The 72089-nt window shown below is 40.7% G+C and overlaps 3 non-coding genes across 3 annotated transcripts; all 3 read left to right on the top strand.

Annotated features, from left to right (window-relative positions):
* The first annotated feature begins 8550 nt into the window (after positions 1-8550).
* Positions 8551-8658, top strand: LOC130937561 (small nucleolar RNA R71). The gene has a single exon (XR_009068775.1). It is a non-coding gene; the product is annotated as a small nucleolar RNA R71 (small nucleolar RNA).
* Positions 8659-35270: 26612 nt separating this feature from the next.
* Positions 35271-35378, top strand: LOC130937844 (small nucleolar RNA R71). Its single transcript, XR_009069039.1, has one exon. It is a non-coding gene; the product is annotated as a small nucleolar RNA R71 (small nucleolar RNA).
* Positions 35379-51627: 16249 nt separating this feature from the next.
* On the top strand, positions 51628-51735 carry LOC130937217 (small nucleolar RNA R71). Its single transcript, XR_009068445.1, has one exon. It is a non-coding gene; the product is annotated as a small nucleolar RNA R71 (small nucleolar RNA).
* The last annotated feature ends 20354 nt before the right edge of the window (positions 51736-72089 follow it).

Here is a 72089-nt window from a genome sequence, read left to right on the forward strand (position 1 = left end):
CATATATTTTCAAAATCAATTTCTTTCCATTTTCAAAAATATTTGCTAACAATTAATGATTTGATTCAACATTTCAAGTATGTTGCCTTTTCTGTTGAGAAAGGTTTAATGTCTGAATCATATCTTTCTTGTTAGGCAGGTCATTAATTTTTAAAATTAAATCTTTTTAAATTGTTTTTCAAATCACATCTTTTTCAAAATAGTTTTCAATTATATCTTTTTAATTTCTAATTTCAAAATCTTTTTCAAAAGTCACTTGATTTCTTTTCCACTCTTAGTTTTCGAAAATCAATTAGTATTTTTCAAAATGTTTTTTTTATCTTTTTAATTTATTTTCGAAAATTTCTTCCCCTCTTCTCACATCCTTCTATTTATGGACTAACACTACTCCTCAATGCACAATTCGAATTCTATCTTTCTTGATAAGTTCAAATTCTTCTACCTCTTCCTTCTATTTTTCTTTTCCTCTGACACCTCAAGGAGTCTCTGTACTGTGACATAGAGGATTCCATATTTTCTTGTTCTCTTCTCTTTCATATGAGTAGGAGCAAAGACAAAAGCATTCTTGTTGAGGCTGACCCTGAACCTGAAAGGACCTTGAAGCGAAAGCTAAGAGAAGCTAAAGCACAACTCTCTATAGAGGACCTAACAGAAATCTTCAAAGAAGAAGAACCCATGGCAGCCAAAAACAACAACAATGCCAACAATGCAAGGAAGGTGCTGGGTGACTTTACTGCACCTACTCCCGACTTCTATGGGAGAAGCATCTCTATCCCTGCCATTGGAGCAAACAACTTTGAGTTTAAGCCTCAATTAGTTTCTCTAATGCAACAAAATTGCAAGTTCCATGGACTTCCATTGGAAGATCCTCATCAGTTTTTAGCTGAATTCTTGCAAATCTGTGACACTGTCAAGACTAATGGGGTTGACCCTGAGGTCTACAGACTTGTGCTATTCCCTTTTGCTGTAAGAGACAGAGCTAGGATATGGTTGGACTCACAACCTAAAGAAAGCCTGAACTCTTGGGAAAAGCTAGTCAATACCTTCTTGACAAAGTTCTTTCCACCTCAAAAATTGAGTAAGCTTAGAGTGAAAGTCCAAACCTTCAGACAGAAGGAAGGTGAATCCCTCTATGAAGCTTGGGAAAGATACAAACAATTGATCAGAAAGTGTCCCTCTGACATGCTTTCTGAATGGAGCATCATAGGTATCTTCTATGATGGTCTGTCTGAACTGTCCAATATGTCATTGGACAGCTCTGCTGGAGGATCTCTTTATCTGAAGAAGATGCCTACAGAAGCTCAAGAACTCATTGAAATGGTTGCAAATAACCAATTCATATACACTTCTGAAAGGAATCCTGTGAACAATAGGACGAATCAGAAGAAAAGAGTTCTTGAGATTGATACTCTGAATGCCATATTGGCTCAGAAAAAAATATTGACTCAGCAAGTCAATATGATCTCTCAAAGTCTGTCTGAAATGCAAGCTGCACCAGGCAGTACTAAGGACGCCTCATCTGAAGAGGAAGCTTATGATCCTGAGAACCCTTCAATGGAAGAGGTGAATTACATGGGAGAACCCTATGGAAACACCTATAATCCTTCATGGAGAAATCATCCAAATTTCTCATGGAAGGATCAACAGAGACCTCAACAAGGTTTCAACAATAATAATGGTGGAAGAAACAGGTTTAGCAATGGCAAGCCTTTTCCATCATCTTCTCAGCAACAGACAGAGAATTCTAAGCAGATCTACTCTGACTTAGCAACCATGGTCTCTGATCTAATCAAAACCACTCAAAGTTTCATGACTGAAACAAGGTCCTCCATTAGGAATTTGGAGGCACAAGTGGGACAACTGAGCAAGAAAATTACTGAACTCCCTCCTAGTACTCTTCCAAGCAATACAGAAGAGAATCCAAAAGGAGAATGCAAGGCCATTAACATGACCCACATGGCCGAACTTGGAGAGGAGGAAGAGGCAGTGATCGCCACTGAGGAAGACCTCAATGGACGTCCACTGACCTCCAATGAGTTCCCTAATGAGGAACTATGGGAATCTGAGGCTCATAATGAGACCATAGAGATTCCATTGGATTTACTTCTGCCATTCATGAGCTCGGATGAGTATTCTTCCTCTGAAGAGGATGAAGATGTCACTGAAGAGCAAGTTGCTAAATACCTTGGAGCAATCATGAAGTTAAATGACAAGTTATTTGGTAATGAGACTTTGGAGAACGAACCTCCTTTGCTCACCAAAGAACTGGATGACTTGTCTAGGCAGAAATTACCTCAAAAGAGACAGGACCCTGGGAAGTTCTCAATACCTTGTACCATAGGCATCATGACCTTTGAGAAGGCCCTGTGTGACCTAGGGTCAAGCATAAACCTCATGCCTCTCTCTATAATGGAGAAGCTAGGGATCCTTGATGTGCAAGCTGCAAGAATCTCACTAGAGATGGCAGACAATTCAAGAAAACAAGCTTATGGACTTGTAGAGGATGTTCTGGTAAAGATTGAAGACCATTACATCCCTGCTGATTTCATAGTCCTAGAGACTGGGAAGTGCATGGATGAATCCATCATCCTTGGCAGACCCTTCCTAGCCACAGCAAAGGCTATGATTGATGTTGACAGAGGAGAATTGATCATTCAAGTGAATGAAGAATCCTTTGTGTTTAAGGCTCAAGGATATCCCTCTGTAACCATGGAGAGGAAGCATGAACAGAGTCAAACAGAGCCCCCACAGTCAAACTCTAAGTTTGGTGATGGGAGGCCACAACCAACTTCTAAGTTTGGTGTTGAACCCCCACATTCAAACTATAAGTTTGGTGTTGGGAGCTTCCAACATTGCTCTGAGTATCTGTGAGGCTCCATGAGAGCCCACTATCAAGCTACTGACATTAAAGAAGCGCTTGTTGGGAGGCAACCCAATGTTATATTTATCTAATTTCCTTTGTTATTCTATGTTTTCTGTAGGTTAATCATCATGGAAAGTCACAAAATCAATTGAAAAAGCAAAAACAGAATGAAAAACAGAAAGAAAAATAGCACACCCTGGAGGAAAACCTCACTGGCGTTTAAACGCCAGTAAGGGCAGCAAATGGGCGTTTAATGCCCAGTCTGGCACCATTCTGGGCGTTTAATGCCAGAAAGGGGCACCATGCTGGCGTTTAACGCCAGGAATGGGCAACAAGCTGGCGTTAAACGCCAGAAATGGGCACCAGCCCGGCGTTTAACGCCAGGGTTGGCAGAATGAGCATTTTTGCTCGCCACTTGGTGCAGGGATGAATTATCCTTGACACCTCAGGATCTGTGGACCCCACATGATCCCCACCTACCCGACCACTCTCTCTCTTCTTCACCCATTCACTAATCACCTCAACACCTCTTCCCCAAAAACCCCTCACCTATCAAATCCTACCATTCTCTTCACCACTCACATCCATCTTTCATAAAACCCCACCTACCTCACCATTCAAATTCAAACCACTTTCCCTCCAAAACCCACCCATACATGATCGAACCCTACCCCTCTCTCCACCCCTATATAAACCCATCTTCACCACCTCATTTTCACACAACCTAAACACTACTTCTCCCCCTTGGCCGAACCACAAAGCCCCCCCATCTCCTCTATTTCTTCTTCTTCTACTCTCTTCTTTCTTCTTTTGCTCGAGGACGAGCAAACCTTCTAAGTTTGGTGTGGTAAAAGCATTGCTTTTTGCTTTTCCATAACCATTTATGGCATCTAAGGCCGGAGAAACCTCTAGAAAGAGGAAAGGGAAGGCAAAAGCTTCTACCTCTGAGTCATGGGAGATGGAGAGATTCATCTCAAAGGTGCATCAAGACCACTTCTATGAAGTTGTGGCCATGAAGAAGGTGATCCCCGAGGTCCCTTTCAAACTCAAAAAGAGTGAATATCCGGAGATCCGACATGAGATTCGAAGAAGAGGTTGGGAAGTTCTTACCAACCCCATTCAACAAGTCAGAATCTTAATGGTTCAAGAGTTCTACGCCAATGCATGGATCACCAAGAACCATGATCAAAGTGTGAACCCGAACCCAAAGAATTGGCTTACAATGGTTCGGGGGAAATGCTTAGATTTTAGTCCGAAAAATGTAAGGTTGGCATTCAACTTGCCCATGATGCAAGGAGATGAATACCCTTACACTAGAAGGGTCAACTTTGATCAAAGGTTGGACCAAGTCCTCATAGACATTTGTGAAGAGGGCGCTCAATGGAAGAGAGATTCAAGAGGAAAGCCGGTTCAACTGAGAAGGCATGACCTCAAGCCCGTGGCTAGGGGATGGTTGGAGTTTATCCAACGCTCAATCATTCCCACTAGCAACCAGTCCGAAGTTACTATAGATCGGGCCATCATGATTCATAGCATTATGATTGGAGAGGAAGTAGAAGTTCATGAGGTTATAGCCCAAGAACTTTATAAGGTGGCGGACAAGTCCTCTACCTTGGCAAGGTTAGCCTTTCCTCATCTCATTTGTCACCTCTGTTATTCAGTTGGAATTGACATAGAGGGAGACATCCCTATTGATGAGGACAAGCCCATCACTAAGAAAAGGATGGAGCAAACAAGAGATCCCACTCATCATGAAATCCCTAAGATGCCTCAAGGGATGCACTTTCCTCCACAAAACTATTGGGAGCAAATCAACACCTCCCTAGGAGAATTGAGTTCCAACATGGGACAACTAAGGGTGGAGCACCAAGAACATTTCATTCTCCTCCATGAAATTAGAGAAGATCAAAGAATCATGAGAGAGGAACAACAAAGGCAAGGAAGAGACATTGAGGAGCTCAAGCACTCCATAAGATCTTCAAGAGGAAGAACAAGCCGCCATCACTAAGGTGGACCCGTTCTTTAATTTCCTTGTTCTTTATTTTCCTGTTTTTCAAAAAATCATGCTTATGTTTATCTAAGTTTGTGTCTTATGATCATTAGTGTCTTAGTATCTATGCCTTAAAGTTATAAATGTCCTATGAATCCATCACCTTTCTTAAATGAAAAATGTTCTTAATTGAAAAAGAGAAGAATTGCATGAATTTTGAATTTTATAACAGATTAATTAGTTTGATGTGGTGGAAATATTTTGGTTTCTGAATGTATGCTTAAACAGTGCATATGTCTTTTGAATTTGTTGTTCATGAATGATTGGCTCTTGAAAGAATGATGAAAAAGGAGACGTGTTACTGAGGATCTGAAAAATCATAAAAATGATTCTTGAAGCAAAAAAAGCAGTGAATACAAAAAAAAGAGAGAAAAACGAAAAAAAAAAGAAGAAAAAGAAAAAGAAAAAAATAATGAAGTCGTGATCCAAGGCAAAAAGAGTGTGCTTAAGAACCCTAGACACCTCTAATTGGGGATTCTAGCAAAGCTGAGTCACGATCTGAAAAGGTTCACCCAGTTATGTGTCTGTGGCATGTATGTATCCGGTGGTAATACTGGAAGACAGAGTGCTTTGGGCCACGGCCGAGACTCATAAAGTAGCTGTGTTCAAGAATCATCATACTTAACTAGGAGAATCAATAACACTATCTGGATTCTGAGTTCCTATAAAAGCAATCATTCTGAATTTCAAAGGATAGAGTGAGATGCCAAAACTGTTCAGAGGCAAAAAGCTAAAAGCCCCGCTCATCTAATTAATACTGATCTTCATAGATGTTTTTGGAATTCATTGCATATTCTCTTCTTTTTATCTTATTTGATTTTCAGTTGCTTGAGGACAAGCAACAATTTAAGTTTGGTGTTGTGATGAGCGGATAATTTATACGCTTTTTGGCATTGTTTTTAGTGTGTTTTTAGTATGTTTTAGTTAGTTTTTATTATATTTTTATTACTTTTTAGTTAAAATTCACTTTTCTGGACTTTACTATGAGTTTGTGTGTTTTTCTGTGATTTCAGGTATTTTTTGGCTGAAATTGAGGGACCTGAGCAAAAATCTGATTCAGAGGCTGAAAAGGACTGCAGATGCTGTTGGATTCTGACCTCCCTGCACTCGAAGTGAATTTTCTGGAGCTACAGAAACCTAATTGGCGCGCTCTTAACTGCGTTGGAAAATATACATCCTGGGCTTTCTAGCAATGTATAATAGTCCATACTTTGCCCGAGATTTGATGGCCCAAACCGGCGTTCCAAATCAGCTCAAAACTACCCGGCGTTAAACGCCGGAACTGGCACAAGAATGGGAGTTAAACGCCTAAACTGGCACAAAAGCTGGCGTTTAACTCCAAGAAAAGTCTCTACACATGAAAGGTTCAATGCTCAGCCCAAGAACACACCAAGTGGGCCCAGAAGTGGATTTTTATATCATTTACTCATCTTTGTAAACCCTAGGTTACTAGTTCTCTACAAATAGGAACTTTTACTATTGTATTTTCATCTTGGTAGCTATCTTTAGTCTTATGCTATCTTAGATCATGGGGCTGGCCTCACGGCCATGCCTAGACCTTGTTCTTATGTATTTTCAACGGTGGAGTTTCTACACACCATAGATTAAGGTGTGGAGCTCTGCTGTACCTCGAGTATTAATGCAATTACTATTGTTCTTCTATTCAATTCAGCTTATTCTTGTTCTAAGATACTCATTCGCACCCAAGAACATGATGAATGTGATGATTATGTGACGCTCATCATCATTCTCACTTATGAACGCATGCTTGACAACCACTTATGTTCTACAAGCAAACAAGGCTTGAATGTTTATCTCTTAGATTCCTTAATCAGAATCTTCGTGGTATAAGCTAGAATTGATGGTGGCATTCAAGAGAATCCGGAAGGTCTAAACCTTGTCTGTGGTATTCTGTGACAAGCTTCAAACTCCTGAAGGCTGGGCGTTATTGACAGACGCAAAAAAATCACTGGATTCTATTCCAACCTGATTGAGAACCGACAGATGATTAGCGGTGCTGTGACAGAGCGCATTGAACATTTTCACTGAGAGGACGGGACTGTAGCCACTGACAACGGTAATGCCCAACATACAGCTTGCGATGGAAAGGAGTAAGAAGGATTGGATGAAGACAGTAGGAAAGCAGAGAGACGGAATGGACAAAGCATCTCCATACGCTTATCTGAAATTCTCACCAATGAATTACATAAGTATCTCTATCCTTATTTTATGCTTTATTCATAAATCATCCATAACCATTTGAATCTGCCTGACTGAGATTTACAAGATAACCATAGCTTGCTTCATACCAACAATCTCCGTGGGATCGACCCTTACTCGCGTAAGGTTTATTACTTGGACGACCCAGTGCACTTGCTGGTTAGTTGTGCGAAGTTGTGAAATTATGTTTAGACCATGGTATTGAGCACCAAGTTTTGGAGCCATTACCGGGGATTGTTTGAGTTGTGAAAATTAGAGATCACAATTTCGTGCACCAACAGGGTGTTAAGAATTTACCAGGATCTTGTTTCTTTTGAGGTAAAGTTTACTGAACCCATGTATTTAGTTCACTAATAAGCAAGGGAAGTTCCTCTTCCCAAGTCTCATTACCAAACAACTTAGCATTCAGCTTTATGATGGCTCCTAGATATTGAGCAACTTGCTCTTCAGTTACATCTTCATCCTCTTCAGAGGAAGAATAGTTCTCAGAGCTCATGAATGGCAGAAGGAAGTTTAATGTAATCTCTATAGTCTCTATGTGAGCTTCATATTCCTTTAGGTCCTCAATAGAGAACTCCTTTCTGTCTGGGGGACGTCCCATGAGGTCTTCCTCATTGGGATTCACGTCCTCCCCTTTCTCTTTGGATTCGGCCATTTTGATTATATCAATGGCCTTGCACTCTCTTTATGAATTCTCTTCTGTATTGCTTGGGAGAGTACTAGGAGGAGTTTCAGTGATTTTTTTACTCAGCTGGCCCACTTGTGCCTCTAAATTTCTAATGGAGGACCTTGTTTTATTCATGAAACTTAAAGTGGCCTTAGATAGATCAGAGACTATGTTTGCTAAGCTAGAGGGGCTCTGCTCAGAATTCTCTGTCTGTCGCTGAGAGGATAATGGAAAAGGCTTGCTATTGCTAAGCCTGTTTCTTCCACCATTATTAAAGCCTTGTTGAGGCTTTTGTTGATCCTTCTATGAGAAATTTGGATGATTTCTCCATGAGGGATTATAGGTGTTTCCATAGGCTTCACCCATGTAATCCACCTCTGCCATTGCAGGGTTCTCATGATCATAAGCTTCTTCTTCAGAAGATGCTTCTTTAGTATTGTTGGATGCATTTTGCAATCCATTCAGACTCTGAGATATCATATTGACTTGTTGGGTCAATATTTTATTCTGGGCCAGTATGGCATTCAGAGCATCAATTTCAAAAACTCCCTTCTTCTGAGGCGTCCTATTACTCACAGGATTCCTCTCAGAGGTGTACATGAATTGGTTATTTGCAACAATGTCAATGAGTTCTTGAGCTTCTGCAGGCATTTTGTTTAGGTGAATAGATCCACCTGCAGAATGGTCTAGTGACATCTTAGAGAACTCAGATAGACCATCATAGAATATATCCAAAATGGTCCACTCTGAAAGCATGTCAGAAGGACACTTTTTGGTCAACTACTTGTATCTTTCCCAAGCTTCATAGAGGGATTCACCATCTTTTTGCCTGAAGGTCTGAACATCCACTCTAAGCTTGCTCAGCTTTTGAGGAGGAAAGAACTTGGCCAAGAAGGCCGTGACCAGCTTATCCCAAGAGTCCAGGCTATCTTTAGGTTGTGAGTCCAACCATGTTCTAGCTCTGTCTCTTACAGCAAAAGGAAAAAGCATGAGCCTGTAGACTTTAGGATCTACTCCATTAGTCTTAACAGTATCACAGATATGCAAGAACTCAGTTAAAAATTGATAGGGATCTTCTTATGGAAGTCCATGAAACTTGCAGTTCTGTTGCATTAGAGCAACCAGTTGAGGCTTCAGCTCAAAATTATTTGCTCCAATGGCAGGGATTGAGATGCTTCTTTCATAAAAATTGGAAGTAGGTGTAGTATAATCACCAAGCATCCTCCTTGCATTATTGTTATTGTTATTATTTTTGGCTGCCATCTCCTCTTCTTTTTCAAAAATTTCTGTAAGGTTTTCTCTCGATTGTTGTATTTTAGCTTCTCTTAGTTTCTTTTTTAGAGTCCTTTCAGGTTTAGGATCTGCTTCAACAAGAATGTTCTTGTCCTTGCTCCTGCTCATATGAAAAAGAAGGGAACAGAAAATAAAAATAGGGATCCTCTTTACCACAGTAGAGAGATTCCTTTATGTGAGTAGAAGAAAATAAGAAGAAAATCCGAACACAGGTAGAGGGGAGAAGAGGGTTCGAATTTTGAGTAGAAGAGAAGTGTTAGTAGATAAATAAATAAATAGAAGAAGATGAGAGAGAGGAGTTTTTGAAAATTAACTAAAATAAAAGAAAAATATTTTTGTTTTTATTTTAAATTAAAGTTAAAATTCAAATTTATAAAAAGGAATAAAATAAAAATTTAAAACAATTAGTTAAATAAAAAGATTTTTGAAAAAGAGGGAGGTGATTTTCGAAAATTAGAGAGAGGAAAGTAGTTAGGTGGTTTTTGAAAAAGATAAGAAATAGTAAAACAAACAGAAAGTCAATTAGTTAGTTGAAAAAGATTTGAAAATCAATTTTGATAAGATAAGGAGTTAGAAAAGATTTTTGAAATTGATTTTGAAAGAGATATAATTGAAAAGAAATGGTTGAAAAAGATTTGATTGAAATTTATTTTGAAAATAATTTGAAAAAGAAATTTAGAAAGATTTGATTTTTAAAATTAAAATTGATTACTTGACTAACAAGAAACTAAAAGATATGATTTTAGAATTTAAAGATTGAACATTTCTTAACAAGAAAGAAACAAACTTCAAATTTTTAAATCAATCACATTAATTGTTAGTAAAGCTTTCGAAAATTATAAAATAAAATTAAGAAAAAGATTTTGAAAAACAATTTTTGAAATTTTCGAAAATAATAAAAAAATGAAAAAGATTTGATTTTTGAAAAAGATTTTGAAAAGATAGGATTTTTAAAATTGAAATCTTAACTTGACTAACAAGAAACAACTTATTTTAAAAATTTTTGACTAAGTCAACCCAAAGATTTCGAAATTTATGAGAGAAATAAGGGAAATATATTTTTTTATTTTTTTATTTTTGAATTTAATGTGGAAAGAGAAAAACAACAAAATGACTCAAGACATAAAAATTATGAATCAAAACAACTAATGCATGCAAGAACACTATGAATGTCAAGATGAACACTAAGAATATTTTGAAGATCAAGATGAACATCAAGACTTATTTTTGAAAAATTTTCAAGAGAGGAAAACATGCAAGACACCAAACATAGAAATTTTCAAGGTTTAGACTCTATGGATTAAAAAATGCATATGAAAAACAACAAAAGACACAAAACAAGAAAATATGAAGATCAAACAAGAAGACTTATCAAGAATAACTTGAAGATCATGAAGAACACCATGCATGAGTTTTTCGAAAAATGCACAAATTTTAAAAACATGCAATTGACACCAAACTTAAAAATTGACACTAGACTCAAACAAGAAACACAAAAATATTTTGGGTTTTTATGATTAAAAATTTTTTTTTTAGATTTTTACGAAAATTATATTTTTTTTGGAAAAATTAAAACAAATAAAAAATTTTTGAAAGATTTTTGAAAACTTTTTGAAAAGAAAATTACCTAATATGAGCAACAAGATGATCCATCAGTTGTCCAAACTCAAACAATCCCCGGCAACAGTGCCAAAAACTTGGTGCACAATACTATGGTTCACACACAGTCTTCACAACTTCGCACAACTAACCAGCAAGTGCACTGGGTCGTCCAAGTAATAAACCTTATGTGAGTAAGGGTCGATCCCACGGAGATTGTTGGTATAAAGCAAGCTATGGTCATCTTGTAAATCTCAGTCAGGCAGATTCTAATGGTTATAATAGTTTTCGAATATAAAGATAAATAAAGCATAAAATAGAGATAGAGATACTTATGTAATTCATTGGTGGGAATTTCAGATAAGCACATGAAGATACTGTGTTCCTTCTGAATCTCTACTTTCCTACTGCTTACATTCAATTATTCTTACTCATTTCCATGGCAAGCTGTATGTTGGGGGATCACCATTGTCAATGGCTATCGTCCGTCCTCTCAGTGAAAATGGTCCAGGTGCGCTGTCACCGCATGGCTAATCATTTGTCGGTTCTCAATCATGTAAGAATAGGATTTACTATCCTTTTGAGTTGTCACCACGCCCTACAGTCGCGAGTTTGAAGCTCGTCACAGTCATTCAATCCCTGAATCCTACTCGGAATACCATAGACAAGGTTTAGACTTTCTGGATTCTCAAGAATGCTGCCAATGGATTCTAGCTTATACCACGAAGATTCTGATTAAGGAGTCCAAGAGATATTCATTCAAGCTTATTTGCATGTAGAACGAAAGTGGTTGTCAGGCACACGTTCATAAGTGAGAATGGTGATGAGCGTCACATAACCATCACATTCATTAAGTTCTTGGGTGCGAATGGATATCTTAGAATAAGAATAAGCGTGAATTGAATAGAAGAACAATAGTACTTTGCATTAATACTCGAGGAACAGCAGAGCTCCACACCCTTAATCTATGGTGTGTAGAAACTCCACCGTTGAAAATACATAGGTGATAAAGGTATTCATTGGTTCCGGCCCCAGAGAGGGAACCAGGATAACCAAGACGTCGGTCTAAGGACTAAACATCCAAAGATGTCTAATACAATAGTAAAAAAGTTCTATTTATACTAAACTAGTTACTAGGGTATACAGAAATAAGTCTAGGTGTAGAAATCCACTTCCAGGTCCCACTTTGGTGTGTGCTTGGGCTGAGCTTGAGCTTTACACGTGTAGAGGCTTCTCTTGGGGTTAAACGCCAAGTTGTAACGTGTTTTTGGCGTTTAACTCTAGTTTGTGACGTGTTTCTGGCGTTTTACTCCAGAATGCAGCATGGAGCTGGCGTTGAACGCCAATTTGCGTCATCTAAACTCGAATAAAGTATGGACTATTATATATTGCTGGAAATATCTGGATGTCTAGTTTCCAACTCAATTGAGAGCGCGCCATTTGGAGTTTTGTAACTCCAGAAAATCTATTTCGAGTGCAGGGATGTTAGAATCCAACAGCATCTGTAGTTCTTTTTCAGCCTCCTATCAGATATTTACTCAGGTCCCTCAATTTCAGCCAGAAAATACCTGAAATCATAGAAAAACACACAAACTCATAATAAAATCTAGAAATGTGAATTTTGCATAAAAATTTATAAAAATATCCCTAAAAGTAGCTAGATCCTACTAAAAACTACCTAAAAATAATGTCAAAAAGCGTATAAATTATTCGCTCATCAGAGTAGTGTGGAACACTTTTGTTATTGATGGCAATACCGGAGATGACATTCAGGGATACCTTTTATTTTATGTTACGTTGGGTGTTGTTTTTTTGTGGTTTTGTTCTTCTTTTCACTCCACTTTATTGTGCTGAGCTCATTTGTTAAAAGAAAAAAACCTTAAAAATGATACAACATTATTAATCATTTTACTAATTGTTTTACATATATTACAAGTATTATATATTGTATGTTAAAATTATATATATACTGCAGCGCATATTCCCCAAATCTAACGCCACCCGCCTAAGATCGCATCTCGCCAAAGATCCATCTCGTACCAAGTCGAAGGGGCGAGGTAGATACCCACTGTTCTTGTATGGATACCTGAAGGGAGAGCTCGGTCCCTGGGACTCGACGCCAAGTTGTTATCTTCGGTTCCAACCTTTGAGTTTTGTGGAGGTCCAAGTTTTTTACTGAGGAGATGTCCAATTGTGCAGAGCGTGAGCAAGGAACAAGGGAGGAGTGTACCTGCAAAGGCACTCCGAAACTTAAGACAGTATTGAGAATTCAATGTCCCCTATAAGATAGAATACGATACCTTTATAATTGAAGTAAGGTCGGTTACTTTTCTATTGGTCTTTGGATTTGAAGAGCAATTATTAGGCTCTTATGGGTCCTGACATTACGTTGGACATTTTTGGGATATAATCCGTTGGGTCTGGTTGTAACGTAACTTGCCAATTAATGACGTTAATTGCGAATTAATTACGTAACGCCAAGCTATGCTGCGTTCTGCCAAGTTATGACTCATAATGCCAAGTTATGACTTGATATTCATAATTGCTGGATCATAGCCCCCAAGCTTAGCCTGGGAATGTGTTTAATGAAGCAGGTTGAGCTTTAAATGATGCATAAGTCGGCTGTTGAATAGTTCGACGGGTTGTTTTACCTTGTAGCCCCCGTTCAATTTGCTTTATTAAATAGTTGTTAATGCTAAGTAGTGGTATAATTAGGAGAGAGAAAAATTAAATGCATGTTGCAGAGCGTGCGTGTTTCCAATGCCCTTTACTTTTTTGATGTAATTGATGTGATGGGAAGTGGAAACAAAATTTTGGGATTAAGTGTGTTAATTAAAACACTTTAGAATCCTGAAGGTTTGATTGTTTGGTGTATTATTCTCTTTGAAGTAGTTGGAACGAAAGAATGAGTAAAAGAGGTATGTGTTGCTCTTTTCCTCTTGTCATCTCAGTTTAGATTCTTGGTTCATTATCTGTTCTTCTTCTTCTTCACTTTTGTTTTCGAATGGGTTATGAGAAAGAGATGAAAAGGGAGATAGATTGGTCTTATGGTTGGGTGAATGACGATGTGAGGGGTCGTGTTTCATTGTTTCTGGATGTTGGTACTGTGAGTGAGATAGACAAGGCTAGAAATGAATATGATATGTAAACCCCAGGTAGTAGGCAATGGCGTTATCCACTTGTTCGAGGTATGAAAAGAAGAAGAAAAATTATGAAAACTGAGGTTAATTATGGAATTTTGAATGAATATGAAAGAATTGAAATAATAACGAAAATGATAATGAATTTTTTAATGTGAAACCTAGGTAGCAGCAAGGATTGTAGTTCATCCTTCTTGCTTCGGGTCAGTGATTGAGATACCTAGGCAGTAGCAAGGATTGTGGTTCGTCCCCCTTGCTCTAGGTCAGTGATTATGACGCCTGGGTAGTAGCAGCAGTAGTGGAATTTCCACTTGCTCCAGGTTGAGCTTTTAAACACCTACCTAGATAGTAGCAACAGTAGTGGTTTATTTCACTTGCTATGGATTAAGCGAGTAGTAGCAAAGGGTTGTGGCTTAGTCACTTTTGCTCCACAATGGGTTTCTGTCCAAGGTTAGCGTTTATACCCTGGGTCGAGGCGAAAGACAAGTAACCGACCTCTTCAGGTTGGGTCGACGCCGAACTCTTCACAAAGAGCTCGGACAAAACGCGACAGAGGCCCAAGTATGTCCAAACAAAAGGATACAACCCAAATCTAAAGGCGGCAAAGCCTAAAGAAGGATAAGGCAGTTCCCCTTAAAGATAAGATGACTTTACTCAAAGATAAGATAAGATATCTTATCTTCAGAAAGGTCACTCCACACTATTATAAATACACTGGAGTACCCAAGTATAACTCATGTTCTGATTCTACTAAAAACCTGCCTAAAGCACGTGCTAACTTAAGCACCGGAGTCTCTTGTAGGTACCACCACCCTCCGATGACGAAGGATCAGCGACATTATCAAGTCCAACAAGTCGGACACGTCAGCTCCGACCACCACAGCAAATCTCATCCGAGATCAACCTTCAGTTTTAGGTAACCCTCAGAACATTGGCGCCGTTACCGGGGAACCTGGAAGTCATTCCATCAGCATGGCGGACAACCTTGACAATGACCACGATACCGATCTAGAGAATAGAACGCCGCACAAGAGCGCGGACAGCACACCAAAAGATGCATCTCAACCAAATAAAGACAAGAATTCACCAAATACAAAAATCATGGAAGCCCTACAAGCTCAACAGGATCGTCTCAAGCAGCTCGAAAAAGAAGCTAAGCATCAACGGAAAGCCAAGAGGGACCTTTGGAAAGAAACCAAGCGACACCGAGAGCTGGAGGATAAGCTCTTAAAGCTTGAGGCTGATCTCAAAACTAAAACTATCCAGTCCGGTCACAATGACAACTCTCACAAGGATCAAGATCCCTTCACCAAAGAAATCATGAAAGCTAAAGTTCCAAAGGATTTTAAAGCTCCCAACATGACCCCATATGACGGTACCTCCGATCCAAGCCATCATCTTAGCAATTTCAGAAGCAGAATGTATCTCACTGACGCCTCGGACGCTATTCGATGCAAAGCCTTCCCGACTACTCTAACAAAGACAGCAATTAAGTGGTTCGACAGTTTGCCCCCTAGATCCATTGTGAGTTTTGACGACTTAGCCAAAAAATTTCTTGCCAGATTTTCCATCAAGAAGGACAAAGCTAAACATGCCCCAAGCCTATTAGGGATTAAGCAAAGAGACCGGGAGAGTCTTCACAACTACATGGAAAGATTCAACAAAGCATGTCTGGACATACAGAGTTTGCCAACAGAAGCAGCCATCATGGGTCTCATTAATGGTTTGCGAGAAGGACCTTTTAGCCACTCCATATCAAAAAGCATCCTACATCTTTAAACGAGATACAGGAACGGGCAGAGAAATACATCAACATGTAGTAAAACTCTCGACTAGGGGAGACCTCAAAACTAGGATTCTCCTACTCATCTTGGGACAAAGATAAGGAGTCTAAAAAGAAAGAAGACCAACACGAAGAGAAGTCTAAAAAATACCACCATTACACTCCTCTTCGGGTATCTCTTGTGGACGTTTACCGAGAGAAATGCCACACAGAGAAGATCCCACACCTCGCCCAATTAAATGCAAAAAAAGGGAGAGGAAATCGGACAGAATATTGTGAATACCACCGAATCTATGGACATCCTACCAACGAGTGTTTTGATTTAAAGAATGTCATAAAAAATTGGCAAGAAAGGAACGACTAGATCGGTACTTAGCCAACAAGTCGGATGAACCCAGAAAAAGAAGAAGAGATGAGGAGGTCGGATGGGCCGAACGGCCACCTCACATCCCGGAGAGACATGTCCATATGATAAATAGAGGATTCACCGGAGGAGGAATCTCTAAATTATCTCGCAAAAGGCATCTTAAAGAAGTATATCATGTTAAGGAAGGAGAGAGGTCATCCGACCTCCCCACCATCACCTTTACCCAAGAAGACGCCACAGGCATAATCCCGAGACATGATGAACCCATGGTCATTACTATCATATTGGCCAACGCTAACCTCCACCGTATGCTGGTAGACCAAGGAAGCTCCGCAGATATCTTGTTTAAATCCACTTTCGACAAACTCGGCTTACAATATAAAGAGCTCAGAGCATATCCGAACAGCTTGTTCGGATTAGGAGACACACCAATCCAACCACTTGGATATATTTCATTACACACAACCTTTGGAAAAGGAACCCGGTCACGGACACTTAACATCGACTACATCATAGTCGACATGAGCTCCGCCTACAATGCCCTAATAGGTCGGACAATACTGAACCAGCTGGCTGCAGTAGTGTCTATCCCACATCTATTCATGAAGTTCCCAACCCCAGAAGGGATCGCCACCATAAAGGGAGACCAGAAAACTGCGCGAAGCTGCTATAATGAAAGTCTAAACCTTAAAGGAAATGGAGAAGAAATCAACACTATCGAACTCGGGAGAGTTCGAGGTCGCGAGGAACTTTGTCCACAACCTGAAGGAGAGATCGAAGGAGTCTAGATCGGAGATGCCATGGATGAAACAACAAATATTGGGGCAACCTTAAAAGAAGAAGTAAAAGAACCTCTGATACAGTTCCTAAGGGATAATGCCGACCTTTTTGCATGGAAGACCGCAGACATGCCGGGTATAGACCCCAAACTAATGTGCCACAAACTGGCAGTCTACCCAGGATCTCGGCCAGTGTAGCAGAAGCGTAGGAAGCTTGGACTAGAAAGGTCCCAAGCCGTAGAAGAATAGGTACAACCTCTATTGGAAGCAGAATTCATAAGAGAGGTCAAGTACCCACTATGGCTACCCAACGTTGTCTTAGTGAAAAAATCAAATGGGAAATGGCGGATGTGTACTGACTTCACCGACCTCAATAAAGCTTGCCCAAAAGATCTCTAACCACTCCCAAGCATAGACGCTCTAGTAGATGCCTCCTCCAGATACAAGTACCTTTCCTTCATGGATGCTTATTCAGGATACAATCAAATCCCGATGTACCCACCTGATCAAGAAAAGACCTCATTCCTAACCCCAAAAGCAAATTACTGCTACGTCGTCATGCCATTCGGACTCAAAAACACAGGAGCCACCTACCAAAGATTGATGAACAAGGTCTTCATAGATCATATTGGAAAACTAATGGAGGTATATGTGGATGACATGTTGGTAAAAACACAAGGTGAAGAATCATTACTATCCGACCTTACTAAAGTGTTCGACACCATAAGAAAGCATGGCATGTGACTTAATCTGGCTAAGTGCACTTTTGCAGTAGAAGCCGGAAAATTCCTAGGCTTCATGCTCACACAAAGAGGAATTGAAGTAAACCCAGACAAATGACGGGCCATACTCGATATGAAAAGTCTGACCTACGTCAAAGGGGTACAACAGCTCAACGGAAGACAAGCAGCCTTGTTCAGGTTTCTAGCCGGGTCAGCCTTAAGATCTCTCTTTTTCTACGCCATATTAAGGAAGGGAAAGAGGTTTGAATGGACGGCAGAATGTGAGCAAGCCTTCTAGGATTTCAAAAAGTTTTTAGGACAGCCACCCATTCTTACCAAACCACGGAAAGGGGAAGTACTTGTATTATACCTCGCAATAGGAAATCAGGCAATAGCCTCAGCACTGGTTAGAGAAGACGAAAGTAATCAACAGCCCGTCTACTTCATCAGCAAAGCTCTCCAAAGAGCCAAACTGAACTATCAGAAGATAGAAAAACTCGCCTACGCCCTCATACTTACCTCCCGACGACTTCGCCCATATTTTCTAGCTCACACCATCAAGGTGCGGACCAACCAGCCCATAAGAGGCATTCTACAAAAAAAAAACCTAGTCAGAAGAATTCTACAGTGGGCAGTCAAGTTATCTGAGTTTGATCTTCAATATGAAGCTCGGGCGGCCGTCAAGTCACAGTATTTGGCCGATTTCATTGCCGAATACACTGACACCTTGGAAACTCCTACAAAATGGAATCTCTACGTAGATGGTGCTTCAAACAAAACTGGGAGTGTCACAGGTGTGATAATAGAAAGCGATTAGGGAACCCAAATCGAACTTTCCCTAAAGTTCGAGTTTTCTGCCTCTAATAATCAGGCCGAATACACTGACACCTCGGAAACTCCTACAAAATGGAATCTCTACGTAGACGGTGCTTCAAACAAACCTGGGAGTGGTGCAGGTGTGATAATAGAAAGCGATCAGGGAACCTAAATCGAACTTTCCCTAAAGTTCGAGTTCCCTACTTCTAATAATCAGGCCGAATACGAAGCATTACTAGCCGGTTTGAGGCTGACTAAAGAGGTTGGGGTTCAAAAGCTTATCGTCTTCAGTGATTCACAAGCAATCGCCTCACAAATTGTAGGGAACTACCAAGCCAAGGATCCTACCATGAAAAAATACCTGAATAAAACCAGAGAACAGCTCGGATAACTCGAGGAATATGAGATCCACCACATACCTCGGGAACAGAATGCTCGAGCTGATGCACTTTCAAAATTAGCCAGCACCAAACCAGGGGGCAATAATAAAAGCCTCATCCAAGAAACATTGCAAAGCTGATGAGTGGATAATTTATACACTTTTTGGCATTGTTTTTAGTATGTTTTGAGTATATTTTAGTTAGTTTTTATTACATTTTTATTAATTTTTAGTTAAAATTCACTTTTTTGGGCTTTACTATGAGTTTGTGTGTTTTTCTGTGATTTCAGGTATTTTCTGGCTGAAATTGAGGGACCTGAGCAAAAATCTGATTTAGAGGCTGAAAAGGACTGCAGATGCTGTTGGATTCTAATCTCCCTGCACTCAAAGTGGATTTTCTGGAGCTACAGAAGCTCAATTGGCGCGCTCTCAATTGCGTTGGAAAGTAGACATCCTGGGCTTTCCAGCAATGTATAATACTCCATACTTTGCCCGAGATTTGATGGCCCAAATTGCCGTTGCAAATCAGCTTCAGAATTCCCGGCGTTTAACGCGGGAACTGGCACAAAAATTGGAGTTAAACGCCCAAACTGGCATAAAAGCTGGCGTTTAACTCTTGAAAAAGTCTCTACACATGAAAGCTTCAATGCTCAGCCCAAGCACACACCAAGTGGACCCCGGAAGTGGATTTTTACGTCATTTACTCATTTCTGTATACCCTAGGTTACTAGTTCACTTTTAATAGGATCTTTTGACATTGTATCTTGACCGGATGACACTTTACACGTTTCTCATTGTATCTTCTACGGCATGAGTCTCTAAACCCCATGGTTGGGGGTGAGGAGCTCTGCTGTGTCTTGATGGATTAAAGCAATTACTACTGTTTTTCATTCAATCATGCTTGCTTCTATTCTAAGATATCACTTGTTCCTAAACTTGATGAATGTGATGATCCGTGACACTCATCATCATTCTCACCTATGAACGTGTGCTTGACAACCACCTCCGTTCTACGTTAGATTGAGTAGATATCTCTTGGATTCCTTAATCAGAATCTTCGTGGTATAAGCTAGAATTGATGGCGGCATTCAAGAGAATCCGGAAGGTCTAAACCTTGTCTGTGGTATTCTGAGTAGGATTCAAGGATTGAATGACTGTGACGAGCTTCAAACTCCTGAAGGCTGGGCGTTAGTGACAGACGCAAAAGAATCACTGGATTCTATTCCGACCTGATTGAGAACCGACAGATGAATAGCCATGCTGTGACAGAGCGCGTTGAACATTTTCACTGAGAGGATGGGAGGTAGCCATTGACAACGGTGAAACCCTACATACAGCTTGCCATGGAAGGAACCTTGCGTGCTTGAAGAAGAAGACAGTAGGAAAGTAGAGATTCAGAAGATAGAGCATCTCCAAAACCTCAGCCTGTTCTCCATTACTGTAAAACAAGTATTTATTTCATGTTCTTTTACTTTTCACAATTAAACCTGAGAATTATTGATATCCTGACTAAGAGTTACAAGATAACCATAGCTTGCTTCAAGCCGACAATCTCCGTGGGATCGACCCTTACTCACGTAAGGTATTACTTGGACGACCCAGTGCACTTGCTGGTTAGTTGTGCGAAATTGCAAAAGTGTGATTGCAATTTCATGCACCAAGTTTTTGGTGCCATTGCCGGGGATTGTTCGAGTTTGGACAACTGACAGTTTATCTTGTTGCTTAGATTAGGACTGTTTTATTTTTTGTTGGTTTAGAGTCTTTTATTTGAGTTTAGTTTCATATTTTAAGTTTGGTGTCAATTGCATGCTTTTGTTTTCTTTTAATTTTTCGAATTTGCATGTTCTTAGTCCTTTCTTAGTCCTTAAAAATTCTAAGTTTGGTGTCTCCTTTGTGTTTTCCTCTAAAATTTTCGAAAATTTGTGTTTGATTTTCTAAAAATTTTTAGTTTGGTGTCATTTTGTTGTTTTTCTCTTTCCTCATTTCAACAATCAAATCTTTTTCAAAATAATTTTCAATCATATCTTTCCAATTGCTAATTCCAAAATCTTTTTAATTAACTAATTGATTTAGTTTTCAATTTACTTTGATCTTATTTTCTTTTAGTTTTCGAAATTTTATTTATTTTTCATTTATTTTATTTTTTTTTTTGGTCACTTTTAGTTAAAAAAAATTTACTTTACTTGTGAATCCATATCATATTCTCTTTCTCCATCATGGACCTAAGTGGAAATGAGCAGTCCAGAAGGACTCTGGGGTCATATGCTAACCCCATTACAGCTGCATATGGGAGTAGCATCTGTATACCTCCCATCAAAGCAAGCAGCTTTGAGCTAAATCCTCAACTCATTATCATGGTGTAGCAAAATTGCCAGTATTCCGGTCTTCCACAGGAAGAACCTACTGAGTTTCTGGCACAATTCTTACAAATTGCTGACACAGTACGTGATAAAGAGGTGGATCAGGATGTCTACAGACTATTACTGTTTCCATTTGCTATAAAAGATCAAGCTAAGAGGTGGTTGAATAACCAACCTACAGCAAGCATAAAGACATGGAAACAGTTATCAAACAAATTCCTGAATCAATTTTACCCTCCAAAAAGGATGACACAGCTAAGGCTGGATATCCAAGGCTTTAAACAAGAGGATAATGAATCCCTTTATAATTCCTGGGAGAGGTACAGAGGTATGCTAAGAAAATGCCCCTCTGAAATGTTTTCAGAGTGGGTACAGTTAGACATCTTCTACTATGGGCTTACAGAAAAAGCTCAGATGTCTCTGGACCACTCAGCTGGTGGATCTATACACATAAGGAAGACGATTGAAGAGGCTCAAGAGCTCATAGATACGGTTGCTAGAAATCAATATCTATACTCAAACAGTGAGCCCTCTACAAAAGAAGAAGCTATGGCAGTAACTACTGATCCTAATCCTCAAGAACAGATTATTGAGCTTAATCAACAATTACTCCTTATGACAAAACAATTAGCAGAATTTAAAGAGACACTCCAAGACACTAAAAATGCTAACAAGAATATGGAAGCACAATTGAATCAGACAAGACAGCAACTATCTAAACAGATAAAAGAAGAATGCCAAGCTGTTAAATTAAGGAGTGGGAAGACATTGAATGTATCAACTCAAAGCAGCAGAAAGCTAAGAAAGGAACAACTGACAGAGGATGACCAACCAACTACCCAAAATCCCTCTGAGGACAGTAAGAGCCCAGAGAGGAATGATTCTGGCATTCAAACGCCAGAAAAGGGTAAGAAAGTGGCGTTAAATGCCCAATGGGTAGCCACTTCTGGTGTTCAAACGCTAGAAAAGGGTTGCAATCTGGCGTTAAACGCCCAAAAAGCACCCAATCCTGGCGTTCAAATGCCACAAAGAGGTCAGACACTTGCAAGTGCTGATAACAACCCCCTTAAGCAGGCTTCTCCAACCACTTCTGTAGGAAATAAACCTGCAGCAACTAAGGTTGAAGAATATAAAGCCAAGATGCCTTATCCTCAGAAACTCCGCCAAGCAGAACAGGATAAGCAATTTGCCTGCTTTGCAGACTATCTAAGGACTCTTAAAATAAAGATTCCGTTTGCAGAGGCACTTGAGCAAATACCTTCTTATGCTAAGTTCATGAAAGAGATCTTAAGTCATAAGAAGGATTGGAGAGAAACTGAAAAAGTTTTTCTCACTGAAGAATGCAGTGCAATCATTTTAAAGAGCTTACCAGATAAGCTTAATGATCCTGGAAGCTTTATGATACCATGCACATTAGAGGGTACTTGTACCAAGAAAGCTCTATGTGATCTTGGGGCAAGTATCAACCTAATACCTGCATCCACTATCAGAAAGCTTGGCTTGACTGAAGAAGTCAAACCAACCGGAATGTGCCTCCAACTTGCTGATGGCTCCATTAAATATCCATCAAGCATAATTGAGGACATGATTGTCAAGGTTGGGCCATTTGCCTTTCCCACTGACTTTGTAGTGCTGGAAATGGAGGAGCACAAGAGTGCAACTCTCATTCTAGGAAGACCTTTCCTAGCAACTGGACAAACCCTCATTGACGTCCAAAAAGGGGAATTAACCCTGAGAGTCAATGAGGATGAGTTCAAGTTGAATGTTGTCAAAGCTATGCAGCATCCAGACACATCAAATGACTGCATGAGCGCTGATAGTATTGACTCTTTGGTGGAGGAGGTCAATATGACTGAAAGTCTCGAATCAGAGCTAGAGGACATCTTTAAAGATGTTCAGCCTGATCTGGAGGAACTAAAGGAAATAAAAGAAATTCTGAAAATTCCTCAGGAAGAAGATAAGCCTCCTAAACCCGAGCTCAAGCCACTACCACCATCCCTGAAATATGCATTTCTGGGAGAAGGTGACACTTTTCCAGTGATCATAAGCTCTGCTCTAAATCCACAGGAAGAGGAAGCACTAATTCAAGTGCTAAGGACACACAAGACAGCTCTTGGGTGGTCCATAAGTGATCTTAAGGGCATTAGCCCAACAAGATGTATGCATAAGATCCTATTGGAGGATGATGCTAAGCCAGTGGCTCAACCACAAAGGCGGCTAAATCCAGCCATGAAGGAGGTGGTGCAGAAAGAGGTCACTAAGTTACTAGAGGCTGGGATTATTTATCCTATTTCTGATAGCCCCTGGGTGAGCCCTGTCCACGTTGTCCCCAAGAAGGGAGGCATGACAGTGGTTCATAATGAAAAGAATGAACTGGTTCCTACAAGAATAGTTACAGGGTGGCGTATGTGTATTGACTACAGAAGGCTCAATACAGCCACCAGGAAGGATCATTTTCCTTTACCATTCATAGACCATATGCTAGAGAGACTGGCAGGTCATGAATATTACTGCTTTTTGGATGGCTATTCAGGTTACAACCAAATTGTAGTAGATCCTCAAGACCAAGAGAAAACAGCATTTACATGTCCTTCTGGAGTATTTGCCTACAGAAGGATGCCTTTTGGTCTGTGCAATGCACCTGCAACCTTTCAGAGGTGCATGCTCTCTATCTTCTCAGATATGGTAGAGAAATTTCTGGAAGTCTTCATGGATGACTTTTCAATATTTGGAGACTCATTCAGCTCCTGCCTTAACCATCTAGCACTTGTTCTGAAAAGATGCCAAGAGACCAACCTAGTTTTAAATTGGGAAAAATGTCACTTTATGGTGACTGAAGGGATTGTCCTTGGGCATAAAATTTCAAACAAAGGAATAGAGGCGGATCAAGATAAAGTTGAAGTAATTGAAAAATTACCACCACCTACCAATGTTAAGGCAATCAGAAGCTTTCTGGGGCATGCAGGATTCTACAGAAGGTTTATAAAGGATTTTTCAAAAATTGCCAAACCTCTGAGTAATCTGCTAGCTACTGACACTCCATTTATTTTTGATAATGAGTGTCTGCAGGCGTTTGAGACTCTGAAAGCTAAGCTGGTCACAGCACCAGTCATCTCTGCACCAGACTGGACATTACCATTTGAACTAATGTGTGATGCCAGTGACCATGCCATTAGTGCAGTATTGGGACAAAGGCATGGTAAGCTTCTACACGTCATTTATTATGGCAACCGTATTCTAAATGATGCACAGAAGAACTACACAACCACAGAAAAGGAGTTACTTGCAGTGGTTTATGCCATTGACAAGTTCAGATCTTATTTAGTAGGATCAAAAGTGATTGTGTACACTGACCATGCTGCTCTTAAATATCTACTCACAAAGCAGGATTCAAAACCCAGGCTCATAAGATGGGTGTTGCTTCTGCAAGAGTTTGATATAGAAATAAGAGACAGAAAAGGGACAGCGAATCAAGTAGCTGATCACCTGTCCCGGATAAAACCAGTAGCAGGAGCATCCCTCCCTCCTACTGAGATCTCTGAAACCTTTCCGGATGAGTAATTGTTTGCTATTCAGGAAGCTCCATGGCTTGCAGACAGTGTAAACTATAAGACTCAAGGTTCTCCTTCTGTAACCATAGAGAGGAAGCATGAAAAGCTTCTCTCAAAACAGAGTCAAACAGAGCCCCCACAGTCAAACTCTAAGTTTGGTGTTGGGAGGCCACAACCAACTTCTTAGTTTGGTGTTGAACCCCCACATTCAAACTCTAAGTTTGGTGTTGGGAGGTTCCAACATGACTCTGAGTATCTGTGAGGCTCCCTGAGAGCCCACTGTCAAGCTACTAACATTAAAGAAGCGCTTGTTGGGAGGCAACCCAATGTTATATTTATCTATTTTCCTTTAATTTATGTTTTCTGTAGGTTGATGATCATGGAAAGTCACAAAATCAATTGAAAAAGCAAAAACAGAATGAAAAACAGAAAGAAAAATAGCACACCCTGGAGGAAAACTTGCTGGCGTTTAAACGCAAGTAAGGGCAGCAAATGGGCGTTTAACGCCCAGTCTGGCACCATTCTGGGCGTTTAACGCCAGAAAGGGGCACCAGACTGGCGTTAAACGCCAGGAAGGGGCAAGAAGCTGGCGTTAAACGCCAGAAATGGGCACCAGCCCGGCATTTAACGCTAGAATTGGAAGAAGGAGCATTTTTGCTCGCCACTTGGTGCAGGGATGAATTTTCCTTGACACCTCAGGATTTGTGGACCCCACAGGATCCCCACCTACCCCACCACTCTCTCTCTTCTTCACCCATTCACCAATCACCTCAATACCTCTTCCCCAAAACCCCTCTTCAAATCCCATCATTCTCTTCACCACTCACATCCATCCTTCATAAAACCCCACCTACCCTACCCCTCTCTCCACCCCTATATAAACCCATCTTCACCCCCTCATTTTCACACATCATACACACTACTTCTCCATCTCCTCCATTTTCTTCTTCTTCTACTCCTTTCTTTCTTCTTTTGCTCGAGAACGAGCAAACCTTCTAAGTTTGGTGTGGTAAAAGCATTGCTTTTTGTTTTTCCATAACCATTTATGGCATCTAAGGCCGGAAAAACCTATAGAAAGAGGAAAGGAAAGGCAAAAGCTTCCACCTCCGAGTCATGGGAGATGGAGAGATTCATCTCAAAAGCTCATCACTAAGAAAAGGGTGGAGCACCAAGAACATTCCATCATCCTCCATGAAATTAAAGAAGATCAAAGAATCATGAGAGAGGAGCAACAAAGGCAAGGAAGAGACATTGAGGAGCTCAAGCACTTCATAAGATCTTCAAGAGGAAGAACATGCCGCCATCACTAAGGTGGACCCGTTCTTTAATCTCCTTGTTCTTTATTTTCTATTTTTCGAATTTTTATGCTTAAGTTTATCTATGTTTGTGTCTTATTACATGATCATTAGTATCTTAGTGTCTATGCCTTAAAGCTGTGAATGTCCTATGAATCCATCACTGATGTAGATGCAGAAGCTGGTGAATTAAAAATTTATTAAAATGTTTACGTTGCAAGTATAGTTCTTAACTCACCGAAAATCTGCCTATCAATTTAGAAATATGTCACTAAAAGTTTAAATTAAAATTACTGGGAGTTTTAAGTCCCAGGTCGTCTCCCAATGAGTTGCAGAAAAGTGTGCTGTTTTATTAATCAGATATTCCAAAAAGAGTTGAGCTAAGTAAATTGGGAATTAAATTGAGGAATTTTAAATAATAAAAATAAAAGGCCTTGACTGGAAATTGATTGGTTAGAATCTCTATCATTGATGGTGTGATTGTAAGATTAATTTATAATTAATAGTTGTTCCGTTTGGTTATCCCTTACTAGGTAAGAGAAAGTCAAACAAGTGGAAATGCCAGATCTGTTCACAAGTTGCAACCCACTTAGTTTAAAGGGATTGGCGTCGGTGACAGGATAACAATCCAACATTCAACCCAATTACAAATTTTCCTTCCAATCCTTCCAACTCAAGAGTTCTTTTTTAATCAACTCCCCATCAAGTAATGAAACTACTCACTCATTGTAAATAAAAAATCCATGGCATATGAAAGGGAATTAAAAGAAGACATGATTATTGGAATGGAAATTAAATTAAAAAGAAATAATCCTTGCATTAATTAATGATAAAAATATCTGAATAACAAAATTGAACAAAACAAAGAACATGGAAGAATAAAACCAAGTTAAGAGAACAAACTAGAATGATGAAGTCTTGATGAGGAAATGACTCTTCTCAATGTTCCAATGCTAAGACCAATTGAAAATTAAAATTATAAAAACTAGAGAGAAAAACCTAAGAGAGTGAAAAAACTTGCTATAAAACTACTCAATGAATTGTCTCTTGTTTCTGCATATTCTCTGACTCTAGTCTGCTGTTCCGGGCCAAAAACTGGGCCAAAAACTGGGCCAAAGTCGCTGGTTTCAGATTCTGCAGTTTATGCAGATCGCGCATGTCACGCGATCGCGTCGTCCATGTGGACGCGTCGCTGGCGCTTTTCCTCTTCACGCGTTCGCGTCGTCCACACTACCGCGTTGCTTGTGCTTTTCAATCCGCGCGGCCGCGCAAGCCATGCGACCGCGTCACTGCGATTTGCGCTCCTTCGCGCGGTCGCGTGAGCCATGCAACCGCGTCACTTTTCGCTGGTTATCTCCTCAAATTCTTGTGTTCCTTCCATTTTTGCTAGCTTCCTCTCCAATCTCCGTCTCATTCATGCCCTATGAAGCCTGAAACACTCGACACACAGATTACGGCATCGAATGGAATAAAGGAGAATTGAAATTAAATAATTAAAGTCTCTAGGAAGCAATTTTCAAACATGTAATAAATTCAGGATGAAAATCTAAATGCATGCTAAATTGATGAATAAGTGGGTAAGGATCACGACAAAACCACACAATTAAACACAATATAAACTATAAATTAGTGGTTTATCAATCACCTTTCTTAAATGAAAAATATTTTTATTACAAAAGAACAAGAAGTACAGGATTTCGAATTTATCTCTGAAACTAGTTGAATTAGTTTGATGTGGTGACAATACTTTTTGTTTTCTGAATGAATGCTTGAACAGTGCATATGTCTTTTGAATTTGTTGATTAAAGAATGTTAAACTTGTTGGCTCTTGAAAGAATGATGGAAAAGGAGAAATGTTATTGAGGATCTGAAAAATCATCAAATTGATTCTTGAAGCAAGAAAAAGCAGTGAATTCAAAAAAAAAGAAGAAAAAGGAAAAATATATAAAGTTGTGATCCAAGGCAAAAAGAGTGTGCTTAAGAACCCTGGACACCTCTGATTGGGGACTCTAGCAAAGCTGAGTCACAATCTGAAAAGGTTCACCCAGTCATATGTCTGTGGCATGTATGTATCCGGTGGTAATACTGGAAGACAGAGTGCTTTGGGCCACAGCCAAGACTCATAAAGTAGCTATGTTCAAGAATCATCATACATAACTAGGAGAATCCATAACACTATCTGAGTTCTGAGTTCCTATAGATGCCAATCATTCTAAACTTCAAAGGATAAAGTGAGAAGCCAAAACTGTTCAGAAGCAAAAAGCTACTAGTCCCGCTCATCTAATTGGAGCTAAGTTTCTTTGATATTTTGGAATCTATAGTATATTCTCTTCTTTTTATTCTATTTTGATTTTCAGTTGCTTGGGGACAAGCAATAATTTAAGTTTGGTGTTGTGATGAGCGGATAATTTATACGCTTTTTGGCATTGTTTTTAGTATGTTTTGAGTATATTTTAGTTAGTTTTTATTACATTTTTATTAGTTTTTAGTTAAAATTCACTTTTTTGGGGCTTTACTATTATTTTGTGTGTTTTTCTATGATTTCAGGTATTTTCTGGCTGAAATTGAGGGACCTGAGCAAAAATCTGATTTAGAGGCTGAAAAGGACTGCAGATGCTGTTGGATTCTGACCTCCCTGTACTCGAAGTGGATTTTATTGAGCTACAGAAACCCAATTGGCACGGTCTCAATTTCGTTGGAAAGTAGACATCCTGGGCTTTCCATCAATGTATAATACTCCATACTTTTCCTGAGATTTGATGGCCCAAACCGGCGTTGCAAATCAGCTTCAGAATTCCCGGCGTTTAACGCCGGAACTGGCACAAAAATTGGAGTTAAACGCCCAAACTGGCATAAAAGCTGGCGTTTAACTCTAGAAAAAGTCTCTACACATGAAAGCTTCAATGCTCAGCCCAAGCACACACCAAGTGGACCCCGGAAGTGGATTTTTACGTCATTTACTCATTTCTGTATACCCTAGGTTACTAGTTCACTTTTAATAGGATCTTTTGACATTGTATCTTGACCGGATGACACTTTACACGTTTCTCATTGTATCTTCTATGGCATGAGTCTCTAAACCCCATGGTTGGGGGTGAGGAGCTCTGCTGTGTCTTGATGGATTAATGCAATTACTACTGTTTTTCATTCAATCATGCTTGCTTCTATTCTAAGATATCACTTGTTCCTAAACTTGATGAATGTGATGATCCGTGACACTCATCATCATTCTCACCTATGAACGTGTGCCTAACAACCACCTCCGTTCTACGTTAGATTGAGTAGATATCTCTTGGATTCCTTAATCAGAATCTTCGTGGTATAAGCTAGAATTGATGGCGGCATTCAAGAGAATCCGGAAGGTCTAAACCTTGTCTGTGGTATTCTGAGTAGGATTCAAGGATTGAATGACTGTGACGAGCTTCAAACTCCTGAAGGCTGGGCGTTAGTGACAGACGCAAAAGAATCACTGGATTCTATTCCGACCTGATTGAGAACCGACAGATGAATAGCCGTGCTGTGACAGAGCGCGTTGAACATTTTCACTGAGAGGATGGGAGGTAGCCATTGACAACAGTGAAACCCTACATACAGCTTGCCATGGAAGGAGCCTTGCGTGCTTGAAGAAGAAGACAGTAGGAAAGCAGAGATTCAGAAGATAGAGCATCTCCAAAACCTCAGCCTGTTCTCCATTACTGCAAAACAAGTATTTATTTCATGTTCTTTTACTTTTCACAATTAAACCTGAGAATTATTGATATCCTGACTAAGAGTTACAAGATAACCATAGCTTGCTTCAAGCCGACAATCTCCGTGGGATCGACCCTTACTCACGTAAGGTATTACTTGGACGACCCAGTGCACTTGCTGGTTAGTTGTGCGGAATTGCAAAAGTGTGGTTGCAATTTCATGCACCAAAAGCCCATCGATCTCGAAGAAAGAAAAAGTCCTAGCCATATCAGGCCAGGATCAAGGGTGGATGACCCCCATAATCAATTACCTTAAGTCAGAGACACTCCCCACAGATAAAAAGGAGTCAAAGAGGCTAAAGCGGGAAGCACAATACTACACCATAATGGGCGACATCCTATATAGGAGAGGGATCTCAACACCCCTCCTAAAATGTATGCTGACTTTCAAACATGGGAAGTCTTGGAAGAAGTATGGTGCGCGAAATTGTGAACAATACTTTTTCACAACTCAAATAATCCCCGGTAATGGCTCCAAGAACTTGGTGGCTCAATACCATGGCATTACACAACTTCGCACAACTAACCAGCAAGTGCACTGGGTCGTCCAAGTAATAAACCTTACGTGAGTAAGGGTCGATCCCACGGAGATTGTTAGTATTGAAGCAAGCTATGGTCATCTTGTAAATCTTAGTCAGGCAAACTCAAATATATATGATGATGAACGAAAATAACATAGAAGATAAGGATAGTGATACTTATGTATATCATTGGTGTAAGAGCTTCAGACAAGTGTATGAAGATGCCTTCCCTTCCGTCTCTCTGCTTTCCTAATGCCTTCATCCAATCCTTTCTTACTCCTTTCCATGGCAAGCTCGTGTAAGGTTTCACTGTTGTCAGCAGCTACCTCCCATCCGCGCAGTGAAAGCTAATGCACACACTCTGTCACAGTGCTGCCAATCACCGGTTTGGTTCCCTCCCCTACCGGAATAGAATAACTCTTTTGCGTCTGTCACTAACGCCCAGTAGGTTATAGGTTTGAAGCACGTCACAGTCATTCAATCATTGAATCCTACTCAGAATACCACAGACAAGGTTTAGACCTTCCGGATTCTCTTGAATGCCGCCATCAGGTCCTGCCTATACCACGAAGATTCCGAAGAATCCAAGAGATATTCACTAAGCCTCAGATGCTTGTAGAACAAGAATGGTTGTCAGTCACCTTGTTCATGGGTGAGAATGGTGATGGGCGTCAATCATCACCTTCATCATGTTGAAGAACAAGTGATATCTTGGATAAAGAACAAGCGGAATTGAATGGAAGAACAATAGTAATTGCATTAATACTCGAGGTACAGCAGAGCTCCACACCTTAATCTATGGTGTGTAGAAACTCCACCGTTGAAAATACATAAGCATAAGGTCTAGGCATGGCCGAATGGCCAGCCTCCCAATGATCTAAGATAGCATAAAACTCAAAGATAGCTACCCAGATGTCCGAAGATTCCTAGATATCAAATACAATAGTAAAAGGTCCTACTTATAGAAACTAGTAGCCTAAGGTGTACAAAGATGAGTAAATGACATAAAAATCCACTTCCGGGCCCACTTGGTGTGTGCTTGGGCTGAGCAATGAAGCATTTTTCGTGTAGAGACTCTTCCTGGCGTTTAACTCCAGCTTTTATGCCAGTTTGGGCGTTTAACTCCCGATTAGGTGCCAGTTCCGGCGTTTAACGCTGGGATTTCTTGAGGTGACTTTGAACGCCGGTTTGGGCCATCAAATCTTGGGCAAAGTATGGACTATCATATATTGCTGGAAAGCCCAGGATGTCTACTTTCCAACGCCGTTAATAGCGCGCCAATTGGGCTTCTGTAGCTCCAGAAAATCCACTTCGAGTGCAGGGAGGTCAGAATCCAACAGCATCTGCAGTCCTTTTGAGTCTCTGGATCAGATTTTTGCTCAAGTCCCTCAATTTCAGCCAGAAAATACCTGAAATCACAGAAAAACACACAAACTCATAGTAAAGTCCAGAAAAGTGAATTTTAACTAAAAACTAATAAAAATATACTAAAAACTAACTAGATTATATCAAAAACCTACTAAAAACAATGCCAAAAAGTATACAAATCATCCGCTCATCACAACACCAAACTTAAATTGTTGCTTGTCCCCAAGCAACTGAAAATCAAATAAGATAAAAAGAAGAGAATATACTATAGACTCCAAACTATCAATGAAACTTAGCTCCAAATTAGATGAGCGGGACTAGTAGCTTTTTGCCTCCAAACAGTTTTGGCATCTCACTTTATCCTCTGAGGTTCAGAATGATTGGCTTCTTTAGGAACTCAGAATCCAGATAGTGTTATTGATTCTCCTATTTAAGTATGATGATCCTTGAACACAGCTCCTTATTGAGTCTTGGCCGTGGCCCAAAGCACTCTGTCTTCCAGTATTACCACCGGATACATACATGCCACAGACACATAATTGGGTGAACCTTTTCAGATTGTGACTCAGCTTTGCTAGAGTCCCTAATTAGAGGTGTCCAGGGTTCTTAAGCACACTCTTATTGCCTTGGATCACAACTTTATTTCTTTCTTTTTTTCTTTTTCTCCCCTTTTTTTTCGTTTTTCTCCTTCTTTTTTTTTTTTGGAATTCACTGCTTTTTCTTGCTTCAAGAATCATTTTTATGATTTTTCAGATCCTCAGTAACTTGTCTCCTTTTTCATCATTCTTTCAAGAGCCAACAACTTTAACATTCATGAACAACAAATTCAAAAGACATATGCACTGTTCAAGCATACATTCAGAGAACAAAAGCATTGCCACCACATCAAACTAATTAAGCTAGTTTTAAAGATGAATTTGAAATCCTGTACTTCTTGTTCTTTTGTGATAAAAACAGTTTTCTTCTAAGAAAGGTGATGGATTCATATTCATAGCTTTAAGGCATAGACACTAAGACACTAATGATCATAAGACACAAACATGGATAACCATAAAGCATAATTTTTGAAAAACAGAAAAATAAAGAACAAGGAAATCAAGGAACGGGTCCACCTTAGTGATGGCGGCTCTTCCTTCCTCTTGAAGGTCCTATGGAGTGCTTGAGCTCCTCAATGTCTCTTCCTTGTCTTTGTTGCTCATCTCTCATGATTCTTTGATCTTCTCTAATTTCATGGAGGAGGATGGCATGTTCTTGGTGCTCCACCCTTAGTTGTCCCATGTTGGAACTCAATTCTCCTAGGGAGGTGTTCAGTTGCTCCCAATAGTCTTGTGGAGGAAAGTGCATCCCTTGAGGTATCTCAGGGATCTCATGATGAGAGGGGTCTCTTGTTTGCTCCATCTTCTTCTTAGTGATGGGCTTGAGGTCATGCTTTCTCAGTTGAACCGGCTTTGGATGCCATAAATGGTTATGGAAAAACAAAAAGCAATGCTTTTACCACACCAAACTTAAAAGGTTTGCTCGTCCTCGAGCAAAGGAAGAAAGAAGAAGAAGAAGAGATGGAGGAAAAGGAGAGTGGTAGAGGTGATTGGTGAATGGGTGAAGAAGAAGAGAGAGTGGTGGGGTTGGTGGGGATCCTGTGGGGTCCACAGATCCTAAGGTGTCAAGGAAAAGTCATCCCTGCACCAAATGGCATCAAAATCCACGTTTTGAGCCATTTCTGGCGTTAAACGCCGGGCTGGTGCCCATTTCTGGCGTTTAACGCCAGGTTCTAGCCCTTTTCTGGCGTTTAACGCCAGTCTGGTGCCCCTTTCTGGCGTTAAACGCCCAGAATGGTGCCAGACTGGGCGTTAAACGCCCAACTGCTAGCCTCACTGGCGTTTAAACGCCAGTGAGTTCTTCCTCCAGGGTGTGCTATTTTTCTTCCTGTTTTTCATTCTGTTTTTGCTTTTTCAATGGATTTTGTGACTTCTTATGATCATCAACCTACAAAAAAGATAAAATAACAAAAGAAAATAGTTAGCTATAAAACATTGGGTTGCCTCCCAACAAGCGCTTCTTTAATGTCATTAGCTTGACAGAGGACTCTCATGGAGCCTCAGAGATGCTCAGAACCGTGTTGGAACTTCCCAACACCAAACTTAGAGTTTGATTGTGGCCTCCCAACACCAAACTTAGAGTCTGACTGTGGGGGCTCTGTTTGGCTCTGTTTTGAGAGAAGCTCTTCATGCTTCTTCTCCATGATGACAGAGGGATATCCTTGGGCCTTAAACACCAAGGATTCTTCATTCACTTGAATGATCAACTCTCCTCTATCAACATCAATCACAGCCTTTGATGTGGCTAGGAAGGGTCTGCCAAGGATGATGGATTCATCCATGCACTTCCCAGTCTCTAGGACTATGAAATCAGTAGGAATGTAATGGTCTTCAACCTTAACCAGAACATCCTCTACAAGTCCATAGGCTTGTTTTCTTGAGTTGTCTGCCATCTCTAGTGAGATTTTTGCAGCTTGCACCTCAAAGATCCCTAATTTCTCCATTACAGAGAGGGGCATGAGGTTTACACTTGACCCCAAGTCACACAAGGCCTTCTTGAAGGTCATGGTGCCTATGGTACAAGGTATAGAAAACTTCCCAGGATCTTGCCTCTTTTGAGGCAATTGCTGCCTAGACAAGTTATCCAGTTCCTTGGTGAGCAAAGGGGGTTCATCCTCCCAAGTCTCATTTCCAAATAACCTGTCATTTAGCTTCATGATTGCTCCAAGGTATTTAGCAACTTGCTCTTCAGTGACATACTCATCCTCTTCAGAGGAAGAATACTCATCAGAGCTCATGAAAGGCAGTAGTAAGTCCAAGGGAATCTCTATGGTCTCAGTTTGAGCCTCAGATTCCCAAGGTTCCTCATTGGGGAACTCATTGGAGGCCAGTGGACGTCCAGTGAGGCCTTCCTCAGTGGCGTTCACTGCCTCTTCTTCCTCCCAGAATTCGGCCATATTTATGGCTTTGCACTCTCCTTTTGGATTTTCTTCAGTGTTACTTGGGAGAGTGCTTGGGGGAAGTTCAGTAATTTTCTTGCTCAGCTGACCCACTTGTCCTTCCAAATTCCTAATGGAGGATCTAGTTTCAGTCATGAAACTTTGAGTGGTTTTGATTAGATCAGAGACCATGGTTGCTAAGTCAGAGGTATTCTGCTTAGAGCTCTCTGTCTGTTGCTGAGAAGATGATGGAAAAGGTTTACCATTGTTAAACCTGTTTCTTCCACCATTATTATTGAAACCTTGTTGAGGTCTCTCTTGATTCTTCCATGAGAGATTTGGGTGATTTCTCCATGAAGAATTATAGGTGTTTCCATAGGGTTCTCCTAGGTAATTCACCTCTTCCATGGAAGGGTTCTCAGGATCATAAGCTTCTTCCTCAGATGAAGCATCCTTAGTACTGTTTGGTGCATTTTGCATTCCAGACAGACTTTGAGAAATCAAATTGACTTGTTGAGTCAATATTTTATTCTGAGCCAGTATGGCATTCAGAGTGTCAATCTCAAGAACTCCTTTCTTCTGACTAGTCCCATTGTTCACAGGATTCCTTTCAGAAGTGTACATGAATTGGTTATTTGCAACCATTTCAATCAGTTCTTGAGCTTCAGTAGGCGTCTTCTTCAGATGAAGAGATCCTCCAGCAGAGCTATCCAAAGACATCTTGGATAGTTCAGAGAGACCATCATAGAAAATACCTATGATGCTCCATTCAGAAAGCATGTCAGAGGGACATTTTCTGATTAACTGTTTGTATCTTTCCCAAGCTTCATAGAGGGATTCTCCATCCTTCTGTCTGAAGGTTTGGACTTCCACTCTAAGCTTACTCCATCTTTGTGGTGGAAAGAACTTTGCCAAGAAGGCATTGACTAGCTTTTCCCAAGAGTCCAGGCTTTCTTTAGGTTGGGAGTCCAACCATATTCTAGCTCTGTCTCTCACAGCAAAAGGGAATAGCATCAGTCTATAGACCTCAGGGTTAACCCCATTAGTCTTGACTGTGTCACAGATTTGCAAGAATTCAGCTAAGAACTGATGAGGATCTTCCATTGGAAGTCCATGGAACTTGCAATTCTGTTGCATTAGAGAAACTAATTGAGGCTTAAGCTCAAAGTTGTTTGCTCCAATGGCAGGGATAGAGATGCTTCTCCCATAGAAATCAGGAGTAGGTGCAGTGAAGTCACCCAGCACCTTCCTTGCATTGTTGGCATTGTTGTTGTTTTCGGCTGCCATGTGTTCTTCTTCCTTGAAGAATTCGGTCAGGTCCTCTAAAGAGAGTTGTGCCTTGGCTTCTCTTAGCTTTCGCTTCAAGGTTCTCTCAGGTTCAGGGTCAGCTTCAACAAGAATGCCTTTGTCTCTGCTCCTGCTCATATGAAAGAGAAGAGAAACAGAAAGTGTGGAATCCTCTATGTCACAGTATAGAGATTCCTTGAAATGTTAGAGGAAAAATAGAAAGAAGAAGGAGAAGATGAATTCGAACTTTAATTAGATAAGGTTCGAATTGTGCATTTAGAAAGAGTGGTACTCCATAAATAGAAGGATGTGGGAAGGAGGGAAGAGAATTTTCGAAAATTCAATTAAAAGATTTTGAAAACATTTTGAAAATTTGATTGATAATTTTCGAAAATTAAAAGTGAAAAAGAAATCAAGTGATTTTTGAAAAAGATTTTGAAATTAGAAATTAAAAAGATTTGATTGAGAACTATTTTGAAAAAGATGTGGTTAATAAGATTTAATTGAAAAGTTATGGTTTTAAAAAGATGTGATTGAGAAGATATGATTTGAAAACAATTTGAAAAGATATGATTTTAAAAATTAAAGACTTGCCTAACAAGAAAAGATATGATTCAAACATAAAACCTTCCTCAACAGAAAAGGCAACAATTTTGAGATGTTCAATCAAATCATTAATTGTTAGTAAGTATCTTTTAAAAAGGAAAGAAATTGATTTTGAAAACATTTGATTGAGAAGATTTGATTTGAAAAAGATTTGATTTTGAAAAACTAAAAAAAATTGATTTGAAAACAAAATCTTCCCCCTAGCACCATCCTGGCGTTAAACGCCCAGAATGGTATACATTCTGGCGTTTAACGCCCAAAATGCTACCTCTTTGGGCGTTAAACGCCCAACCAGGTACCCTGGCTGGCGTTTAAACGCCAGTCTGCCTTCTTCACTGGGCATTTTTGAATGCTCAGCTTTTTCTGTGTAATTCCTCTGCAGTATGTTCTGAATCTTCAATTCTTTGTATCATTGACTTGAAAGGACATAAATTAAAAATATTTTTGGATTTTTAATAATCAAAATGCAAAATGATACAATTAACAATGCATGCAAGACACCAAACTTAGCAGTTTGTATACTACTGACACTAACAATATGAGAATGCATATGAGACACACAAGATACTTCAAGTCAATAGAATTCAAAGATCAAAACAAAGAAATATATGCATGGATTCGAAAATTATAACAAAAACATGCATTTGACACCAAACTTAGGATGAGACACTGAACTTAAGCAAGAAACATCAAATATTTTTGGTCTTTTTGATTTTGTAATTTTTTTGTGTTTTTCGAAAATTAAGTAGGAAAAGGTATCAAAATTCTTAATGAGAATTCCAGGAATCAGTGCAGTGCTAGTCTAAGACTCCGGTCCAGGAATTAGACATGGCTTCACAGCCAGCCAAGCTTTCAAAGAAAGCTTCGGTCCAAAACACTAGACATGACCAAAGGTCAGCCAAATCTTAGCAGATCACTGCTCCAAGAGCAAAATTGATGAAAATCAACAAGCTCTTGTGGTGATAAGTTGAAACCTCGGTCCAATGAGATTAGACATGGCTTCTCAGCCAGCCAGATTTCAACAAATCATCATGAAACTCTAGAATTCATCTTCAAGAATTTCGAAAAAAAAATAATACCTAATCTAAGCAACAAGATGAACCGTCAGTTGTCCAGCCTAAACAATCCCGGGCAATAACACCAAAAACTTGATGTTGTTGCCGGATCTTGGCACTGATGTTACCAAAAGCTTGCTCAAAACTTGAACAATCTCCGGCAACGGCGCCAAAAACTTGGTGCGCGAAATTGTGAACAATACTTTTTCACAACTCAAATAATCCCCGGTAATGGCTCCAAGAACTTGGTGGCTCAATACCATGGCATTACACAACTTCGCACAACTAACCAGCAAGTGCACTGGGTCGTCCAAGTAATAAACCTTACGTGAGTAAGGGTCGATCCCACGGAGATTGTTAGTATTGAAGCAAGCTATGGTCATCTTGTAAATCTTAGTCAGGCAAACTCAAATATATATGATGATGAACGAAAATAACATAGAAGATAAGGATAGTGATACTTATGTATATCATTGGTGTAAGAGCTTCAGACAAGTGTATGAAGATGCCTTCCCTTCCGTCTCTCTGCTTTCCTAATGCCTTCATCCAATCCTTTCTTACTCCTTTCCATGGCAAGCTCGTGTAAGGTTTCACTGTTGTCAGCAGCTACCTCCCATCCGCGCAGTGAAAGCTAATGCACACACTCTGTCACAGTGCTGCCAATCACCGGTTTGGTTCCCTCCCCTACCGGAATAGAATAACTCTTTTGCGTCTGTCACTAACGCCCAGTAGGTTATAGGTTTGAAGCACGTCACAGTCATTCAATCATTGAATCCTACTCAGAATACCACAGACAAGGTTTAGACCTTCCGGATTCTCTTGAATGCCGCCATCAGGTCCTGCCTATACCACGAAGATTCCGAAGAATCCAAGAGATATTCACTAAGCCTCAGATGCTTGTAGAACAAGAATGGTTGTCAGTCACCTTGTTCATGGGTGAGAATGGTGATGGGTGTCAATCATCACCTTCATCATGTTGAAGAACAAGTGATATCTTGGATAAAGAACAAGCGGAATTGAATGGAAGAACAATAGTAATTGCATTAATACTCGAGGTACAGCAGAGCTCCACACCTTAATCTATGGTGTGTAGAAACTCCACCGTTGAAAATACATAAGCATAAGGTCTAGGCATGGCCGAATGGCCAGCCTCCCAATGATCTAAGATAGCATAAAACTCAAAGATAGCTACCCAGATGTCCGAAGATTCCTAGATATCAAATACAATAGTAAAAGGTCCTACTTATAGAAACTAGTAGCCTAAGGTGTACAAAGATGAGTAAATGACATAAAAATCCACTTCCGGGCCCACTTGGTGTGTGCTTGGGCTGAGCAATGAAGAATTTTTCGTGTAGAGACTCTTCCTGGCGTTTAACTCCAGCTTTTATGCCAGTTTGGGCGTTTAACTCCCGATTAGGTGCCAGTTCCGGCGTTTAACGCTGGGATTTCTTGAGGTGACTTTGAACGCCGGTTTGGGCCATCAAATCTTGGGCAAAGTATGGACTATCATATATTGCTGGAAAGCCCAGGATGTCTACTTTCCAACGCCGTTGAGAGCGCGCCAATTGGGCTTCTGTAGCTCCAGAAAATCCACTTCGAGTGCAGGGAGGTCAGAATCCAACAGCATCTGCAGTCCTTTTGAGTCTCTGGATCAGATTTTTGCTCAGGTCCCTCAATTTCAGCCAGAAAATACCTGAAATCACAGAAAAACACACAAACTCATAGTAAAGTCCAGAAAAGTGAATTTTAACTAAAAACTAATAAAAATATACTAAAAACTAACTAGATTATATCAAAAACCTACTAAAAACAATGCCAAAAAGTATACAAATCATCCGCTCATCAAAGTACACAGCGGCATGTGTGGCAACCACTTAGGGGCACGAGCTCTCTGTAAGAAAGTACTCCGAGCTGGATTCTTCTGGCCAACACTGCAAAAAGAAGCGGCAGAATTTGTCAAGACATGCCCATAATGTCAAAAGCACGCTAACTTCCACATCACTCCGCCCAAAGAACTCATTAGTGTGACGTTGCCCTGGCTATTCGCAAAATGGGGACTCGACCTTCTCGGACCCTTTCCCCATGGGTCGGGACAAGTCAAATTCATCATTGTAGGAGTAAACTATTTCACAAAATGGATTGAGGTAGAACCCCTAGCCAATGTCACCACTCAAAGAAGTCGGAAATTCTTTTACAGAAATATCGTTACGAGGTTTGGAGTTCCTCACTCCATCACTACAGACAATGGTACTCAATTCACCGACACAGGTTTCAGAAAATTGGTAGCCAACCCGAAAATAAAGCACCAATTCACATCCGTAGAACACCCACAAGCCAATGGACAGGCAGAAGCTACCAACAAAGTCATACTAGCTGGGTTAAAATGGAGATTACAGGATGCAAAGGGAGCTTGGACTGAAGAGCTCCCATAAATCCTATGGGCATATCAGACAAATCCACACTCTACCACAGGAAAATCACCCTTCTGATTGGCTTACAGAATGGAGGCAATAATCCCAGTAGAGATTGAAGAAAAATCCCCCAGAATGATCTTTTACAATGAAGAGGCCAACTCCCAAATTCAAAGGGAAGAACTCGACCTACTTCCGGAAGTCCGAGAAAGAACTCGGATCAGAGAGGAAGCATTAAAACGTCGCATAGCCTCAAGATACAATAAGAAAGTAGTCCAGCACAGTTTCGCCAACAATGATCTCATCTTAATCTGAAATGACATCAGAGTAGGTCGATCAGGAGAGGGAAAGCTAGCAGCTAACTGGAAAGGACCTTACCAAGTTATAGAGGTACTGGGAAAAGGCTACTACAAGGTCTCCGACCTCGAGGGGCAAGAGTTACAAAGGTCATGGCTTGCCTGCAACCTAAGAAGGTACTATAGTTAGGAGGTAATAAAGATCTTAGGTCAAGGTGCACTCTTTTTCCTGAAAAGGTTTTTTAATGAGGCACCAAGCCAAGATCTACAGAAATTGCCCGACATAAAAGGGTAAATATCCACATGTACATATATTCTTATCTATATTCCTATTTTTAGAATAAAGTTTTTCAAATTCTCTACAAAGCTTTTTTTTAACAAGACGCATTAATCTGAACGCAAAATTTCATCGCTCGATTACAAAGCTACAGGTCGGCAAAGATGAGAACCAAACTCATTGCCCGATCACGATAAGGTCAGCAAGATGAAAACCAAATTCATCACCCGATCACGACAAAGTCGACAAGATGAAAGCGACAAAAATAGATTAATGCAAGAAGTTATAAAAAGTAATCCACAGAAAGAGGCCTGACGAGGTCTGCATAAAAATGGATTGCTAGAAATAACTTAAGAAGGACCGACCAGAAGAAGTCGGACCACACAAAGCTACAAAGTTATAAAAAGCAATCCATAGAAAGAGGTCTAACAAGGTCTGAATAAAAATGGATTGCTAGAAATAACTTAAGATGGACCGACCAGAAGAAGTCGGATCAAACCGATCAAAGCAACAAAAAGTTATAAAAAGTAATCCATAGAAAGAGGCCTGACGAGGTCTGATTAAAAATGGATTACTAAAAATAACTTAAGAAGAACCGACAAGAGAAGTCGGATCAACGGACCGACAAGAGAAGTCGGACTAACAAAAGTGTGCCCTAAAAGGGACACAATTTTGCCCAAAAAGCCACGACTCCACGACGAGGCTATTAAAATTGTTCAGACTAACTAAAAGGGTTCCACAAGAACAATAGAAAAAAAAGGTTGTCGGACAAATTAGCCCCAAAGATCTCACTTCGACCGAGCAGAAAGTAGACAAAACAAACAAAAAGAGGTCGGACTAGCAAAATGTTGACACTCTTCACAGGTTCGCAGAAATTGCAAAGGAACAATCAAATATACCAAAACACATATATAATCTAAAAGACTCAAAGACCACCCAAACGGTAGCCTAGGAGTTTAAGGATGCTTTGTTTTTTAAAATCAAGTTGCATAAAAGCAACTGAAGTGTCAACAAAGAAGCCAGGCCACATAATAGTTACAAAAAGTCAAAGTTCAAAAGCCCACAAAGCTGCGCTATAAAAAATACATCAGAAATCATAAAGGATCCGAGGTCTTATCAGCAGCAACATCCTGAGTCAAAGAGGGAGGGACGATCTTCAAAGGGGTCGCATCCACAATCCCATCCTCCCGATTTAGAACTTGAACATCCGGATCAGACTCGAGATAGTTGACCTTGGCAGCAGGAATGGAAGAATTAGTGGCAGCAGAAGCTTTGACTGGCAGAGCAGGGGAAGGACCTTCCTCTTCTTCTTCATCCGGGGCAGGAACAATCTTACCATCCTCCACGATGTTATCCAAACTAAAAAGAGTCAGGTCGAGCTCAGGAGCAAGAACACGAACCTGAGCTTTTAAGTTCTCATAAGCATCGGTCACACTACCCACAAGATGGCCCTGGAGCTCAGCATAATAAGCACGAGCAGACTTTAGCCTCTCCCTGGTCTCCATCAGCTCGCCATAAGTTTGAACATAGCTCTCTTTGTGCTTCATCGCCATCTCCTCAGCCAGATTTGCAGTGGCCTCAGTAGTGGTAGCTCGGGCCCTCTCATTTTTCACATCCAGCTCCAATTTAATGATCCTCGCATCAAACTCATCCTTTAGCCCCTTGATCCTGTTGAATTCCGACTTAGCTTCCTACATAAAGGCCTTCGTCGCATGGACGGGAGAATCTTGGATTGAGCAAAACAAAGCAACACCCATGTAAGCCATCCGAACACTACAACTAGTGATAAAATCTAGGTGGTGAAGGATGGACACATCGTCCATAGAAAGTCGGCCATAAAGAGCAATCTGGTTATCTACAAACCCCACAGCATCAAAAACAGGGGCATCCAGGTCATAGGGTTCAACAGTCTTCTGCCTCTTCAGAGGAGGACCGACAGTAGGGGAAGAGGCAGCACCAGAGGTTGGCTGAGGGGGATCAGAGGAAATCACATGAACTTGTGGTGTAGGTATAACCTTTCTCGGGCCAGTGGTGCACGAAATTGCAATCACACTTTTGCAATCCCGCACAACTAACCAGCAAGTGCACTGGGTCGTCCAAGTAATACCTTGCGTGAGCAAGGGTCGATCCCACGGAGATTGTTGGCTTGAAGCAAGCTATGGTTATCTTGTAAATCTTAGTCAGGATATCAGAAATTATCAGGATTGATTGTGAAAAGCAAAAGAACATGAAATAGGTACTTGTTTTGCAGTAATGGGGAATAGGTTGAGGCTTTGGAGATGCTCCATCTTCTGAATCTCTGCTTTCCTACTGTCTTCTTCATCAAACACGCAAGGCTCCTTCCATGGCAAGCTGTATGTAGGGTTTCACCGTTGTCAGTGGCTACCTCCCATCCTCTCAGTGAAAACGTTCCTATGCTCTGTCACAGCATGGCTAATCATCTGTCGGTTCTCGGTCAGGCCGGAATAGAATCCATTGATTCTTTTGCGTCTGTCACTAACGCCCCGCCTGCTAGGAGTTTGAAGCACGTCACAGTCATTCAGTCATTGAATCCTACTCAGAATACCACAGACAAGGTTTAGACCTTCCGGATTCTCTTGAATGCCGCCATCAGTTCTAGCTTATACCACGAAGATTCTGGTTAAGGAATCCAAGAGATATCTACTCAATCTAAAGTAGAACAGGGGTGGTTGTCAGGCACATGTTCATAGTTGAGAATGATGATGAGTGTCACGGATCATCACATTCATCCGGGTTAAGAGCAAGTGATATCTTAGAATGGAAGCAAGCATGATTGAATAAGAAACAGTAGTAATTGCATTAATCCATCAAGACACAGCAGAGCTCCTCACCCCCAACCATGGGGCTTAGAGACTCATGCCGTGGAAGGTATACAATGAAATGTGTAAAAATGTCATGAGGTACAGATACAATGTCAAAAGATCCTATTAATAGTAGACTAGTAACCTAGGGTGTACAGAAATGAGTAAATGACGTAAAAATCCACTTTTGGGTCCACTTAGTGTGTGCTTGGGCTGAGCAGTGAAGCATTTTCGTGTAGAGACCTTTTCTGGAGTTAAACGCCAGCTTTCATGCCAGTTTGGGCGTTTAACTCCAAGTTTTATGCCAGTTCCAGCGTTTAACGCTGGAATTCCTGAAGGTGATTTGCCACGCCGGTTTGGGCCATCAAATCTTGGGCAAAGTATGGACTATCATATATTTCTGGAAAGCCCAGGATGTCTACTTTCGAACGCCGTTGAGAGCGCGCCAATTGGGTATCTGTGGCTCCAGAAAATCCACTTCGAGTGCAGGGAGGTCAGAATCCAACAGCATCTGCAGTCCTTTTCAGTCTCTGAATCAGATTTTTGCTCAGAACCTTCAATTTCAGTCAGAAAATACCTGAAATCACAGAAAAACACACAAACTCATAGTAAAGTCCAGAAAAGTGAATTTTAACTAAAAACTACTAAAAATATACTAAAAACTAACTAAAAGATACTAAAAACATACTAAAAACAATGCCAAAAAGCGTACAAATTATCCGCTCATCACAACACCAAACTTAAATTGTTGCTTGTCCCCAAGCAACTGAAAATCAAAATAGGATAAAAAGAAGAGAATATACTATGGACTCCGAAATATCAAGGAAACATAGCTCCAATTAGATGAGCGGGACTAGTAGCTTTTTGCCTCCGAACAGTTTTGGCATCTCACTCTATCCCTTGAAGTTCAGAATGATTGGCATCTATGAGAACTCAGAACTCAGATAGTGTTATTGATTCTCTTAGTTGAGTATAATGATTCTTGAACATAGCTAGTGTATGAGTCTTGGCTGTGGCCCAAAGCACTCTGTCTTCCAGTATTACCACCGGATACATACATGCCACAGACACATAATTGGGTGAACCTTTTCAGATTGTGACTCAGCTTTGCTAAAGTCCCCAATTAGAGGTGTCCAAGGTTCTTAAGCACACTCTTGTTGCCTTGGATCACAACTTTATTTCTTTCTTTTTCTTTTTTCTCTTCTCTTTTTTTTTTCGAAATTTTTTTTTTGTATCCACTGCTTTTTCTTGCTTCAAGAATCAATCTAATGATTTTTTAGATCCTCAATAACAGTTCTCTTTTTCCTCATTCCTTCAAGAACCAACAATTTTTAACATTCTCAAAACAACAAATTCAAGAGACATATGCACTGTTCAAGCATTCATTCAGAAAGCAAAAGGTATTGTCACCACATCAAACTAATTAAACTAGTTTCAATGATGAATTTCGAAATCCTGTACTTCTTGTTCTTTTGTGATTAAAGCATTTTTCATTTAAGAGAGGTGATGGATTCATAGGACATTCATATCTTTAAGGCATAAAATTTCAATTTTATTAATTATGAATTAAGAATAAGACTCAAAGATAGGTATAAGATGAGATTAAAAAATAAAAACAAAAGAAGAAACAATCAAAAACGCAAAAACATAGGCTCCTAATGATAGAGGTCTTCACAGAGTTAGGACTCAACAACCTTGATTTTGAGAAGTGGATGCTCCCTCAACTTGAGAGGAGAGCTTTTGGCGTTTCAACTCTTGGAGTTCACGCCCCTGCTTCTCTTGTTCCTTCAGCAATTTGCAGAGCATGCAGTTCTGATTCTGCTGTTCTTCCTTCAGTTGCTCCATAGTTTCTTGCAACTTGGAGATAGATGCTTCTAGGCTGGTCCAGTAGTCAATTCGTGGGAATTCAGGGAGGAATTCCTGCGCCCTCCTCTTGATGGAGTTGTCTTGCACTTGTCCTTCCATTGACTTCTTGGTGATTGGGTGTTCAATGGGTATGAACTCATCTACTCCCATCTTCACCCCAGCCTCTTTACAGAGCAAGGAGATCAAGCTTGGGTAAGCCAATTTGGCTTCAGTGGAATTCTTATTTGCAATTGTGTAGATCTCACAAGCAATCACATGATGAACCTTGGTGCACGAAATTGTGATCAATACTTTTCACATCTCAAATAATCCCTAGTAATGGCTCCAAAAACTTGGTGCTCAATACCATGGCATAAACACAACTTCGCACAACTAACCAGCAAGTGCACTGGGTCGTCCAAGTAATAAACCTTACGCGAGTAAGGGTCGATCCCACGGAGATTGGTGGTATGAAGCAAGCTATGGTCACCTTGTAAATCTCAGTCAGGCAGACTCAATTGGGTATAGTGATAAACGAAAATAACATAAAAGATAAAGATAGAGATACTTATGTATACCATTGGTGTAAGAGCTTCAGATAAGCGTATGAAGATGCCTTCCCTTCCGTCTCTCTGCTTTCCTACTGTCTTCATCCAATCCTTCTTACTCCTTTCCATGGCAAGCTCGTGTAGGGTTTCACCGTTGTCAATGGCTACCTCCCATCCTCGCAGTGAAAGCTAATGCACGCACTCTGTCACAGTACTGCCAATCACCGGTATGGTTCCCTCCCCTACCGGAATAGAATCCCTCTTTTGCGTCTGTCACTAACGCCCAGTAGGTTACAGGTTTGAAGCACGTCACAGTCATTCAATCATTGAATCCTACTCAGAATACCACAGACAAGGTTAGACCTTCCGGATTCTCTTGAATGCCGCCATCAGTTCTTGCCTATACCACGAAGATTCCGGTTAAAGAATCCAAGAGATATTCACTAAGCCTCGGATGCTTGTAGAACAAGAATGGTTGTCAGTCACCTTGTTCATAAGTGAGAAGGATGATGAGTGTCAATCATCACCTTCATCAAGTTGAAGAACAAGTGATATCTTGGACAAAGAACAAGTGGAATTGAATAGAAGAACAATAGTAATTGCATTAATACTCGAGGTACAGCAGAGCTCCACACCTTAATCTATGGTGTGTAGAAACTCCACCGTTGAAAATACATAAGAACAAGGTCTAGGCATGGCCGAATGGCCAGCCTCCCAAAGTGAGTTCAATCATCAAAACATGATCAAAAGACTCTCTCTATCGATCCCCTTTTTTCTAATACAATAGCAAAAGGTCCTACTTATAGAAAACTAGTAGCCTAAGGTGTACAAAGATGAGTAAATGACATAAAAATCCACTTCCGGGCCCACTTGGTGTGTGCTTGGGCTGAGCAATGAAGCATTTTCGTGTAGAGACTTGTCTTGGAGTTAAACGCCAACTTTTATGCCAGTTTGGGCGTTTAACTCCCAATCAGGTGCCAGTTCCGGCGTTTAACGCTGGAATTTCTTGAGGTGACTTTGAACGCCGGTTTGGGCCATCAAATCTTGGGCAAAGTATGGACTATCATATATTGCTGGAAAGCCCAGGATGTCTACTTTCCAACGCCGTTGAGAGCGCGCCAATTGGGCTTCTGTAGCTCCAGAAAATCCACTTCGAGTGCAGGGAGGTCAGAATCCAACAGCATCTGCAGTCCTTTTCAGTCTCTGGATCAGATTTTTGCTCAGAACCCTCAATTTCAGCCAGAAAATACCTGAAATCACAGAAAAACACACAAACTCATAGTAAAGTCCAGAAAAGTGAATTTTAACTAAAAACTAATAAAAATATACTAAGAACTCAACTAAAACTACTAAAAACATACTAAAAACAATGCCAAAAAGCATACAAATTATCCGCTCATCACAACACCAAACTTAAATTGTTGCTTGTCCCCAAGCAACTGAAGATCAAATAAGATAAAAAGAAGAGAATATGCAATGAACTCCAAAAACATCTATGAAGATCAGTATTAATTAGATGAGCGGGGCTTTTAGCTTTTTGCCTCTGAATAGTTTTGGCATCTCACTTTATCCTTTGGAACTCAGAATGATTGGCTTCTTTAGGAACTCAGAATCCAGATAGTGTTATTGATTCTCCTAGTTAAGTATGATGATTCTTGAACATAGCTACTTTATTGAGTCTTGGCTGTGGCCCAAAGCACTCTGTCTTCCAGTATTACCACCGGATACATACATGCCACAGACACATAATTGGGTGAACCTTTTCAGATTGTGACTCAGCTTTGCTAAAGTCCCCAATTAGAGGTGTCCAGGGTTCTTAAGCACACTCTTATTGCCTTGGATCACAACTTTATTTCTTTCTTTCTCTTTCTCTTTTTTTTTTTCGTTTGCTCTTTTTTTTTTTTGCTTTTTCTTGCTTCAAGAATCATTTTTATGATTTTTCAGATCCTCAGTAACATGTCTCCTTTTTCATCATTCTTTCAAGAGCCAATATTCATGAACCACAAATTCAAAAGACATATGCACTGTTCAAGCATACATTCATAGAACAAAAGTGTTGCCACCACATCAAAATAATTAAACTGTTATAAAATTCAAAATTCATGCAATTCTTTTCCTTTTCAATTAAGCACGTTTTTATTTAAGAAAGGTGATGGATTCATAGGACATTCATAACTTTAAGGCATAGACACTAAGACACTAATGATCATAAGACACAAACATGGATAAACATAAGCAATAAAATTCGAAAAACTGAAGAATAAAGAACAAGGAAATCAAGGAACGGGTCCACCTTAGTGATGGCGGCTCTTCCTTCCTCTTGAAGGTCCTATGGAGTGTTTGAGCTCCTCAATGTCTCTTCCTTGCCTTTGTTGCTCCTCTCTCATGATTCTTTGATCTTCTCTTATTTCATGGAGGAGAATGGAGTGTTCTTGGTGCTCCACCCTTAGTTGTCCCATGTTGGAACTTAATTCTCCTAGGGAGGTGTTTAGTTGCTCCCAATAGTCTTGTGGAGGAAAGTGCATCCCTTGAGGTATCTCAGGGATCTCATGATGAGAGGGATCTCTTGTGTGCTCCATCCTTGTCTTGGTAATGGGCTTATCCTCACCAATGGTGATGTCTCCCTCTATGTCAACTCCAACTGAATAACAGAGGTGACAAATGAGGTGAGGAAAGGCTAACCTTGCTAAGGTAGAGGACTTATCCGCCACCTTGTAGAGTTCTTGGGCTATGACCTCATGAACTTCCACTTCTTCTCCAATCATGATGCTATGGATCATGATGGCCCGGTCTAAAGTAACTTCGGACCGGTTGCTAGTGGGAATGATTGAGCGTTGGATAAACTCTAACCATCCTCTAGCCACGGGTTTGAGGTCATGCCTTCTTAGTTGAACCGGCTTGCCTCTTGAATCTCTCTTCCATTGTGCGCCCTCTTCACATATGATTGTGAGGACTTGGTCCAACCTTTGATCAAAGTTGACCCTTCTTGTGTAAGGATGTTCATCTCCTTGCATCATAGGCAAGTTGAACGCCACCCTCACACTTTCCGGACTAAAATCCAAGTATTTCCCCCGAACCATAGTAAGATAATTCTTTGGATCCGGGTTCATACTTTGATCATGATTCTTGGTGATCCATGCATTGGCATAGAACTCTTGAACCATCAAGATTTCAACTTGTTGAATGGGGTTGGTAAGTACTTCCCAACCTCTTCTTTGGATCTCATGGCGGATCTCCGGATATTCACCCTTTTTGAGTGAAAAGGGGACCTCGGGGATCACCTTCTTCAAGGCCACAACTTCAGAGAAGTGATCTTGATGCACCCTTGAGATGAATCTATCCATCTCCCATGACTCGGAGGTGGAAGCTTTTGCCTTCCCTTTCCTCTTTCTAGAGGTTTCTCCGGCCTTGGGTGCCATAATGGTTATGGAAAAACGAAAAAGCAACGCTTTTACCACACCAAACTTAAAATGTTTGCTCGTCCTCGAGCAAAAGAAGAAAGAAGAGAGTAGAAGAAGAAGAAATGAGGAAGAGGGAGATGTTGGGGTATTCGGCCAAGGAGGGGGAGAAGTGGTGTTTTGGTTGTGTGAAAATGAAGAAGGGAAGAAGGGTATTTATAGGAGAGAGGGGAGATGGGGTTCGGCCATATTGGGTGGGTTTGGGAGGGAAAGTGGGTTGAATTTGAAGGGTGAGGTTGGTGGGGTTTTATGAAGGATGGATGTGAGTGGTGAAGAGAAAGATGGGATTTGATAGGTGAAGGGTTTTTGGGGAAGAGGTATTGAGGTGATTGGTGAATGGGGAAGGAGAGAAAGGGTGGTGGTGGGGTTGGTGGGGGTCCTGTGGGGTCCACAGATCCTGTGGTGTCAAGGAAAAGTCATCCCTGCACCAAATGTTGCTCAAAATCACGTTTTGAGCCATTTCTGGCGTTAAACGCCGGGCTGGTGCCCATTCCTGGCGTTTAACGCCAGGTTCTTGCCCTTTTCTGGCGTTTAACGCCAGTCTGGTGCCCCTTTCTGGCGTTAAACGCCCAGAATGGTGCCAGACTGGGCGTTAAACGCCCAATTGCTAGGCTTACTGGCGTTTGAACGCCAGCAGCTTCTTCCTCCAGGGTGTGCTGTTTTTCTTCCTGTTTTTCATTTTGTTTTTGCTTTTTCAATGGATTTTGTGACTTCTTATGATCATCAACCTACAAAAAACATAAAATAACAAAAGAAACTATATAAATTATAATCATTGGGTTGCCTCCCAACAAGCGCTTCTTTAATGTCAGTAGCTTGACAGAGGGCTCTCATGGAGCCTCACAGATACTCAGAGCAATGTTGGAACCTCCCAACACCAAACTTAGAGTTTGAATGTGGGGGTTCAACACCAAACTTAGAGTTTGGTTGTGGCCTCCCAACACCAAACTTAGAGTTTGACTGTGGGGGCTCTTCTTGACTCTGATTTGAGAGAAGCTCTTCATGCTTCATCTCTATGGTGACAGAGGGATATCCTTGAGCCTTAAACACAAGGGATTCTCCATTCACTTGAATGATCAGTTCACCTCCATCAACATCAATCACAGCCTTTGCTGTGGCTAGGAAGGGTCTGCCAAGGATGATGGTTTCATCCATGCACTTCCCAGTCTCTAGGACTATGAAATCAGCAGGAATGTAATGGTCTTCAACCTTTACCAAAACATTCTCTACAAGTCCATGAGCTTGTTTTCTTGAGTTGTCTGCCATCTCTAATGAGATTTTTGCAGCTTGTACCTCAAAGATCCCTAACTTCTCCATTACTGAGAGAGGCATGAGGTTTACACTTGACCCTAAGTCACACAGAGCCTTCTTGAAGGTCATGGTGCCTATGGTACAAGGTATGGAGAACTTCCCAGGGTCTTGTCTCTTTTGAGGTAATTTCTGCCTAGACAAGTCATCCAGTTCTTTGGTGAGCAAAGGAGGTTCATTCTCCCAAGTCTCATTTCCAAATAACTTGTCATTCAGCTTCATGATTGCTCCAAGGTATTTAGCAACTTGCTCTTCAGTGACATATTCATCCTCTTCAGAGGAAGAATACTCTTCAGAGCTCATAAAAGGCAGAAGTAAGTCCAATGGAATCTCTATGGTCTCATTTTGAGTCCCAGATTCCCATGGTTCCTCATTGGGGAACTCATTGGAGGCTAGTGCACGCCCATTGAAGTCTTCCTCAGTGGCGTTTACTGCCTCTCCATCCTCTCCAAATTCGGCCATATTGATGGCTTTGCACTCTCCTTTTGGATTTTCTTCTGTGTTGCTTGGGAGAGTACTTGGAGGGAGTTCAGTAACTTTCTTGCTCAACTGTCCCACTTGTCCTTCCAAATTCCTAATGGAAGACCTTGTTTTATTCATGAAACTTTGAGTGGTTTTAATTAGATCAGAGACCATGGTTGCTAAGTTAGAGGGGTTCTGCTTAGGATTCTCTGTCTGTTGCTGAGAAGATGATGGAAAAGGTTTGCCATTGTTAAACCTGTTTCTTCCACCATTATTATTGAAACCTTGTTGAGGTCTCTCTTGATTCTTCCATGAGAGATTTGGGTGATTTCTCCATGAAGAATTATAGGTGTTACCATAGGGTTCTCCTAGGTAATTCACCTCTTCCATTGAGGGGTTCTCAGGATCATAGGCTTCTTCCTCAGATGAAGCATCCTTAGTACTGCTTGGTGCATTTTGCATTCCAGACAGACTTTGAGAAATCAAATTGACTTGTTGAGTCAATATCTTGTTCTGAGCCAAAAGGGCATTCAGAGCATCAATCTCAAGAACTCCTTTCTTCTGACTTGTCCCATTGTTCACAGGATTCCTTTCAGAAGTGTACATGAATTGGTTATTTGCAACCATTTCAATGAGCTCTTGAGCCTCTGTAGGCGTCTTCTTCAAATGAAGAGATCCTCCAGCAGAGCTATCCAAGGACATCTTGGATAGTTCAGAGAGACCATCATAGAAAATACCTATGATGCTCCATTCAGAAAGCATGTCAGAAGGACATTTTCTGATTAATTGTTTGTATCTTTCCCAAGCTTCATAGAGGGATTCTCCATCCTTTTGTCTAAAGGTTTGGACTTCCACTCTAAGCTTACTCCATCTTTGTGGTGGAAAGAACTTTGCCAAGAAGGCATTGACTAGCTTATCCCAAGAGTCCAGGCTTTCTTTAGGTTGAGAGTCCAACCATATTCTAGCTCTGTCTCTTACAGCAAAAGGGAATAGCATCAGTCTATAGACCTCAGGGTCTACCCCATTAGTCTTGACTGTGTCACAGATTTGCAAGAATTCAGCTAAGAACTGATGAGGATCTTCCATTGGAAGTCCATGGAACTTGCAATTCTGTTGCATTAGAGAAACTAATTGAGGCTTAAACTCAAAGTTGTTTGCTCCAATGGCAGGGATAGAGATGCTTCTCCCATAAAAATCAGGAGTAGGTGCAGTAAAGTCACCCAGCACTTTCCTTGCATTGTTTGCATTATTGTTGTTTTCGGCTGCCATGTCTTCTTCTTCCTTGAAGAATTCGGTCAGGTCCTCTAAAGAGAGTTGTGCTTTGGCTTCTCTTAGCTTTCTCTTCAAGGTCCTTTCGGGTTCAGGGTCAGCTTCAACAAGAATGCCTTTGTCTCTGCTCCTGCTCATATGAAAGAGAAGAGAATAAGAAAGTGTGGAATCCTCTATGTCACAGTATAGAGATTCCTTAAGCTGTCAGAGGAAAAGAGAAATAGAAAGAAGAAGGAGAAGAAGAATTCGAACTTTATTAGATAGAGTTCGAATTGTGCATTGAGAAGGAGTGGTACTCCATAAATAGAAGGATGTGAGAAGGAGGGAAGAAGATTTTCGAAAATTAATTAAAATATTTTGAAAACATTTTTGAAAAATACTAATTGATTTTCGAAAACAAAAGTAGAAAAGAAATCAAGTGATTTTTGAAAAAGGATTTGAAATTAGAAGTTTAAAAAGATTTGATTGAAAACTATTTTGAAAAAGATGTGGTTAAGAAGATATGCTTGGTTTTAAAAAGATGTGATTGAGAAGATATGATTTGAAAACAATTTTGAAAAGATATGATTTGAAAACAATTTAAAACAAGATTTGATTTGAAAAATTAATGACTTGCCTAACAAGAAAAGATATGATTTAAACATAAAACCTTCCTCAACAAGAAAGGCAAAAAATGTTCAATCAAATCATTAATTGTTAGTAAGTATCTTTGAAAAAAGAAAGAAATTGATTTTGAAAACATTTGATTGATAAGATTTGATTTGAAAAAGATTTGGTTTTGAAAAACTTTGAAAACTTGAAAAAAAATTGATTTGAAAACAAAATCTTCCCCCTAGCACCATCCTGGCGTTAAACGCCCAAAATGCACCCTTTTTGGGCGTTAAACGCCCAACCAGGTACCCTGGCTGGCGTTTAAACGCCAGTCTGCCTTCTTCACTGGGCATTTTTGAATGCCCAGCTTTTTCTGTATAATTCCTCTGCAGTATGTTCTGAATCTTCAATTCTCTGTATTATTGACTTGAAAAGACACAAATAAAAAATATTTTTGGATTTTTAATAATCAAAAATGCAACAAGAATCAAATAACAATGCATGCAAGACACCAAACTTAGCAGTTTGTATACTACTGACACTATATGAGACACATAAACACTCAAGTCAAAAGAATTCAAAGATCAGAGTAAGAAATCATCAAGAATTACTTGAAGATCCCTAAGACACAAGAATGAATGCATTTAATTGACACCAAACTTAAGATGAGACACTAGACTCAAGCAAGAAATATTAAATATTTTTGGTTTTTATGGTTTTCTTATTTTTTTGTGTTTTTCGAAAATTAAGTGAAAACATCAAAATTCTTAATGAGAATTCCAGGAATCAGTGCAATGCTAGTCTAAGACTCCGGTCCAGGAATTAGACATGGCCTTACAGCCAGCCAAGCTTTCAAAGAAAGCTTCGGTCCAAAACACTAGACATGGCCAGAGGCCAGCCAAGCCTTAGCAGATCACTGCTCCAAAAGCAAGATCAACAAGCTCTTGTGATGATAAGTTGAAACCTCGGTCCAATGAAATTAGACATGGCTTTACAGCCAGCCAGATTTCAGCAAATCATCATGAAACTCTAGAATTCATCTTCAAGAATTTCGAAAAAAAATAAATGCCTAATCTAAGCAACAAGATGAACCGTCAGTTGTCCATACACAAGAACAATCCCCGGCAACGGCGCCAAAAACTTGGTGCACGAAATTGTGATCAATACTTTTCACATCTCAAATAATCCCTAGTAATGGCTCCAAAGACTTGGTGCTCAATACCATGGCATAAACACAACTTCACACAACTAACCAGCAAGTGCACTGGGTCGTCCAAGTAATAAACCTTACGCGAGTAAGGGTCGATCCCACGGAGATTGGTGGTATGAAGCAAGCTATGGTCACCTTGTAAATCTCAGTCAGGCAGACTCAATTGGGTATAGTGATAAACGAAAATAACATAAAAGATAAAGATAGAGATACTTATGTATATCATTGGTGTAAGAGCTTCAGATAAGCGTATGAAGATGCCTTCCCTTCCGTCTCTCTGCTTTCCTACTGTCTTCATCCAATCCTTCTTACTCCTTTCCATGGCAAGCTCGTGTAGGGTTTCACCGTTGTCAATGGCTACCTCCCATCCTCGCAGTGAAAGCTAATGCACGCACTCTGTCACAGTACTGCCAATCACCGGTATGGTTCCCTCCCCTACCGGAATAGAATCCCTCTTTTGCGTCTGTCACTAACGCCCAGTAGGTTACAGGTTTGAAGCACGTCACAGTCATTCAATCATTGAATCCTACTCAGAATACCACAGACAAGGTTAGACCTTCCGGATTCTCTTGAATGCCGCCATCAGTTCTTGCCTATACCACGAAGATTCCGGTTAAAGAATCCAAGAGATATTCACTAAGCCTCGGATGCTTGTAGAACAAGAATGGTTGTCAGTCACCTTGTTCATAAGTGAGAAGGATGATGAGTGTCAATCATCACCTTCATCAAGTTGAAGAACAAGTGATATCTTGGACAAAGAACAAGTGGAATTGAATAGAAGAACAATAGTAATTGCATTAATACTCGAGGTACAGCAGAGCTCCACACCTTAATCTATGGTGTGTAGAAACTCCACCGTTGAAAATACATAAGAACAAGGTCTAGGCATGGCCGAATGGCCAGCCTCCCAAAGTGAGTTCAATCATCAAAACATGATCAAAAGACTCTCTCTATCGATCCCCTTTTTTCTAATACACTAGCAAAAGGTCCTACTTATAGAAAACTAGTAGCCTAAGGTGTACAAAGATGAGTAAATGACATAAAAATCCACTTCCGGGCCCACTTGGTGTGTGCTTGGGCTGAGCAATGAAGCATTTTCGTGTAGAGACTTGTCTTGGAGTTAAACGCCAGCTTTTATGCCAGTTTGGGCGTTTAACTCCCAATCAGGTGCCAGTTCCGGCGTTTAACGCTGGAATTTCTTGAGGTGACTTTGAACGCCGGTTTGGGTCACTAAATCTTGGGCAAAGTATGGACTATCATATATTGCTGGAAAGCCCAGGATGTCTACTTTCCAACGCCGTTGAGAGCGCGCCAATTGGGCTTCTGTAGCTCCAGAAAATCCACTTCGAGTGCATGGAGGTCAGAATCCAACAGCATCTGCAGTCCTTTTCAGTCTCTGTATCAGATTTTTGCTCAGAACCCTCAATTTCAGCCAGAAAATACCTGAAATCATAGAAAAACACACAAACTCATAGTAAAGTCCAGAAAAGTGAATTTTAACTAAAAACTAATAAAAATATACTAAGAACTCAACTAAAACTACTAAAAACATACTAAAAACAATGCCAAAAAGCATACAAATTATCCGCTCATCAAACCTCCACTTCTTTTCCAAGCATAATGCAATGAATCATCACTGCTCTCTTGATGGTGACCTCAGAACAGTTGCTAGTGGGTAGTATGGAACGCCCAATAAAGTCTAGCCAACCTCTTGCAATTGGTTTGAGGTCTCCCCTCTTGAGTTGGTTTGGGACACCCTTAGAATTGGTTATCCACTTAGTTCCAGGGAGGCATATGTCCTCTAGAACTTGATCCAACCCTTTATCTGCTCTCACCATCCTCCTATTAAAGGAGTCAGGATCATCTTGCAGTTGAGGCAACTTGAAGATTTCTCTTATTTTGTCCAGATGGAAGTACATAACTTTCCCTCTGACCATGGTTCTGTAGGTATGGTAAGCGGTTCCAGTCATTCTCTGCTTATCTGTCAGCCACAGGTTTGAGTAGAATTCCTGAACCATGTCCTTCCAACCTTTGTCTCAGGATTGGTTAGAACTTCCCATCTCTGTTTCGAATTTGCTCTTGGATCCCGGATATTCATCTTCTTTCAGATCAAATTTAACTTCCGGGATCACTGACCTCAGACCCATTATTTTGTGATAATGGTCTTCATGTTCTTTGGTTAAGAACTTCTCTTGATTCCAAAGATTCTTTGGATTAGTCTCTTTCTTTCCTCTTAAATTGGTTTGTTTTCCCTTAGGAGCCATGATCTTGATGAATCTTGGCTTAGTGATCACGGAAAAGCACACCAAACTTAGAGGTTTGCTTGTCCTCAAGCAAAAGAAAGGAAAGAAGAGAGAGGGAGGAAGAGGAAATTCGAATGGTGTGGTGGAAAGAGGGAGCCAAACGTGTATTTATAAGGTGGGGAGGAGAGTTTTCGAAAAAAAAAGAGAGAAATTTGAAAGGAGATTTGAGAAGATATGGAAAGAAATTGAGAAAAGGGTGAAAATTTTTTTGAAAAAAATTTGGGAATGATTTGAGAGATTTGAAGAGTGATTTTAGATTTTTGAAAATTTGAAAGTGAATGATGAGAGATTGAAATGTATTTTTGTAGAAAAATATGGGTAAGAAAAGGAAAGTTTGAAAAAATCTGATTTGAAAACAAAATTGTGGTCCCCCCACCTTTCTGGCGTTAAACGCCCAGAATGGCACCCATTCTGGCGTTTAACGCCCAATTGATGCCCCTTTTGGGCGTTTAACGCCCAGCCAGGTGCCCTGGCTGGCGTTAAACGCCAGAAATCCTTTATCACTGGGCATTTTTCTGAACGCCCAGGATGCTGCACACCTGGCGTTAAACGCCCAGAATGGTGCCCATTCTGGCGTTTAACGCCCAAAATGGCACCATTCCTGGCGTTAAACGCCCAGAATGATACCCATTCTGGCGTTTAACGCCCAAAATGCCCCTTACTGGCGTTTTTTCGCCAGTAAGCTCTTTTTCTCTGCTTTTTGAGCTGAATCCTTCTGTAACTCTGTGAATTCCTTCATTTTTGATACTTGCCTCTGTAAAAACAAATCATATAACCTCCTAGTGACTGGGTTGCCTCCCAGCAAGCGCTTCTTTACTGTCTTTAGCTGGACCTTTACTGAGAATCACTCAAGTCTCAGTTTTGAGCATTCCTGCTCAAAATTGCTTTCAAGATAATGCTTGATTCTCTGTCCATTAACAATGAACTTTTTGTCAGAATCAATATCCTGAAGTTCAACATATCCATATGGTGACACTCCTGTAATCACATACGGACCCCTCCACCGGGATTTAAGTTTTCCTGGAAACAATTTGAGCCTAGAGTTGAAGAGCAGAACTTTTTGTCCTGGCTCAAAGACTCTGGTTGACAACTTCTTGTCATGCCACTTCTTTGCATTTTCCTTATAAATTTTTGCATTTTCAAAGGCATTGAGTCTGAACTCCTCTAGCTCATTTAACTGGAGCAATCTTTTTTCACCAGCTAACTGAGCATCCATGTTTAGGAATCTGGTTGCCCAGTAGGCTTTATGTTCCAGTTCTACGGGCAGATGACAGGCCTTCCCATACACCAGTTGGTATGGAGAGGTTCCTATAGGAGTCTTGAATGCTGTTCTGTATGCCCACAGAGCATCATCCAAGCTCTTTGCCCAATCCTTTCTTCGGGCTATCACAGTCCTTTCTAGGATTCTTTTTAGCTCTCTGTTAGAGACTTCAGCTTGCCCATTTGTCTGTGGATGATATGGAGTTGCCACCTTGTGGCTAATTCCATATCTGACCATAGCAGAGTATAGCTGTCTATTGCAGAAATGAGTGCCCCCGTCACTGATTAGTACTCTGGGAACACCAAACCTGCTGAAGATGTGTTTCTGGAGGAATTTCAGTACGGTCTTGGTATCATTAGTGGGTGTAGCAATTGCTTCTACCCACTTAGATACATAATCCACTGCCACCAGAATGTAAGTGTTTGAGTATGATGGTGGGAATGGACCCATAAAGTCAATTCCCCATACATCAAACAATTCTATCTCTAATATCCCTTGTTGAGGCATGGCATATCCGTGAGGCAAGTTACCAGCTCTTTGGCAACTGTCACAGTTACGCACAAACTCTCGGGAATCTTTATAGAGAGTAGGCCAATAGAAGCCACATTGGAGGACTTCAGTGGCTGTTCGCTCACTTCCAAAATGTCCTCCATACTGTGATCCATGGCAGTGCCATAGGATCCTTTGTGCTTCTCTGGGTACACATCTGCGGATCATTCCGTCTGCACATCTCTTAAAGAGATATGGTTCATCCCAGAGGTAGTACTTGGCATCTGAAATTAATTTCTTTCTTTGCACTCTGCTGTACTCCTGGGGTATGAACCTTACAGCTTTATACTTTGCAATATCTGCAAACCATGGAGCTTCCTGAATGGCAAAGAGTTGCTCATCTGGGAAAGTCTCAGAGATCTCAGTAGAAGGGAGGGACGCCCCAGCTACTGGTTCTATTCGGGACAGATGATCAGCTACCTGGTTCTCTGTCCCTTTTCTGTCTCTTATTTCTATATCAAACTCTTGCAGAAGCAACACCCATCTTATAAGCCTGGGTTTTGAATCCTGCTTTGTGAGTAAGTATTTAAGAGCAGCATGGTCATTGTACACAACCACTTTGGATCCCACTAGATAGGATCTAAACTTGTCAATGGCATAGACCACTGCAAGTAATTCTTTTTCTGTGGTTGTGTAATTCTTCTGTGCATCAATTAGAACACGGCTAGCATAATAAATGACATGCAGAAGTTTGTTATGCCTCTGTCCCAACACTGCACCAATGGCATGGTCACTGGCATCACACATTAATTCAAATGGCAATGTCCAATCTGGTGCAGAGATGACTGGTGCTGTGACCAGTTTAGCTTTCAGGGTCTCAAACGCCTGCTGACACTGTGTGTCAAACACAAATGGTGTGTCAGCAGCTAGCAGGTTACTCAAAGGTTTTGCAATTTTCGAAAAATCCTTTATGAACCTTCTGTAAAATCCTGCATGCCCCAGAAAGCTTCTAATTGCCTTAACATTGGCAGGTGGTGGTAACTTTTCAATTACCTCTACCTTTGCCTTATCCACCTCTATTCCCCTGCTTGAAATTTTGTGCCCAAGGACAATGCCTTCAGTCACCATAAAGTGACATTTCTCCCAGTTTAAAACCAGGTTAGTCTCTTGGCACCTTTTCAGGACAAGTGATAGGTGGTTAAGACAGGAGCTGAATGAGTCTCCATATACTGAGAAGTCGTCCATGAAGACTTCCAGAAATTTCTCTACCATATCTGAGAAGATAGAGAGCATGCACCTCTGAAAGGTTGCAGGTGCATTGCACAGACCAAACGGCATCCTTCTGTAGGCAAACACGCCAGAAGGGCAAGTAAATGCTGTTTTCTCTTGGTCCTGAGGATCTACTGCAATTTGGTTGTAGCCTGAATAGCCATCCAAAAAGCAGTAATAATCATGACCAGCTAGTCTTTCTAGCATTTGGTCTATGAATGGTAAAGGAAAATGATCCTTTCTGGTGGCTGTATTGAGCCTTCTGTAGTCAATACACATACGCCACCCTGTGACTGTTCTGTAGGAACCAGTTCATTTTTTCATTATGAACCACTGTCATGCCTCCCTTTTTGGGGACAACTTGGACAGGACTCACCCAGGGGCTATCAGAAATAGGATAAATAATCCCAGCCTCTAGTAATTTAGTGACCTCTTTCTGCACCACCTCCTTCATGGTTGGATTTAGCCTTCTCTGTGGTTGGACCACTGGTTTGGCATTATCCTCCAACAGGATCTTGTGCATGCATCTAGCTGGGCTAATGCCCTTAAGATCACTTATGGACCACCCAAGAGCTGTCTTGTGTTTCCTTAGCACTTGAATCAGTGCTTCCTCTTCCTGTGAATTTAAAGCAGAGCTTATAATCACTGGAAAAGTGTCACCTTCTCCCAGAAATGCATATTTCAGGGATGGTGGTAGTGGTTTGAGTTCAGGTTTGGGAGGCTTATCCTCCTCCTGAGGAATTTTCGAAAATTCCTTTGTTTCCTCTGGTTCTTCTTGATCAGGTTGAGCACCCTTGAAGATGTCCTTAAGCTCTGATTCTAGGCTTTCAGTCATATTGATCTCTTCTACCAGAGAGTCAATAATGTCAGCGCCCATGCAGTCATTTGGTGTGTCTGGATGCTGCATAGCTTTCACAGCATTCAACTTGAACTCATCCTCATTGACTCTCAGGGTTACTTCCCCTTTTTGTACTTCAATGAGAGTTCGTCCAGTTGCTAGGAAAGGTCTTCCTAGAATGAGAGTTGCACTTTTGTGCTCCTCCATTTCCAGCACCACAAAGTCAGTTGGAAAGGCAAATGGCCCAACCTTGACAATCATGTCCTCTATTATGCCTGATGGGTGTTTAATGGAGCCATCAGCAAGTTGGAGGCATATCCTGGTTGGTTTGACTTCTCCAGTCAACCCAAGCTTTTTGATAGTGGATGCAGGTATTAGATTGATGCTTGCTCCAAGATCACATAGGGCTGTCTTGGTGCAAGCGCCCTCTAATGTGCATGGTATCATAAAGCTTCCAGGATCTTGAAGCTTTTCTGGTAAGCTTTTCAGAATGACTGCACTGCATTCTTCAGTGAGAAACACTTTTTCAGTTTCTCTCCAATCCTTCTTATGACTTAAGATCTCTTCATGAACTTAGCATAGGAAGGTATTTGCTCAAGTGCCTCTGCAAACGGAATCTTTATTTCAAGAGTCCTTAGATAGTCTGCAAAGTGGGCAAATTGCTTATCCTGTTCCGCTTTGCGGAGTTTCTGAGGATAAGGCATCTTGGCTTGTATTCTTCAACCTTAGATGCTGCAGGTTTATTTCTTACAGAAGTGGTTGAAGAAGCCTTGTTAGAGGGATTACTGTCAGCACTCTCAGGTGTCTGATCTCCCCTTGGCGTCTGAACGCCAGGATTGGGTGGAAAATGGGCGTTTAACGCCAACTTTTCCCCCTTTTCTGGCGTTTGAACGCCAGAACTGGGCAAGGAATGGGCGTTTAACGCCAGCTTTCCTTCCCTTTCTGGCGTTTGAACTCCAATAACATTCCTCTCTGGGCTCTTACTGTCCTCAGAGGGATTTTGAACATTGGTTTGGTTATCCTCTGTCAATTGTTCCTTGTTTGGCTTTTTGCTCTTTTGAGCAGTGGTATTCAGTGTACTCCCACTCCTCAGTTGAACTGCTTGACATTCTTCTGTTATCTGTTTAGATATTTGCTGTTTTGCTTGATTCAACTGCAGTTCTATGTTCTTGTTAGCAACCTTAGTATCATGGAGCATTTCTTTAAATTCTGCTAACTGTTCTGTCATCAGGAGCAATTGTTGATTAAGCTCATTCATCTGTTCTTGAGGATTAGGATCAGTGACTAATGCCATGACTTCCTCTTTTGGAACGAACTCATTGCTAGAATATAAGTATTGGTTTCTAGCAACAGTGTCTATAAGCTCTTGAGCTTCTTCAATTGTCTTCCTCATGTGTATAGATCCACCAGCTGAGTGGTCTAAAGACATCTGAGCTTTTTCTGTGAGCCCATAGTAGAAGATGTCTAACTGTACCCACACTGAAAACATTTCAGAGGGGAATTTTCTAAGCATACCTCTATACCTCTCCCAGGCATTATAAAGGGATTCATTATCCTCTTGTTTAAAGCCTTGGATGTCTAGCCTTAGCTGTGTCATCCTCTTTGGAGGGTAAAAATGATTCAGGAATTTGTCTGATAACTGTTTCCATGTCTTTATGCTTGCTGTAGGTTGGTTATTCAACCACCTTTTAGCTTGATCTTTTACAGCAAATGGAAATAGTAATAGTCTGGAGACATCCTGATCTACCTCTTTATCATGTACTGTGTCAGCAATTTGTAAGAACTGTGCCAGAAACTCAGTAGGTTCTTCCTGTGGAAGACCGGAATACTGGCAGTTTTGCTGCACTATGATAATGAGTTGAGGATTTAGCTCAAAGCTGCTTGCTTTGATGGGAGGTGTACAGATGCTACTCCCATATGCAGCTGTAATGGGGTTAGCATATGACCCCAGAGTCCTTTTGGACTGATCAATCCCTCTTAGGTCCATAATGGACAAAAGGGAAATGATAATGATTGCAAATAGATAAATTTTGTTTTTTTTTTTTTGAATTAAACAAAAAAAATTAAAATAAAATAAAAGGAAATAAAAAAAATTCGAAAATCAAAAAGAAAACAAAATCAAAGCAAATTGAGAACTGGATCAATTAGTTAATTAAAAAGATTTTGAAAAAAGCAATTAGAAAGATATGATTGAAAAGTTTTATGAAAAAGATTTGATTTTTGAACAGAGGAAAGAGAAAAACCACAAAAAGACACCAAACTTAAAATTTTTAGAAAATCAAACACTAATTTTCGAAAATTTTAAAGGAAAAACACAAAGAGGACACCAAACTTAGAATTTTTATGAATCAAAAAGGGACTAAGAACATGCAAAATCGAAAATTTTAAAAGAAAAACAAAAGCATGCAATTGACACCAAACTTAGAATATGAAACTAGACTCAACTAAAAGACTCTAAACTAATAAAAATAAAACAGTCCTAATCTAAGCAACAAGATAAGCCGTCAGTTGTCCAAACTCGAACAATCCCCGACAACGGCGCCAAAAACTTGGTGCACGAAATTGCAATCACACTTTTGCAATCCCGCACAACTAACCAGCAAGTGCACTGGGTCATCCAAGTAATACCTTGCGTGAGCAAGGGTCGATCCCACGGAGATTGTCGGCTTGAAGCAAGCTATGGTTATCTTGTAAATCTTAGTCAGGATATCAGAAATTATCAGGATTGATTGTGAAAAGCAAAAGAACATGAAATAGGTACTTGTTTTTGCAGTAATGGGGAATAGGTTGAGGCTTTGGAGATGCTCCATCTTCTGAATCTCTGCTTTCCTACTGTCTTCTTCATCAAACACGCAAGGCTCCTTCCATGGCAAGCTGTATGTAGGGTTTCACCGTTGTCAGTGGCTACCTCCCATCCTCTCAGTGAAAACGTTCCTATGCTCTGTCACAGCATGGCTAATCATCTGTCGGTTCTCGGTCAGGCCGGAATAGAATCCATTGATTCTTTTGCGTCTGTCACTAACGCCCCGCCTGCTAGGAGTTTGAAGCACGTCACAGTCATTCAGTCATTGAATCCTACTCAGAATACCACAGACAAGGTTTAGACCTTCCGGATTCTCTTGAATGCCGCCATCAGTTCTAGCTTATACCACGAAGATTCTGGTTAAGGAATCCAAGAGATATCTACTCAATCTAAAGTAGAACAGGGGTGGTTGTCAGGCACATGTTCATAGTTGAGAATGATGATGAGTGTCACGGATCATCACATTCATCCGGGTTAAGAGCAAGTGATATCTTAGAATGGAAGCAAGCATGATTGAATAAGAAACAGTAGTAATTGCATTAATCCATCAAGACACAGCAGAGCTCCTCACCCCCAACCATGGGGTTTAGAGACTCATGCCGTGGAAGGTATACAATGAAATGTGTAAAAATGTCATGAGGTACAGATACAATGTCAAAAGATCCTATTAATAGTAGACTAGTAACCTAGGGTGTACAGAAATGAGTAAATGACGTAAAAATCCACTTTTGGGTCCACTTAGTGTGTGCTTGGGCTGAGCAGTGAAGCATTTTCGTGTAGAGACCTTTTCTGGAGTTAAACGCCAGCTTTCATGCCAGTTTGGGCGTTTAACTCCAAGTTTTATGCCAGTTCCAGCGTTTAACGCTGGAATTCCTGAAGGTGATTTGCCACGCCGGTTTGGGCCATCAAATCTTGGGCAAAGTATGGACTATCATATATTTCTGGAAAGCCCAGGATGTCTACTTTCGAACGCCGTTGAGAGCGCGCCAATTGGGTATCTGTGGCTCCAGAAAATCCACTTCGAGTGCAGGGAGGTCAGAATCCAACAGCATCTGCAGTCCTTTTCAGTCTCTGAATCAGATTTTGCTCAGAACCTTCAATTTCAGTCAGAAAATACCTGAAATCACAGAAAAACACACAAACTCATAGTAAAGTCCAGAAAAGTGAATTTTAACTAAAAACTACTAAAAATATACTAAAAACTAACTAAAAGATACTAAAAACATACTAAAACAATGCCAAAAAGCGTACAAATTATCCGCTCATCACAACACCAAACTTAAATTGTTGCTTGTCCCCAAGCAACTGAAAATCAAAATAGGATAAAAAGAAGAGAATATACTATGGACTCCGAAATATCAAGGAAACATAGCTCCAATTAGATGAGCGGGACTAGTAGCTTTTGCCTCCGAACAGTTTTGGCATCTCACTCTATCCCTTGAAGTTCAGAATGATTGGCATCTATGAGAACTCAGAACTCAGATAGTGTTATTGATTCTCTTAGTTGAGTATAATGATTCTTGAACATAGCTAGTGTATGAGTCTTGGCTGTGGCCCAAAGCACTCTGTCTTCCAGTATTACCACCGGATACATACATGCCACAGACACATAATTGGGTGAACCTTTTCAGATTGTGACTCAGCTTTGCTAAAGTCCCAATTAGAGGTGTCCAAGGTTCTTAAGCACACTCTTGTTGCCTTGGATCACAACTTTATTTCTTTCTTTTTCTTTTTTCTCTTCTCTTTTTTTTTCGAAATTTTTTTTTTGTATCCACTGCTTTTTCTTGCTTCAAGAATCAATCTAATGATTTTTTAGATCCTCAATAACAGTTCTCTTTTTCCTCATTCCTTCAAGAACCAACAATTTTTAACATTCTCAAAACAACAATTCAAGAGACATATGCACTGTTCAAGCATTCATTCAGAAAGCAAAGGTATTGTCACCACATCAAACTAATTAAACTAGTTTCAATGATGAATTTCGAAATCCTGTACTTCTTGTTCTTTTGTGATTAAAGCATTTTTCATTTAAGAGAGGTGATGGATTCATAGGACATTCATATCTTTAAGGCATAAAATTTCAATTTTATTAATTATGAATTAAGAATAAGACTCAAAGATAGGTATAAGATGAGATTAAAAAATAAAAACAAAAGAAGAAACAATCAAAAACGCAAAAACATAGGCTCCTAATGATAGAGGTCTTCACAGAGTTAGGACTCAACAACCTTGATTTTGAGAAGTGGATGCTCCCTCAACTTGAGAGGAGCTTTTGGCGTTTCAACTCTTGGAGTTCACGCCCCTGCTTCTCTTGTTCCTTCAGCAATTTGCAGAGCATGCAGTTCTGATTCTGCTGTTCTTCCTTCAGTTGCTCCATAGTTTCTTGCAACTTGGAGATAGATGCTTCTAGGCTGGTCCAGTAGTCAATTCGTGGGAATTCAGGGAGGAATTCCTGCGCCCTCCTCTTGATGGAGTTGTCTTGCACTTGTCCTTCCATTGACTTCTTGGTGATTGGGTGTTCAATGGGTATGAACTCATCTACTCCCATCTTCACCCCAACCTCTTTACAGAGCAAGGAGATCAAGCTTGGGTAAGCCAATTTGGCTTCAGTGGAATTCTTATTTGCAATTGTGTAGATCTCACAAGCAATCACATGATGAACCTCCACTTCTTTTCCAAGCATAATGCAATGAATCATCACTGCTCTCTTGATGGTGACCTCAGAACGGTTGCTAGTGGGTAGTATGGAACGCCCAATAAAGTCTAGCCAACCTCTTGCAATTGGTTTGAGGTCTCCCCTCTTGAGTTGGTTTGGGACACCCTTAGAATTGGTTATCCACTTAGTTCCAGGGAGGCATATGTCCTCTAGAACTTGATCCAACCCTTTATCTGCTCTCACCATCCTCCTATTAAAGGAGTCAGGATCATCTTGCAGTTGAGGCAACTTGAAGATTTCTCTTATTTTGTCCCGATGGAAGTACATAACTTTCCCTCTGACCATGGTTCTATAGGTATGGTAAGCGGTTCCAGTCATTCTCTGCTTATCTGTCAGCCACAGGTTTGAGTAGAATTCCTGAACCATGTTCCTTCCAACCTTTGTCTCAGGATTGGTTAGAACTTCCCATCCTCTGTTTCGAATTTGCTCTTGGATCCCCGGATATTCAACTTCTTTCAGATCAAATTTAACTTCCGAGATCACTGACCTCAGACCCATTATTTTGTGATAATGGTCTTCATGTTCTTTGGTTAAGAACTTCTCTTGATTCCAAAGATTCTTTGGATTAGTCTCTTTCTTTCCTCTTAAATTGGTTTGTTTTCCCTTAGGAGCCATGATCTTGATGAATTTTGGCTTAGTGATCACGGAAAAGCACACCAAACTTAGAGGTTTGCTTGTCCTCAAGCAAAAGAAAGGAAAGAAGAGAGAGGGAGGAAGAGGAAATTCGAATGGTGTGGTGGAAAGAGGGAGCCAAACGTGTATTTATAAGGTGGGGAGGAGAGTTTTCGAAAAAAAAAGAGAGAAATTTGAAAGGAGATTTGAAAAAATATGGAAAGAAATTGAGAAAATGGTGAAAATTTTTTTGAAAAAAATTTGGGAATGATTTGAGAGATTTGAAGAGTGATTTTAGATTTTTGAAAATTTGAAAGTGAATGATGAGAGATTGAAATGTATTTTTGTAGAAAAATATGGGTAAGAAAAGGAAAGTTTGAAAAAATCTGATTTGAAAACAAAATTGTGGTCCCCCCACCTTTCTGGCGTTAAACGCCCAGAATGGCACCCATTCTGGCGTTTAACGCCCAATTGATGCCCCTTTTGGGCGTTTAACGCCCAGCCAAGTGCCCTGGCTGGCGTTAAACGCCAGAAATCCTTTATCACTGGGCGTTTTTCTGAACGCCCAGGATGCTGCACACCTGGCGTTAAACGCCCAGAATGGTGCCCATTCTGGCGTTTAACGCCCAAAATGGCACCATTCCTGGCGTTAAACGCCCAGAATGATACCCATTCTGGCGTTTAACGCCCAAAATGCCCCTTACTGGCGTTTTTTCGCCAGTAAGCTCTTTTTCTCTGCTTTTTGAGCTGAATCCTTCTGTAACTCTGTGAATTCCTTCATTTTTGATACTTGCCTCTGTAAAAACAAATCATATAACCTCCTAGTGACTGGGTTGCCTCCCAGCAAGCGCTTCTTTACTGTCTTTAGCTGGACCTTTACTGAGAATCACTCAAGTCTCAGTTTTGAGCATTCCTGCTCGAAATTGCTTTCAAGATAATGCTTGATTCTCTGTCCATTAACAATGAACTTTTTGTCAGAATCAATATCCTGAAGTTCAACATATCCATATGGTGACACTCCTGTAATCACATACGGACCCCTCCACCGGGATTTAAGTTTTCCTGGAAACAATTTGAGCCTAGAGTTGAAGAGCAGAACTTTTTGTCCTGGCTCAAAGACTCTGGTTGACAACTTCTTGTCATGCCACTTCTTTGCCTTTTCCTTATAAATTTTTGCATTTTCAAAGGCATTGAGTCTGAACTCCTCTAGCTCATTTAACTGGAGCAATCTTTTTTCACCAGCTAACTGAGCATCCATGTTTAGGAATCTGGTTGCCCAGTAGGCTTTATGTTCCAGTTCCACGGGCAGATGACAGGCCTTCCCATACACCAGTTGGTATGGAGAGGTTCCTATAGGAGTCTTGAATGCTGTTCTGTATGCCCACAGAGCATCATCCAAGCTCTTTGCCCAATCCTTTCTTCGGGCTATCACAGTCCTTTCTAGGATTCTTTTTAGCTCTCTGTTAGAGACTTCAGCTTTCCCATTTGTCTGTGGATGATATGGAGTTGCCACCTTGTGGCTAATTCCATATCTGACCATAGCAGAGTATAGCTGTCTATTGCAGAAATGAGTGCCCCCGTCACTGATTAGTACTCTGGGAACACCAAACCTGCTGAAGATGTGTTTCTGGAGGAATTTCAGTACGGTCTTGGTATCATTAGTGGGTGTAGCAATTGCTTCTACCCACTTAGATACATAATCCACTGCCACCAGAATGTAAGTGTTTGAGTATGATGGTGGGAATGGACCCATGAAGTCAATTCCCCATACATCAAACAATTCTATCTCTAATATCCCTTGTTGAGGCATGGCATATCCGTGAGGCAAGTTACCAGCTCTTTGGCAACTGTCACAGTTACGCACAAACTCTCGAGAATCTTTATAGAGAGTAGGCCAATAGAAGCCACATTGGAGGACTTCAGTGGCTGTTCGCTCACTTCCAAAATGTCCTCCATACTGTGATCCATGGCAGTGCCATAGGATCCTTTGTGCTTCTTCTCTGGGTACACATCTGCGGATCATTCCGTCTGCACATCTCTTAAAGAGATATGGTTCATCCCAGAGGTAGTACTTGGCATCTGAAATTAATTTCTTTCTTTGCACTCTGCTGTACTCCTGGGGTATGAACCTTACAGCTTTATAGTTTGCAATATCTGCAAACCATGGAGCTTCCTGAATGGCAAAGAGTTGCTCATCTGGGAAAGTCTCAGAGATCTCAGTAGAAGGGAGGGACGCCCCAGCTACTGGTTCTATTCGGGACAGATGATCAGCTACCTGGTTCTCTGTCCCTTTTCTGTCTCTTATTTCTATATCAAACTCTTGCAGAAGCAACACCCATCTTATAAGCCTGGGTTTTGAATCCTGCTTTGTGAGTAAGTATTTAAGAGTAGCATGGTCAGTGTACACAACCACTTTGGATCCCACTAGATAGGATCTAAACTTGTCAATGGCATAGACCACTGCAAGTAATTCTTTTTCTGTGGTTATGTAATTCTTCTGTGCATCAATTAGAACACGGCTAGCATAATAAATGACATGCAGAAGTTTGTTATGCCTCTGTCCCAACACTGCACCAATGGCATGGTCACTGGCATCACACATTAATTCAAATGGCAATGTCCAATCTGGTGCAGAGATGACTGGTGCTGTGACCAGTTTAGCTTTCAGGGTCTCAAACGCCTGCTGACACTGTGTGTCAAACACAAATGGTGTGTCAGCAGCTAGCAGGTTACTCAAAGGTTTTGCAATTTTCGAAAAATCCTTTATGAACCTTCTGTAAAATCCTGCATGCCCCAGAAAGCTTCTAATTGCCTTAACATTGGCAGGTGGTGGTAACTTTTCAATTACCTCTACCTTGCCTTATCCACCTCTATTCCCCTGCTTGAAATTTTGTGCCCAAGGACAATGCCTTCAGTCACCATAAAGTGACATTTCTCCCAGTTTAAAACCAGGTTAGTCTCTTGGCACCTTTTCAGGACAAGTGATAGGTGGTTAAGACAGGAGCTGAATGAGTCTCCATATACTGAGAAGTCGTCCATGAAGACTTCCAGAAATTTCTCTACCATATCTGAGAAGATAGAGAGCATGCACCTCTGAAAGGTTGCAGGTGCATTGCACAGACCAAAAGGCATCCTTCTGTAGGCAAACACGCCAGAAGGGCAAGTAAATGCTGTTTTCTCTTGGTCCTGAGGATCTACTGCAATTTGGTTGTAGCCTGAATAGCCATCCAAAAAGCAGTAATAATCATGACCAGCTAGTCTTTCTAGCATTTGGTCTATGAATGGTAAAGGAAAATGATCCTTTCTGGTGGCTGTATTGAGCCTTCTGTAGTCAATACACATACGCCACCCTGTGACTGTTCTTGTAGGAACCAGTTCATTTTTTTCATTATGAACCACTGTCATGCCTTCCTTTTTGGGGACAACTTGGACAGGGCCCACCCAGGGGCTATCAGAAATAGGATAAATAATCCCAGCCTCTAGTAATTTAGTGACCTCTTTCTGCACCACCTCCTTCATGGTTGGATTTAGCCTTCTCTGTGGTTGGACCACTGGTTTGGCATTATCCTCCAACAGGATCTTGTGCATGCATCTAGCTGGGCTAATGCCCTTAAGATCACTTATGGACCACCCAAGAGCTGTCTTGTGTTTCCTTAGCACTTGAATCAGTGCTTCCTCTTCCTGTGAATTTAAAGCAGAGCTTATAATCACTGGAAAAGTGTCACCTTCTCCCAGAAATGCATATTTCAGGGATGGTGGTAGTGGTTTGAGTTCAGGTTTGGGAGGCTTATCCTCCTCCTGAGGAATTTTCGAAAATTCCTTTGTTTTCTCTGGTTCTTCTTGATCAGGTTGAGCACCCTTGAAGATGTCCTCAAGCTCTGATTCTAGGCTTTCAGTCATATTGATCTCTTCTACCAGAGAGTCAATAATGTCAGCGCCCATGCAGTCATTTGGTGTGTCTGGATGCTGCATAGCTTTCACAGCATTCAACTTGAACTCATCCTCATTGACTCTCAGGGTTACTTCCCCTTTTTGTACATCAATGAGAGTTCGTCCAGTTGCTAGGAAAGGTCTTCCTAGAATGAGAGTTGCACTTTTGTGCTCCTCCATTTCCAGCACCACAAAGTCAGTTGGAAAGGCAAATGGCCCAACCTTGACAATCATGTCCTCTATTATGCCTGATGGGTGTTTAATGGAGCCATCAGCAAGTTGGAGGCATATCCTGGTTGGTTTGACTTCTCCAGTCAACCCAAGCTTTCTGATAGTGGATGCAGGTATTAGATTGATGCTTGCTCCAAGATCACATAGGGCTGTCTTGGTGCAAGCGCCCTCTAATGTGCATGGTATCATAAAGCTTCCAGGATCTTGAAGCTTTTCTGGTAAGCTTTTCAGAATGACTGCACTGCATTCTTCAGTGAAAAACACTTTTTCAGTTTCTCTCCAATCCTTCTTATGACTTAAGATCTCTTTCATGAACTTAGCATAGGAAGGTATTTGCTCAAGTGCCTCTGCAAATGGAATCTTTATTTCAAGAGTCCTTAGATAGTCTGCAAAGCGGGCAAATTGCTTATCATGTTCTGCTTTGCGGAGTTTCTGAGGATAAGGCATCTTGGCTTGATATTCTTCAACCTTAGATGCTGCAGGTTTCTTTCTTACAGAAGTGGTTGAAGAAGCCTTGTTAGAGGGATTACTGTCAGCACTCTCAGGTGTCTGATCTCCCATTGGCGTCTGAACGCCAGGATTGGGTGGAAAATGGGCGTTTAACGCCAACTTTTCCCCCTTTTCTGGCGTTTGAACGCCAGAACTGGGCAAGGAATGGGCGTTTAACGCCAGCTTTCCTTCCCTTTCTGGCGTTTGAACGCCAATAACATTCCTCTCTGGGCTCTTACTGTCCTCAGAGGGATTTTGAACATTGGTTTGGTTATCCTCTGCCAATTGTTCCTTGTTTGGCTTTTTGCTCTTTTGAGCAGTGGTATTCAGTGTTCTCCCACTCCTCAGTTGAACTGCTTGACATTCTTCTGTTATCTGTTTAGATATTTGCTGTTTTGCATGATTCAACTGCAGTTCTATGTTCTTGTTAGCAACCTTAGTATCATGGAGCATTTCTTTAAATTCTGCTAACTGTTCTGTCATCAGGAGCAATTATTGATTAAGCTCATTCATCTGTTCTTGAGGATTAGGATCAGTGACTAATGCCATGACTTCCTCTTTTGGAACGAACTCATTGCTAGAATATAAGTATTGGTTTCTAGCAACAGTGTCTATAAGCTCTTGAGCTTCTTCAATTGTCTTCCTCATGTGTATAGATCCACCAGCTGAGTGGTCTAAAGACATCTGAGCTTTTTCTATGAGCCCATAGTAGAAGATGTCTAACTGTACCCACTCTGAAAACATTTCAGAGGGGCATTTTCTAAGCATACCTCTATACCTCTCCCAGGCATTATAAAGGGATTCATTATCCTCTTGTTTAAAGCCTTGGATGTCCAGCCTTAGCTGTGTCATCCTCTTTGGAGGGTAAAAATGATTCAGGAATTTGTCTGACAACTGTTTCCATGTCTTTATGCTTGCTGTAGGTTGGTTATTCAACCACATTTTAGCTTGATCTTTTACAGCAAATGGAAACAGTAATAGTCTGTAGACATCCTGATCTACCTCTTTATCATGTACTGTGTCAGCAATTTGTAAGAACTGTGCCAGAAACTCAATAGGTTCTTCCTGTGGAAGACCGGAATACTGGCAGTTTTGCTGCACTATGATAATGAGTTGAGGATTTAGCTCAAAGCTGCTTGCTTTGATGGGAGGTGTACAGATGCTACTCCCATATGCAGCTGTAATGGGGTTAGCATATGACCCCAGA

This window comes from Arachis stenosperma, chromosome 6, assembly GCF_014773155.1.
Source record: "Arachis stenosperma cultivar V10309 chromosome 6, arast.V10309.gnm1.PFL2, whole genome shotgun sequence".
Classification (NCBI taxonomy): Eukaryota; Viridiplantae; Streptophyta; class Magnoliopsida; order Fabales; family Fabaceae; genus Arachis; species Arachis stenosperma.